This window comes from Dasypus novemcinctus, chromosome 15 (genome assembly GCF_030445035.2).
Source record: "Dasypus novemcinctus isolate mDasNov1 chromosome 15, mDasNov1.1.hap2, whole genome shotgun sequence".
NCBI classification, from domain to species: domain Eukaryota; kingdom Metazoa; phylum Chordata; class Mammalia; order Cingulata; family Dasypodidae; genus Dasypus; species Dasypus novemcinctus.
Window position 1 is genome coordinate 97,686,698 of NC_080687.1, and position 72,089 is coordinate 97,758,786.

The 72,089-nt window shown below is 42.4% G+C and overlaps 1 protein-coding gene and 1 pseudogene across 1 annotated transcript; one reads left to right on the forward strand and one right to left on the reverse strand.

Annotated features, from left to right (window-relative positions):
* The first annotated feature begins 1,354 nt into the window (after window positions 1-1,354).
* LOC101445142 (serine/threonine-protein kinase MARK2 pseudogene) lies at window positions 1,355-3,277 on the forward strand (annotated as a pseudogene).
* Window positions 3,278-7,187: 3,910 nt separating this feature from the next.
* LOC101443920 (succinate--CoA ligase [ADP-forming] subunit beta, mitochondrial-like) lies at window positions 7,188-39,979 on the reverse strand. The gene is given in 6 exon segments (XM_071208288.1): window positions 7,188-10,497; window positions 16,239-16,367; window positions 23,572-23,734; window positions 23,924-24,023; window positions 33,706-33,886; window positions 39,861-39,979. Coding segments are annotated over 6 exon segments (954 nt in total). The 5' UTR covers window positions 39,951-39,979; the 3' UTR covers window positions 7,188-10,206.
* Window positions 39,980-72,089: the final 32,110 nt, after the last annotated feature.

Here is a 72,089-nt window from a genome sequence, read left to right on the forward strand (position 1 = left end):
AAGTTGTTATCACATCGAAGTATTGTTGTCGAGTTAGGATGTTGAATTTAAGCCCCCTGTATCCACAAAACAATCACCTAAAAAATATACAGAGAAAGAATTGAGAAGGGACTAAAAATGGTTCACTTCATAAATCAGTATGAAAGTATGCAAAAATGAAAGAATCGAGGTATCAGAAAGATTGAAGACTAGCAAAGCCAAGTGGCATAGCAATATTATATTTGAGAAGCTTTTAAGAGTCATGTAGGAATTACCATTCTCTGCCATGAGGGGTCAGTGCCATGTGCACCTCCCATACACCACCACCATGCTGAGTAAGAGGGAGACCGAGCCCAGAGTGATGACTTGGAGAAGAAAGGGTAGAAGACTTGCTTTCTTCATGCACAGCTTCACTCTCTACTTGTAAAGACAGGAAAAAGGAGGTCTTCCAGTGAGTTTTCTGGCTTGTGGAAGGGAGACAGCTACAACAGAAAACCTGGGCAAAAGTGAAAGTAAGAAATGAAAGTAGGATGAAAGCAATCTTTTCCTCAGCATTATAGATGCCAGTAATGTACCTTCTTATGCTTTAAGCAACAGAACATTTTCAGAGAGAACCACGCTATCACTTGAGTTGTGGATCCCTTTGAGTCAGCTCGTGTAGAGTTATAGAAAAAGAATTGGATATTTCCAATGTAGATATTCTGAACTCTTTCAAAGCCAGATATCATTAAGGTTTTCAAACTAGAAATGTAGAAGGCACTGTGGCCTTCTAGGTTATAATTTCTGATAAGGAACTAGGAAGAGCTAGAACCCACAGAAACCCAAAGTTCTGTGGGATCCTCCATAATTTTGTGGCAAGTGTAGAGGGTTTCTGAGACCAGAAAGTGAGGAGAAAGCCCTGAGGATGACCACAGCCTGGACTGGCCCATTGCTTGGATGACCTCACAAGGAGCCATTGTGCGGGGCCTGCTGCCCCTATATAAGGCCCTGCAGCTGAGGCTCAGTGTCCGCTTACCCAGGAAGCTGTTTTGGTGACCTGTGGACTAGGACTGCCCTTCGCTGGTTTATTTATCATTTGTGGATTCGTTTATTTTGTTTCTTATTTTTTCTTTTTGTCTTAGTTCTTTTCTCCCGATTTTGTTTTCTTTATTATTTACTTTTTTAAAAAATTATTTTGCTTTTACCTTTTGCCTGTTTGTTGTTTTTTAATCGTTTCCTTTTATTTTACTCCTGTTTATTTTTTATTATCATATTTTTTATTTTCTTTTTTTTAGCATTTTATTTTTTTATTTTTTTATTAGATCAGTTATTCAGGCTTTCCGATCGGAAAGTCTGCCTAGAGTCACCGGGTCTCCAGCCCAGCATAAACTCCAGTATGCTGCGGCCTCTCCCAGCCTTGAGGGCTAAGGAGGAGACCCACCTGAAGAATTATCAGTTCTCGAGATTACTAGGCAAAGGTGCCTTTTCCATGACTTTTCTAGCGCGGCATGTCCTCACCCACCATGAGGTAGCCGTGAAAATCATACACAAGAGGGACAGCCCCAGCAGCCTCCGCATGCGCTCCAGAGAGGTGAGCATAATGAAGAGCCTGCGCCATCCCAACATCGTCCGGCTCTTTGAAGTTATTGACAGCCCCGAGAAGCTCTACCTCGTCATGGAATACGCCCGTGGAGGTGATCTCCTGCACTACCTGATGGCCCATGGCCCTCTCTCAGAAGAGGAGGCCCGAGCAAAATTTCGCCAAGTCTTATCTGCTGTGCAGTACTGTCACCAGAAGTGTATCTCGCATAGAGACTTGAAAGCGGAGAACCTCCTCTTGGATGCTGCTGGGAATGTGAAAGTTGCCGATTTCGGCTTAAGTAATACCTTTGACATCAGCCAGCAGCTGAAAACCCTGTGCGGCACTCCCTGTTATACTGCCCCCGAAATATTTAAGGGGCACACGTACCTTGGGCCGGCCGTGGACGTCTGGAGCCTGGGGGTGATTCTCTACAACATGGTCAGCGGGAAGTTCCCTTTCTTTGCACAGAGCTCCAAGCTCCTGCAGAAGCGGGTGCTCAGCGGGGAGTTCCGCATCCCACACTACCTGTCTGTGGACTGCAGGCATCTCCTCCAAAAGTGCCTGACAGTGGATCCCTGTAGGAGGTCAAGCCTCCCAGACATAATGACTGACCCGTGGGTCAATACGGGCTATGAGCACGCACAACTGAGGCCGTATGTGGAGCCCCTCCCAGCTCGCCAGGACCCCCACCGGATAGCAGCGATGGTAGCCATGGGCTACAAAGAGGAGGAGATACAGGCGTCCTTGCAAGATGACAGACATGATGAAGTCATGGCCATATATCTTTTGCTGGGCCACAGCAGATGGGAGCAGGGGACCTCCACCAGCACCCCGCAGACCCAGCCCCCTGCCAGGCCAGGAGTGGGAGGAGCCCACCCCTGTGCCCTCCCACCACAGCCTGCCCCCTGCCCTGGTCCACCCTGCAGCTCTCCTCCCCTACAGAGGACCATCCTCAGTCAGGCCGTCATGGACAAGGGCCGGGAGAGCCAGTGCATGCCAGAGCCAGGAGCCTCCAAGACGTCGGCTTCCCCCACAGGGCCCCTGGCCCTGCCTCAGGTGCACCAGCAGCCCCGGATGGCCTGGGTGAGGCCCAGCCAGGCTGCCAGGCCCTGCCCCAAGGAACGTCGTCAGGAGGGTCCCCTGCTTGGCCCTGCGGTCACCGCCTCCTCCCACGTGAGAAGCAGTAGGGAAGGAGGCTCTGAAGGAAGCACTTACCTGTCCGCTGTTGGCACGGGTGAAGCCATCCCCAGGGGAACACCCCAAGTCAGGGGTGAGCAGAAGAACTTGCCCTGCAGGGGGAGGCCTGCCTCCCCTCCCGCCAACAGGCAGGGCCAGCCGAGCATGTGGAGGCGATTCTGGACTTTCCTGTGCCTAGGGTGCGCCTGCAAGGAGCTGCACCAGGGGAGGGACAACCAAGTGGGCCCTCAGGGGGCCCTGCCGCGGTCACGGGACCCCAAGTGGAGGATGAAGGTCACGAGCTCCCTGGAGCCGCACGAGGTAATGGGGGAGATCTGCCGGGTGCTCGATGCACTTGGCTGCGAGTGGGACCTGACGGGGCCCCACGGGCTGCTGTGCGTGTGCGGCACGCCGGGCCAGGAGGACTTCCTCCAGTGGAGGGTGGAGGTGTGCAGGCTGCCACGGCGGGGGCTCCATGGGGTGCAGGTCAAAAGGGTGTCTGGGAGTTCCAGGGCCTTTAGAGACATTGAGGCCAGACTCACAAAGCTGCTTCAGGTGTAAAGCACTCCCAGGCACCCTCTGGGAGAGCAGGCAAGGGGGGCAGGCCCTCGCTGCCCAGGCGACCACTGCCCACACCCCCAGGCAGAACCCCAGAGCTGCCTTGGGCCTGCTCCCCTCCCCTGTCCTTCTCCCAGGCTTGTGGTGAGGCCCAGGGGCTGCCCCTTGACGCCACATGTCCTGGGAGCTGGATAAAGCTCCTCTAGTTATTGGTATAGTTCTGCATGCCGTGGAGGTGCTGGGGTCCTCCTCACTGGACCCCCACTGCGAGCTCGCCGTGGCCTCTGCACACCCCATCCTGCCCTGTGTACACCCCCAGCCCCGTGTGACATACACCACAGCAGCATGTTTTGGCTGTTGAGGTCCCACTCGTGGCTGCTGGTGATTGTCTCCCGTATCTCCTCTGTGGGCTCCATGGGGCTCCTGGTCTCCGTCCTCCATGGTAAGTCTACTGAGTGGACCTTGGTTTCTCCCCTCGGTATTTGCTGAGGTTCAATGACCTCCTGGCAAACCCGACCTGCTTATATCTTCATTTAACATTGAACAGGTTCCCTTTGGGTGTGTTCTGGCCTGGCTGTTGCCAGAACAAGAAGCTGGGGACCCAATGCAGGGAAAATTTCCCTAGGTGCCTTGCTGTGGGAGCTGCCCTCTGTGGACAGAGCTCTCTTGGACTTAGCTTGGGAAGAAGTTTTGTTTTTGGACTCCATCCAAGCTGCTGCTGTGGGGTAGTGAGGCCACCAGGCCGTGCTGCAGGGTTCCTGGTTCTTGGCCTCTCCATTGAGCATTTGAGGCGCCCAGTCCAGAGAGCCTGAGGGGCTACAGCCACCTGTGCTTGAGCTGTCTTTGATTCCTGGTCCTGGCGAATGAGTCTGGGAGATGGCAGTGAAATAAGAAGTCCATTGTGAACCTGAGAGTAAAAAGCACATGGAGATGCTCCCACCTCTGGTGAGGAGAAGCAGAGGCAGTGACCAAAATGGAAACCATGGCAAGAGTCCAGGCTGCTCTCCCTAGACTTACTGTGGAGGAAGAAGCTCATGCGCCACACGGAGCCTGAAAGGACAGTGGGGGAGATGAGCAGGTGTGGACACAGCAGCTGTAGTTGGACCTGAACAACAGTTTCGGCTGCTGGGCACGAGCGCCACGTGTGCTGGAGGGCTTAGGGCATGGAGGACGGAGGTCTGCAGTGCTGGGCGGGTCTCGGTGGGTCCACCTGCAGAGGAGATCCTCATCCACAAGGCCTTCCAAGCATCGGCTCCTAAGATCCAGGGGCTTCAGCTTCCGAAGGTGAAGGGAACCATCTAGGGGCCCAGAGGAGCGGCCTGCAGAGCCTCGCTGCCAGGGGGCCACTCGCCCCACCCACGCTGCTGCAGAGACTGGCCTGTGTCCCCTGGGGCCCTGCACTCCTCTCCTGCCTTCTCCATCTTTTCCTCTTTGTAGGAGAGTGGAGTTCATTTTGGAGAAATAAAGAGAAGTCAAATGAGAGCAGAGTCTGTTTACTCAAAGCTTGCCCAAGAAGAGGGTCGATACCATCTCTGGTTTGGGCAGAGCCCCCCAGGTAGGCAGGAGCATGGGAAGCATCACTGGGAGCAGCGAGAAGGCTCAGGGGGGCTCCCGATGCAGGCGGTGGGCGGTGAAGCTGGGGGCGGCCACCTGAGAGGCATCTTATGTGACTGTTTGGGGAACTCATTTGGCTTCCCCTGGTAGGTCCTTCTTTGGGAGAATGGGTGACTTCCGCAGGGTGAACAGAGGGAGGCTGGGTGTCATTGGCAAAATTCCTCCCCTCCGGGGCCTGATGCTTACAGAGGTTTGGGGGTCTCTCAGTTCTTTCCCTGCCCAGAAATTCCCCCTCCCACCCTGTCCTCCACAGTGGTCCAAGGAAGTGGAGGAGGGGAAGATGCAGCACAGGGGGCTCCCTCTAAAGGACAGTAATATGCATAACAATAGAAAATAAAATTCCGAGGTCCCCTTCTTCTCCAGCTCCAAGCAGGAAGTGGACACTGCATCCCTGGGGTCCTGCCCTGGGGACGGGATTCCCTGGCAGCCCTTGCAAAGCCCACGTAGGCTTCTACCCTCCCCTCCCTCCTTCCCCTCAAGCCAACCATCCCGTGGCCTGTCCCTCACCTCAGGACCCTGGGACCCATGCCTGGGCATCTGTGCACCTGGCCTGGTGCAGATCTGAGCAGGAGGGCTGGCAGCTGCTCTAGGATGCAGAGGTGAGGGTGGGGGGTGCCGGTGACCCCCCTGCACCAAATGCTGTCCCGTTCCCCAGAGTCGGGCCTGTTCTTCCCAAGCTGCTGTCGGGTCCTGTCCTCCAAAGAGCCTGTGCTTCCACCTCCCCCAGCCCTCCAGGTGGAAAGAGGGGCTGCCCCAGGCCTGGAGAGAGCAGGGGCTGCAGGCTGCTGGGCCCCCAGTCCCCAGGAGGCTGCCCCGGGGGTCCTCTCCCTGGTGAGGGGACACAGGCTTCTCCCTCCAGGAGAGCCTCTGCCCCACAGCACCCACCTGCTGCTGCTCTTCCCTCAGGGTGCCCTTGCTGTGATCCACGCAGCTCCTGTCACAGTGACTCCCCCCTCCCCACCTCCCTGGGCCACCCCTCTGCTTCCTGCCTTCCCTCATGGACAGTGAGGTCCTGCAGTGGCTGAAGGTTTACTTTTAGTTTTGAAGGTTTACTTTTCTTCTAGTGTATATGTGGGGCACAACCATGTTTGAGAAAAACAAGATATACTTCTACTGCATGTGGAAAAATCATTAAGTTTAGTTAAGGCTGGTTCTATTCATTCCTTGAAAGTACACTTGGTTTGACAAAAATTCAATGTTACTTTCAAAAGAAAGATCTTAAAAGTTAAGCAAATTTAATTTTTATTTATGTTTGTAAAGATTTATTTTCCCCACCCCTCATTGTTTGCACTTGCCGTATGTTGTTTTTAGGAGGCACCAGGAACTGAACCCAGGACCGCTGATATGGGAGGGAGATGCGTAATCACTTAAGCCCCTGCGTGCCCTGCCCTGTTGTGTGTCTCATTATGTTTTTTCTTCTTGGTCTTGTGTGTCGTCTTGTTGCATCAGGTCACTGCCCCTGCCCATCATACCCGCTCGTTGTCTTCTTTAGGTTGCATTGGGAATCAAATCACAGACATCCCATGAGGTAGGCAGGAGCTCAGTCACCTGAACCACAGTTCTTCCCTTAACTAGATTCAAATATGAGGGCAAAGGAATAAGGAAAATGGTATATGGGTGTAGGGAGCATAGGCCATGTTGTGGGCCTGGGTGCCATCACAGTGCAAGTCATAGGTGCTGAGTCATGGTGAGTCAGGAGTGCTGAGTCATGGGGCAAGGCCAAGGCGCATGCGCCTCCCCTAAATTACCATCTCTCTATATATCGCCCCTTCCCCTCCTCTTCCCTGAAGCGTCTGCAGGTTGCGCATGAGCCCACATGCGCTGGCCCTCCTAATAAAGTCTCCCGTTTCTTCTGGCTGGTGTTCCTGTGAGTTCGTAGCGCGGCCCTCTTCACCCCAGCTGGCTTGCGGTCCCAGAGGCCGTTCCGGAGCGAGGCAAGAGAGGTCGCCCCGACAACCCGCATCTCACGCTGGCAGTGTGAGGAACGCCCTCTCCCCCGGTGGAACCGGTCCACGAGCTGCAGCCGACCGGCCGCCTTCATCTGGTGCCCAAACAGGGACCAACGGACAGGGACCCCGCTGCCTGACGGACGTCGTAGCGCCCGTGTTTGCGTGAGTTACCCCTGCCCCATTATGGGCAATCTTTCTACTTCCACCTCTGCCCCCCAAATTCAAATCCTTAAGGCTCTCCTCCCTACACTTCAATGAATCACCTTCACCCTGCTGTCTACATGACAATGTAGCTGTGGGCTACTGAGGGTTAATATAGTTAAGACACTGGAAAAAGAGAAAAACGTAGCAACATTTGTGTTTTGTTTTATTTCCGTGCTAACTCTGATTGGGCTTATTTAACCAAGATAATAAAAGTAGCACAAAATTTTTATCAAGGTCTAAAAGGAATTTTCAGTTTTAAATCAATAGTTTTCTCCGGAACTTCAAATCTCAGTATAATCTTACAGAATAATAATACAAAAATGTGTGTTAACAGGTCTGCCTAAACTGCAAAATAAGAACTTAACTACATTTATGCTGCTCAAGTTATCTTAACTGATAAAATGATAAACTGATAATGTTTCCTAGCACAAGCTTGCATATTACAGGCAACATGGATTCCAGAAGAAATCTTAAAAAGTACAATCTAAGATGTGATATATAACAAAAAATTTAAAAGCAGCTATACCAAGAAAGTAAGAATTATGAGTCGATTGTAAATAAACTGTATGTTTCTGTTAATGTGTTGTAATTGTTTTGTGTTTGTCTGTTCGTTCAATGTCAGTGTATATTGTGATACCTCCAGATGGTAAATATAAATTAATAAAAATCTTAAAAAGAGCTCTATTCAAATGGCCAAAAATTAAATAAGCACTTATATTAATACTTAAGTTTATTATATTAATACATAAGTTTTTAAATGTTAATAAGATATCTACAATGATAAAAATTGTAAGTCTTATTAACAAAATTAACTATAAGTCTTCATAAAAAGTTATTCTTGCCTAGATTGACAAGAATAGTTTATTTTTCTTCACAGAATAAAATGAAGGATGTAAAACTTAAATGAATATTGAAGAAGGTTGAAAGTTTGTGGGAATGCTGACTGAAATTTAATAAGTTTTTTCTAAAAGGTGTGTTTTGTCCTAAAATAGGATGGCTTATTTTTCATAAACTCTTGGAACTTAATTTGCATGTGGCAAGTTGTAGAAGGTATTGTGGTAACTTTCAGTAACGGAATGTGTTCTGTGAAGATAAAATTTGTCTTAAAATAATATAATTATAGTCTATATGGTTATAAATAATCTATATGGTTATAAATAATTATAAGAAGTTTAATGAAACATTGTTTAAATTAAGGTATTTAAACAGCTAATTCCAAAAGGTCATTATTAAATATATATAAAACTGAATTGATGATGATAATAATAAAAGGTAATTTTATGGCAGGAAAACTTGTTGGTGGCTAGTCTTCCCTGCAAACTGGCTTCTAGGGGACTGTTTCTAGTATTGCATGCTACTGGGTATTTAGGGTGAAGAAAGGTTCATTGTTTTGACAGACTCGTTTGGTGTTGGTGGCAATTGTATGTTGTGGGAGGTTTGCCTGGTGGCTCGATATGGGGGATGTATGGAATGCATTTTTGTTGCTATGGAAACAGGAGATGATTTTGTCCTAAGATAGGATGATTGGTTGTTGAGAAAGAGTAAAATGTGGAACAAGGCCTGGATGAATGCTGAAAGTGTAGAAGGTTTGTGGAAAGAAATTTTTATGGTTAAAGTTAAGTAAGATTTGACGGGTCTGTCTATAAAGTTTGAAAAAGCCTTAGTATCAAGTAGTATGTATCAAAGTTAAAAATTTTGTCCTTTTTCAAAGACTCTCAAATCATTTGTTTGTTCTGGTGAAAGTTTATGGAAAATTTCTATCCTGATAATCAGTATACAAAGAGTCTGTTTTATCAAAACAGCTTCTTGTACTACCAATCAAACACTCCCTCCAAACTTTCTGTACCCACTGGTTTTTACCTGTGGTGCAATCAGTCCCTATTCACCTGCCTTAATGACACTGTCCCTGAACCATGTGTCCTAGTCACCCTCACTCCCCAGCTTACACTGTATTCTGAAGGGGAAATTATTCAGTTGCTTTCACCTAGACCAAACAGAGCCACCTTTCTCCCCGTGTTAGTGGGAATTTCTTTCACAACCACGGTTGCTGCCATTGCCACCGCCGGCGGCGCCCTCGGTCATGGAATCGCCACTGCGGCGCAATTCCAAGAGGAGCTACAGATAGATCATCTTGGACTCCACTACTGCATCCCTGGAGTCCCTACAAAGGCAAATCTCCTCTCTCGCTCAGGTTGTATTACAAAATAGAAGGGCATTAGATCTCCTTACTGTGGAGAAAGGAGGCACCTGTCTCTTCCTCCAGGAAGAGTGCTGTTATTTTGTTAATGAGTCAGGGGTTATAGAGCAAAACATAAATAAGTTAAAACATTTACATGAATCACTGTCCAAAAACTCCCTAGTCCCTCCCTCCTTTCTCAGTTGGTTTACCTCCCCACTCGCAGCCTGAATTGCCCCGCTCCTTGGCCCTCTTGTTCTTTTAATTGTCTTTTTCAGTTTAGCCCCGTCTCCTGTGATGGCTGCAAAGAAGAATGGAGTATATTTCAGCAGTCACCGTCTTTCGTGTGCACCCCCTTGGCTACCAGCGTCTCCCCACGAGAGAAGAAGCCGCCACTGCTACCACCGCTGTGTAGCCGCACCGAGCATATGCTGCTTCAACAACATCGTACACAGCCTTGCTCCAAAGAACTCAAAATGTCCCATTCCCTTTCCTTCCTATGCTCTGGCCACCCCCTGACTCTTGCCTAGCCTCCAACACCTATGTGCCACCTACCTCAGCAAGCCAGCCTGCATGACTCAGTGACCGCTGACAATTGACTCGCACTGTTACTGCGACTGCCCTCTCCCTTACTCTCCCCAAAAGGCATGGCTGGTGGGCTGGTAGCCAACAACGGGTAAGATCTCCAGAGGGAGGCAACCTAAGCCAGGTACAGCCACTTGCACCCTTACACTTGCTTGAGCTTGGCCAGCAGCCACTGGCGGGTAAGACCTTCAGAGGAAGGCAACCTAAGACGGACAAGGTCACCGCAAGTTTATGGCCATGTGCATACGGCTACCTTATTTTACAGAAAGGGGTGAGATGTAGGGAGCATAGGCCGTGTTGTGGGCCTGGGTGCCATCACAGTGCTAAGTTGTAGGTGCTGAGTCATGGTGAGTCAGGAGTGCTGAGTCATTGCGCAAGGCCAAGGCGCATGTGCCTCCCCTAAATTACCATATCCCTATATATGCCCCCTTCCCCTCCTCTTCCCTGAACCATCTGCAGATTGTGCATGAGCCCACATGTGCTGGCTCTCTCAATAAAGTCTCCTGTTTCTTCTGGCTGGTGTTCGTGTGAGTTCGTAGCGCGGTCCTCTTCGCCCCAGCTGATTTGTGGCCCCAACGGCGGTTCCCGGAGCGAGGCAAGAGAGGTCGCCCCGACAACCCGTATCCATGCTGACAGCGTGAGGAACGCCCTCTCCCCCGGCGGAACCGTTCCACGAGCTGCAGTCGACCGGCTGCCTTCATATGGGATTACAAAATATTTTACAAGCATAAAATTTAGGCTCCACTAGGAATCTGAGTCCAGTGCTCTTTCCTCAATACACAACACATACACAATATTATCCTCTAAGGGTTCTAGAACATTAGATTCAACAGGATATGAATATTAATGTAAGAATTTTATGAAACACATCCCAATAATCACTGAAAAATGAGCATTGACATTTACTTCTGTTTTCTCACATAAGTTAAATGATATTAAAGTGATTAAATTAAAGGACTGAACCACAGGGATCAACAGAGAGACAAGGAAAACAGAATAATAAAATAGTGAAAGTGAAGTGTGGACTTAGGACTAGGAACTTGTTGGCAAAAGTAGAGAACCCTAACCTGAGGCAGCAGCGGCAGAAGGACAGGCCCGCTCACTTATGCTGTGATCCCTGCAGCGCTCAGCACCGCAGACATCAGGGACCCTGTGGTGGAACAGGCGGGGAGAAAGGCAGGTCAGGAGAGGGGGAGTCTGGACAGAATGGTCTGCAGCCCGTAGCTCCTGCCCACTGCAGAAGACTGGGGCTTACTTTCCAGAGGTGTGGATTCAGGGACGCCCTGGACTAAGGACCATCGCCCTGTGTGCAGTAAGATGCCACTTAAAACATGGGGCTGTGTGGAAGTCCACCTGTCAAACAGAGAGACTTCTAGTCCTGGACACTGCATTGTTTCCAAGAGCTGTTCATTAGAAATAATAGTGTGCTGAGCAAGCCCGTGAATGTAGGAGTTTTCTTTCTATTGGCTTATTTTCCCTACATATGCTCTCTTTAGTTTTTTATAAACCTATTTAGTGAGAGAGTAATATCCAGATGTGACAGTTTCAATTTGGTGACTCCCCCCCAAAATTTATGTTTTTTAATTCAAAAAGTGGTGAGACCTTTTGATTGCCTTTGATTTGGTTCTCACCCTGAATAGGTCACTTGATCAGTTCATTTTGATGGGACTCCATCAGTGAGGCATGACCCAGGTTTGGTTTCCCCCTCTTCCTGGGCCTTACATAAATGGAGACACAGGGAGGAGACTTAGAGAAAGGAAGTCACCATTTTGCCGCTGCCATGGGAGAGAGGCCTCGAGGATCACTAGCAGCTGAAGCTGAAGCCTGAAGCCCCCAAGAGGCTGGGCTCATGGAGCAGCTCAAGGCTGAAGAGATGAGCCACATGCCTGGTACCCGCAGCCAAGCTCTGGGAAACGGTGAGCCTTGAGCGAAGGCAGGGACCAGGCAGAGATCTGCTGCTGTCTTGTCACTCCACATGGCAGGGCGCCAGGGTCACCAGGAGCTGAATTTGGTGAGAAAGCATCTCTGATGGTGCCTTGATTTGGCTATTTCACAACCACAGAACTGTAGGATTTTGCCCTAATAAATGGGTTGTAAAACCCAACCCCTGTCTGGTACTTTGCATTGGGAGCTCTATGTCAAACTAAAACACCACATTATTCTGTTTCACTTCTGTTTGAGTTACCTTTTCTCCTTTTTAAATGGAAACATGATTATGGAGTAGATTCAATATTGAAGGCTTAAGTTTTTAAAAATTAGATTCAAGTCATTTTTCCTTAAGAATTCAATGTTGAATGTATTTAGGCTTTCTGCGTTCTGAAGTGTTGATGAGAGTGTTAACTCTGTGTCTCTGTGTGTGTATGTACGTGTGTGTGCACAAGTGTGTAGTTGCAGACTGAATACATTTTGCCAGCTGTGATAGCCATCCTTTATAAACCACAGGAAAGTGACTTTCCTGGAGCTCAGAAGGGAGTCATCTCTTTTCTACCTCCCTACCTGAAAAAGCCAGTGAATTATCTAAATAATCCAGAAAAGCAGGTCCTTTTTGAAATATGGGCATTTGAGTATAGTCTGGGAGATCATATATTTGTATTGAACTAACAAATACATGCGGTGAAATACATAAAACTTTTTGGCACTTCCTGGGAACTAAGATTTCAAAAAAAAGCCAGTGTTGTAATTTTTATGGAGCAGTATTTTTGCTTTGATTTATGGTTGCTCAAACAGAAGAAAGAATGGTGGAAAGCAAGTCCTTCTGTCTCTTGGCTCCAACAAGGGCATTACTTGAGACTGTTCTGTGTACAAGTCTAAGAATAAAATGGTACTCTGGATAGATGCTCATGGAATCCACTTTAGGTTTGCATTAAATTGGTAGTTTGGTAATGAAAGGAATGATTGTCTCGTGAGTGTAACTCTTCTCTATCTGTTCTTTAGAAATTATCTTCAGGAACAACCGTGTTCTGCAAAGGCTTAAGCTTTCCTCCATGATGAAAGGACATAAGGTATGCACGACATCATGAGGGTGATAAGTCACAATGAAGGAGGGACAGGAACCGTGGGTTCCAGCACAGGCAGGCAAGGATGACAGAGCAGGGGGGAGGGGACCCTTCCTGGGAGTTCCACGTCTCCAAGGATCGGAGGTGGGTCAGAGACGCAGGGGCACCTGGAGGGGAGGGCTGCGGGGGCAGGGAAGGGTGAGCCTGTGGGAAGGTAAGGCTGCTGGGAGAGCAGCTGCCCTGGAGCGCAAGGAGCCTGAGGGAGGAGCCTCTGCTCTGCAGTGGGAGGAGCCCTGGCTGCCAGCAGCTGCCTGGGAGCACCTGGGCTGGTCCCCAAGGCCTCTGCTCCCTGGGGTGGTCACAGTCCTGGGCCACCCCAACCCCTGGCAGCGCCGCAGCCGCTTCCTGGCTACAGAAGACGCCGTCCTGGGCTCCTCGTCCTGCACAGAGGCTGGTCCTCATGGCCCCAGGTGGTCATGCAGCCCCGCAGAGCCGCTCAGCTCCTGCAGAAGGGCCCCTGCTCGGCCTCGCCCAGCAGCGCCCCCTTGGGGCCTGGAGAGCTCAGTGTGCGTCTTTGGGCTCTGCTGCACCCTCTGGTGGCACCAGGCGGAGGCCCCCTCATGCCCTTCACCTTCTCCAAGGGAAGCTGGCAGAGTCCCCTGGGCTCCCAGGGCCCCCCAGCTCCTGGGCCCCGCGGGCGAGAAGGAAGGCACCTTGGGAGTAGGAGGCCCCAGGCTCCAGGCCTGGGCCTGTGAGGAGCCGGAGAGCACCATGGAGGGTTGGGGTGAGCCCTGAGAGGACACACTGGCCCCCCTACAAAGTGAAGCTGGTTCCACAAATCTGGTGTCCAGGAAATGGAGGTGTTTTCCTCAGGTGGAGGCAACTCCACAGATGAAAGCAACCAACTACATGTAATTGACTGGAAATGACTTGTAGTAAGTCCTGCGGCCAGGATACAGCATCTGCGGCTTTCTTGACAGAGAAAATATGACACCATTTTATTGCAAACTGGCCAAAAGTTAAGGTACCCAAACTACGATTTTCTTTGAGGCTACAATTTTGTGGCAGCTCTGAGTACTTTTCCAGAACACGCTGACCCTGGTTTCCATATCACATGCAAGGATCCAGGACACGACATTTAACAGCTGGCTTTCTACTTTCAGCTAGCATCCTAAACCCAGGAAAGTGTGGATTTACACATACCACTGTAGTAATGCAAAGCATTAGAGCTTATTAGAAAGTTTCTTTTATGAATAAACATCAAAGTCAGAATTTGACGGCTGCTATAGAATATTCAGGAATATATCCTAATACTTTAAATTAGTTACAAATGCCCAAGAAGTCAGAGAAATAAGACCAAAGAATTTGTTAAAGGAGACTTTCTTAGTTTGTGATCCTTTCAGGGTGGAAATGTGAATTGGCGGTGCAGACATTACATAGTTAAAAAGGCCTAGCTCTCCTCAGTGAGTTTTAAAGTTTTCTGGGACATCCTGCTGTGCAAATAAAGTTGCTTTATTCATGCTGGGAATCCAGGATGACTCCCTTGAGGAAGCAACATATGATTTACTTTCTCATTATCACAAGTGTGACTGAAGAATTCAGATTAAATAAATGCTTAGGGAAACATCTAAATTAAAGCTATTGAACCTTGAATAATAAACATGGTAACCTAAATTTATATTCTCTTCTTTTCTTGGTCCTACACTTGCTCAATTCATTTGAAACTCTTGACTTCATTTATTTTAATATTTGCATCCACAATTCCTACATGAACCTGTGTATAGAGCAAAAGACTTCATAAACTCATTTCAGTCATTACATCTGACAATTAATAAAAGCCTCCCAATTATAATAGATTTGAAAATTATGTGTTAAAATGCATTAAAGTTATTTTGTATGCCATCTTTTTCTACTTCCTTCAATAAACAAAGCAAAGCATTTCTATTGCCTATCTTTCCAGATAGACTGTGAGCCTCCCAATGACAGAGGCCAGATCTCCAGAACGTTGCAGGGTGTGAGACGTATACTAAGTGCTAAATAAATGTTGAACAGGTCCAATTTTGAATAATCTGTTGTAATGAGGTGGAAGCAGTTGGTGACTGACTCTTGTTTTTTTTGGTAAGCAACATCTTAAGCATTATTACTGGATGTAATATTTACGCATCTATGTCAAAATGACATAATTTGTTATCGGGGAGGGCTAAGGAGGATTTTCTACCCCAAGAAGTGTAGCTGAGGCAACAGGAGTTGTAATATAAGGGAAGGGATGAGTACTTTGGTCAGAAGGTAAACAGGAACTGAGATAGAAAAGGCAAAATGTTTTGAGGTTACAAGTAACTTATTAGTGAAGTGTAGTAGAAAGAGGGAAATGAGGCTGGAGAAGTAAGGAAAAAGCAAAACCAGGTTATAAAGTATCTTCTAATGTAGCCTAAGCAGTTGGCTTGACCTTTGTAAATCAGTGATTCTCAAAGCTGCCTGCGCTTCAGAGGCACCTGGGGAGCTTTCCCACACTCTCGGTGCCCCCACCCTGCCCCCAGAAGGACTGTGAGAGGAAGAGACTTAAGCAGGGGCAAGCTGCTCTGATGGCAATGTGGAGTAGGTGCTGGGTGGGGAGTGGACACAGGCACATGTGTTCTGGAGTTCCTGCAGGCCTCCAGGCCAAGGACAACAAGACTCTTACAGGGTTTTGGTGGTGAAGAAGAGAGCAAGTTCAAGGGGTCCCCACAGCCACTGGGCACAGGGCTGAGCACCTGACCTCGGAAGTACTCTGCCGTATCTTCTGCCAAGATTCCCCTTTTGCACTTCTGTAATCCACACAGAATTACTCATTGCTTTACAGTCACATCACATGAGCAATACTATGTATATGTCCTAACCTCCAGTATAAGTATGTATTAATTTTTTGCCCCGTCAAAAGTTCCATTCCATACAATTTACAGAAATAGAAAGGATGCAGGAACGTGTTAAATGCCACCATGGGGGTACATTCAGACCATGAGAAATGACACAGGACAAACATACCAGTTTCTTGAATAAATAAACGGAAAGCAAAAAGGGGAAACAAGGGAGGAGGAACCTAGAAATCAGAAAAAGGTTTATGGCAAACATTAAACAATAGCAATGAATGGGCCCTCGATGAATCCTGATTCAAACTATAAAAGAAAAAATAATTTGAGACATTAGGGAAATTTGAACGACTGGGTACGTGATGATATTAATGAACTATTGTTACTATTACTAGGTACGGTAATGGTATTGAGACTATTTTAAAGGAATCCTCACCTTTTAAAGATACATACTGAAATACTTTTGGAGAATATAGAAAAAAAATAAATGTAGATATTCCAAAAGAATTTTTTTTTCCGAATAAGATATTAACATATATTGACACTCTTGATAGCATCCAACCACAGGCTAGACATTTCTCAAATACAACATACCCTCACTGCTTGTTCCTTTTTGATGCCTTCTACAATATCAATAGGTTCTTTCACTATTGCCTCTGGAGTCTCAGCAGCAACATCTTCAATGTTGACACCACCTTGAGAACTTCCTATTAAGACAGGACCCTGGCAGGAGAAAAAAACATTCGAAATTTTATTTTGGAACAGTCAAGAAAATGTTAAAGCCTACCTATGTGCACTATCAGATTTATGCATTTACCACTCCACAGCCCTAATTAAAAACTTCCTAGAGGATTTCTCTTTGTATCTCCAGCACTGTATCCCCTTATAAATGTTCAAATGAAACAACAATGGGAAAGAAGTAAAAAAGGAAGAGGAAGACAATTGCTCACCTGAGAGGGAACAACACTAAAAATATATCCAAAAACTTACACTGAATAGATTGATTGATAATAAAAAGCATAACTGGGAAGTGGCTGCGGCTCAAGCAATTGAGCTCCAGTTTACCATAAGGAGGACCTGGGTTTGAGCCCCAGGACCTCCTGGTAAAAAAATAAGAAAAAAGGCATCCCAGACCTGCACCATGAGGCACAGGCCCCCACGCAGCAAAGCAACACACCAAAAAGACAGTGACACAACCAGATAAGGGGAAAAAAAGAGTATAGACTAGTGAAGCGGATGTGGCTCACCCCACCTTCCACACAGGAGGTCCCGGGTTCAGGTCCCTCCTAAAGAAGACAAGCAGACGCCACACCCACTGCAACAAAGCAGACACCGCACCCGCTGCACGACCTAATGCCACACCTGTCACAACGAGCAGACAACTAAACAAGCAGATGCCACAAGCCAGCAGACGCTGCAGCCTGTGGGGAGCAGGCCCCCACGCGCCCACGTGGAAAAGTGATGCACCAAAAAGACAACAAAAATAAAGCATAAAAGTTAGAAAATCATGAAAACAGATTACCAATATTTGAAAGGGATAGTCTAGATTTTCTAAGCCCCAGCCCTATTGTAAGTCAGTAAAAAAATAAAGTTATCTACTGTGGTGGTTCGAAGTTGTACATACCCCAGAAAAACATGTTCTTCAATGTAATCCATTCCTGTGGGTGTGAACCCATTGTAAGTAGGGCCTTTGGATGAGGCTACTTCAGTTTAGCTGTGGCTCACCTCAATCAGGATGTTCCTCAGTCCTATCACTGGAGTCCTTTATGAGAGAATGAAATTCAGACAGAAAGAGAGAAAGCCACAGGAGGCATGAAGCCAAGATCAACAAAGCCTGGAAGAGAGGGGAGACACCAGGAGACACTGCCATGTGCCTTGCCATGTGACAGAGGAGCCCAGGAGCACCCAGACATTCTTAAAGAAGAAAGCAGAGCCTTGACGATGCCTTGATTTGGACATTCTCCTGGACTCTAAACATGAGCAAATAGATTCCCATTGTTTAACCCACCCCTTTTCATGGTATTTGCTTTGAGCAGCCTAGGAAACTAAAATACCTAACTTGAAAGAACAGTTCTAGCTATTACCTTGAACAATACAGGAAGGTAAGATACAAATACTAAATACTTGAGTCATTAACTTTCCAGACTCCTCCAAATTCAATCAAGAAACAATTTTAAAGCAAATTACCTTACAGACTTGATAATTTACGCACGAAAATGGAAAAATCTTAACATGCAAAAATAAATTGGAAATTGGAAATTGTGACATCCATAAAATCTGTATCACTATTAAAATTATATTACCAAATACTTAATAACATAGGAAAAACACATCAGTAGTATTTGTGGGGGAAAATGATACAAAGTCCTAGACTGTAAAAAAACAAACAGAGAATAAACACAAAGTATATTTAAATGTAGACTCACACTCAAACGAGTATATTTAAATGCGGACTCACACTCAAACAAATAAAACAGTGGGAAAAAAACATTAAATGATATGACTTTTATTTTCTAAAACAAATGTTTTCAAATAAATATATTACTCTTACCCAGAACAAAAGTAACTTCCATTAAAAATAATAATAAGGGAAGCGGATTTGGCTCAACAGATAGAGCATATGTCTACCACATGGGAGGTCCAGGGTTCAAACCCAGGGCCTCCTGACCCGTGTGATGAGCTGGCCTCCGCGCAGAGCTGATGCGCACAATGACTGCCATGCCATCCAGGGGTGTCCCTCGCGTAGGAGAGCCCCACACGCAAGGAATGCGCCCCGTAAGGAGAGCCACCCAGCACAACAAAAGTGCAGCCTGCCAAGGAGTGGTGCCACACACAGAGAGAGCTAACGCAGCAAAATGATGCAACAAAAAGAGACATAGATTCCCAGTGTGGCTGACAAGGATATAAGCAGACACAGAAGAACACCCAGCAAACGGACACAGAGAGCAGACAACTGGGGGGGGGGCGGGGCAAAAGAGGGTGTAGAAGGGGAGAGAAATAAATAAAAAATAAATCTTTAAAAATAAATAATAATAATAATAATAAAATAAAATCAAAAGACTAATTTCACTTTTCTATCCAGGCACCTAATGTTTCAGTAACAAACTCATTCTAAGGTATAATTAAAAGTATATTTTTGCATTCCCCACTGTTTGCATAGCAAAATAGTCCCTCAAATCCTTAAAATAAGGCAACAGCCAGAGAAAACAAAACATAATAATCTATTACTTTTTTAAAAAGATTTTATTTATTTCTTCCTACACTTCATAGTTTGCACTAGCCATCTGCTCTCTGTGTTTGCTCATCTTCTTTTTAGGTGGTACCAGAAACCAAACCCAGGACCTCCCACGTGGAAGGGAGGCACCCAATCATTTGAGCCACCTCTGCTCCCTACTTGTGTCTCTCATTGTGTTTCCTCATTGCATCATTTTGTTGCATCATCTCCCTTGTTGCATCAGCTTGCCATGCCAGCCCATCACGCCAGCTTACTGTCTTGCTCCTGTTCTTTAGGAGGCACCAGGACCTCTCATGTGGTAGGTGGGCACCCAACTGTGTGAGCCACATCCGCTTCCCTCTATTACTTTTTAAAAGAGTTTAGCATTTTTGTTTTTGTTTTTAAATATTTTTTAAAAAGAACCTTACAGGAAGTGGCTGTGGCTCAATCAGTTGGGCTCCTGTTTACCATATGGGAGGCCCTGGGTTCGCATCCCAGTCCTCCTGTGAAGGCAGGCTCACCTGCACGCCATGGAGAGCCATCGGCCCATAGGCACCACAGAGTGCCACCAGCCCACGAGCACCGCGGAGAGCCAACTCAGCAAGGTGACACAACAAAAAGGGAGACAAGTAAAAACACAGAAGAGCGCGCAGCGAATGGACACAGAGAGCAGACAAGCAAGCCACAAGGGGAGGAGGAAAATAAAGAAAATTAAATACAGACCCACAGAAGAATGCACAGCGAATGGACAGAGAGTAGATAGCAAGCAAGCTACAAAGGTCAGGGGGGCAATTTAAAAAAAAAAACAAACCCTGTCTCCAAGGAAAAAACTGCCTAGCCGAGGAAGAGGAACACGTTAAGAGGGAGATTTATATCTCCCTATATATCTTTGCATCTTTTTATTTTGTACAGTGTGATTGGATTTCAATACACTAAAAAAGTTTATAATAAAAGAGTTCATTGTAACTTCTGAGACTAAAGGACAGAATACTAGCAAGCCTGAGTAAAGAGAAATGTTTGATATTATAGTCTAATTTTAAATTCCTCTAGAAATTTCAAATGAAATGGTATTCTTCATTTCCTCCTTAGCAGAGCAGTTAATAATTATAAGCTTTTATGAAGATCTAAAGAGCAGGGGGGAAAATCAGATACAAAAAACCTATTGGACTATTTCAATGCTATTGAGGTTAAAAAAGAAAAAAAAGACAAATTCAGTCCACAGATAACCACAAAATATAATTTTAGTCAACAAAAGAGATAGAGACCAACAAACCTTTAAAGCATTTGGATATTTTAATTTAGTTTTACTTGTCTTTTCTTTTTGTACCTACTGATAAGAGAAATGAGCTACAAAGAAGGAAGCAGAGGAAAGAAGGGAAAAGGGGGTAAAAAAGATAATATTACATTCTCACTAAAGTAATACTCCAACAGTTGGCTGCAAGTTAGGAAAAATGGTATAAATATAATACATGTGAAATAATAATAAATAAAAGAAAGTAAAAGTCTCTATTTGTATTAATTCCATGTGCAATCAGAAAGGAACCAATTTAAATGGGGTAAATGGAGGTCAGTTCAAACACTGACTACCAGGAGTGGATGTGGCTCACGTGGTTGAGCGCCCATCTCCCATACGGGACATCCTGGATTCGGTTACTGGGGCCTCCTGAAAAAAAACAAGGACAAACAACAAGCAAGACAAATGAAGGGGCCAACTCAGGGACACCAGTGTGGTTGAGCATCGGCTTCCCATATGCAAGGTCCAGGTTTAACCCCCAGCCCCTGGTACTTAAAAAAAAAAACATTGACTATAGTTTTATGTTTGGTCATTACTGCATAATGAATAGCTGTTTCCTGTTAAAATGATTTGGTTTAACTTTTAACCTTAAGTGATAAACTTTCAAGACAATTTAATTTCTAATAAGTAACCGGAATTTCAAGTAAATCCCTTTTTCTTGGCCTGGTCTTAAAAAAGGTTTTGGCTTAAAATAGAAATCAATTTAAAATTATAAGACAAAGCAGCCTCTTACTAAAATAAAGGATCTCTTTGAAAATAAAGTTTGAAATTCTTGCAGCACATTTCATATCTACTCCAGGCAAAGTACAAAATGACACAGTTAAATGCAGGACTCACTCTCAGCAGACTGCAATGTTTTACTAGAAAAACAGTAAAGTAGCAAATGTGATTTGCTAAATTGGATTTGTCTCAGCCCAAAAATACACAACAGGCACTTGGGTAAATGTTAAGAAATCTGATTTAACAAAAGTGCCAAATAGAGAATGGGTACTTAAATTGATTTTTTGGCACACCAATTCAGTGGTAAATATCTGCCAAGGCAACATGATGTGATAAATACTAAAGAAAACCTGGAAAAACCTACAATTTACCTCCTAAAAACATATCAATAACAAAAGCAATGTTTAACTATCAGTCAACTCCTATCTGTAGGATTTTAATTCAAACTAAAATGCTCCTTTCATTTTAGTTTAAATAGTTTATTTTGTTGTTGTTTGAACAGGAAGGCCTTACTGTTCATAGGGATTCCATAAAAGTTGCTATATTAGTCAGCCAAAGGGGTGCTGGTGCAAAATACCAGAAATTGGCTGGTTTTTATAAAGGATATTTATTTGGGGTAGGAGCCTACAGATACCAGGCCATAAAGCATAAGTTACTTCCCTCACCAAGGTCTATTTGGAGCAAGCTGGCTGCCAGCATCTCCAAGGGTTCAGGCTTCCTGGGTTCCTACGTTCCTGGGGCTTGCTTTTCTCTGGGTTCAAGGTTCCTTTCTTCCTGGGGCTGGCTTCTCTTTCCTCTGTGAGCTTACTTCCCAAGGCTCCAGCTTAAGTCTTCAGCATCAAAGTCCAATATCAAAACTCCAACATCAGAAACCCTTGCATCAAAAGCTTCAACTCTGTCCTTTGCCATGCCTTTTATCTGTGAGTCCCCACCCACCAAGGGGGGGAGACTGGGTGGGGACTCCACACTCTAATCATAAGTCAATCATGCCCAGGCACAGATCAGATTACAAACATAATCTAATATTTCTTTTGGAATTCATCAACTACATCGAACTGCTACAGTTGCCCAGACCCCAAAAAGTAACACAACCGATTCCACATTGGTCTAATGTGATAACCTCAAGGAATACTTACAATGCTTTTAACCAAATGATTTTACTAGTATTGTATTATTTTTAGTCTGAATCATTACAACCATATATTACTTTTGTAATTTAAAAAAAAATTTCCCTAAACAAGACTCAAATAGTTCTCTGAAAATTCAAGTTCTTAAAATGAACTCAAATTTCATCCTTTTCCCTAATGCTTTAATATATACTTAATAATAAATGATTGGTTTGCTCCATTTACTCCAGTCAAGATGAGCTACTCTGGATGGGCAACATTTTAAACTCATATCTCAGTTTGTCCAGGTACATAACCTTATTTCTAGCTATAACAAAAAGTAAAAACATAACTATAAAACTATGGAGCTGTACATTAGAAAGTGGTCAAAATGGGATTTTGTAGTTATATATGTAACAAAAAAAGTTTTTAAAAAACTAGCAAAATTATATAAGTTGACATTTAATGTTAACTAAAAGGAAAAAGAAAATGTAGCAAAAATATCTAAAATTATAATTTCTGAAAATTACAAGGTTATCTTCCTGAGGTCCCTAAAATAACTTACAAAACTAAATTCTACTATATAGGGAAATCTATAGAAATAGACATCACTTAAAAACAAAGCAATGCTTATCTTATACTCTGAATGGGTTTATACTACCATCTAGTGTTAGACCTTAAGAATACTTTCTTATAAAAAGTAAAAGTTGCAATAGATACTCAACACCACTCAAACACTATTAGATTTAATTAATTTTATGAAAAAAATCACAATACAGAATACAACAATTTTTAATAAGCTGTTTTATGTAAAAGAGCTATTTTCATGACCCTTAAATTCTCTAAATTCTACACAATAATATTCTATATCAAATCCTTTTTTAAGGTTTCCAAATAGGTTCTCAGCTCCCTTCAAAACACAGATTCTCCTCGCAGTACCTCAATAATGCTCTAAAAAACCTAGATTAATATAGTATAAAAAGGTTAACAATGCTCTTTCCAAGCACCAGATCTATGAAAGGACTTTCTCTTCACTTGATCTTATGCATTCCAGAGGTCACAAAGAGAACAAAGCAGAGCTACAGTTATGCTCCTTAAAGCCATACTGTTTGCCACTAAACATCGCCCTTCACCTTACCAAGTACCAAATCATCTAGCAAAACAAACCCCAAATTATAAAAAGTAACAGGAGTTTGAAAAAGAAAAAGATAAAGCAATCAATATACATTCACTTACTGGGTTCAGAGATTTTCTCCTCGGTTAGAATATTATACCACGCTAGAAATTATTTTTTCTTTCTATGGAATCTATAGACAAAGCAGAGAGGATTCCTGTTGTTCTTGGGAAACAGATGTGGAAATTTTAAAATAGGATTTTGTCTATAGCTTTTTTTTTTATTTCCCCATATTTTAAATCAAACTGTATGGTATCAATCATACTGTATTTTTTTTAACAATATAAATATCATGCCCTTGATATATACAAATAATTGTTGGTATTTTTTTTATCTTTCCCCTACAAAAAACAATCATCAACTTTCAAAACTGAATGCAATAAACTTATACGAAATGTATCACGTTTATAAATACTCACTTGAAATGACCTTTCCATTGTTATTGCAAAGTAGTATTCTCTCCTGGGATATTTTCGCTCACAGACCAATACTTGATTGCATATTCTGCCCTTTACTCCTGTTTGTTTGGTAATCAACTTTTTTCCAATCATTTATGAGGAAACAGCCATTGCTTCTTCTGGACTGAAATAATAAAAAAAAAAGTAAACTTCTCTCCTCCAACTGAGGGAAAAAAGTCCACATCATAGACAAAATTTTATCTCATCTAGCATTTAAATCTCAGTATTTTCACTAATTTAATAAAAAAGGCATCTTTCACAAGATGTTTTATTCTTCAATAACAACAATTTTTCTTTAAAAAATATAACTTACGAGAAAATTATCTTCACTCCTCCTTTGAGGCCACTTTCAAATGTCCCTTTACCTCTACCACCAGCTAAAACCTGTGCCTTTATCACAACATCTTTTGAACCTAGAAGAAAAATACTTCTATTAGAAATGAAGCATGGACAAATTGCAAGACACATTTTGTTATTCAGCAAATATAGTAAAACGTGTTATTAAATAAAGCCTTGTTTATCCAGTTCAAAAACAGGACACTCCACAAATATAGATTTTCTAGCAGATTGGAACATCTAAAAAGCTACAACTTTAAAAAAAAATTTACAACTCATATTAAACCCTTAAAGTATACTGGTTATATCCTTTCCTTGATCTTAAATATCTAGTAATTTGGAATACAAACTTGAGGCTCAAATGTCTTTCTTTAAATATACTTTTTTTATTTATTTGTAAAAGATACATAGATTACATAAAATTCAAATGTCTTCTTAACACTTCCCTCCCTTTCTACTGACATTTAAACTTGCTTTCCTGTGAAAATTTTGAGTTAAAATTGCTACTTTGAGCATAAATATCCCAAGACTTGGGGAAGGTGCTGGCCTTGATTCCAATTTAGACTGTCCTGCTAAAAGAATGCCTTGTTAATGTCAATTATTGAAGAGTACTGTTAAGAAGAGTCCTACCAGGAGTTATTAAAGTATGTTTACCAAAAGATTCCAGAGTGCTCCGCTGTGATAGCCAATTTTTAAAATAAACAGTCTGAAATATTCTTCTTTAATAGGGCGACTGATCACTACCTCTTTGCCTCCCTGTAGAAAACCAGCAACTCGTTTTTCAGCCTAGATCTAGGGCAAGCCACACGTCCTTGGAGAGATTTTCCAAAAGGATTCCCCTGATAGGCAGAATTTCAGAGCCCCCTCATTTTGGTTCTCATAGCATTTTGCCCCTACCGGCATTAGCATTACATTATAGCAACATAATTAAGCTTTGAGGTCAAGGTTAAGGGCCTTATCTTATTTGTTATATCCCCGGCACAAAGCAGTCTCAGGGAAACAACTACTCCATAAATGTACATTCATCTGAACAGGCTGAAGGAACAGGTACTCTGTCTGCTCTTGAGGATCCCCTAGTGCATGTACCAAGGAGAAGGGGACTCCCATCTCATGAGATGGCTCAAGAACCACACAAGTGAAGTAACAAATGCAGTTGGAAATCAAACAAAGAAGAAATAACTTCATTTACACTTACACAATTTATCACAAAACAATGTTTAGAAAATGAATTATGTAAATGACACAACATGGAAAATGTTTACCAATTAAATCAGAAGATGGTAAAAATGACAACAACAATAAAAACATCTCTTCCTCACATCCTACATCCATTCTGTCAGATCATTCTGATTCTACCTTCAAGATGTAGACTCTTCATCCCTTGGATCCTGGTCCCAGCCACCACTGTTTCTCACCTAGATTATGCTTGTCCCCAGCAGAATATTCTCAACGCAGCACCACTCCTCTAAATTAGCACCCTGCACTGAAGGCCCACTTCATTCAGAGTAAAAGCCCAAGTCCTTGCGGTGGCCTCCGAGGTCCTGTAGGAACCATCCCCTGGCTCATCCACTCAGCTACACTATGCCTCCAGGCCCAGGTGCTCAGGCATCCTCTACCTGGCACACTCTTCTCCCAGATGTCATTTGGGAAAGGCCCTCACCTCCTCCAAGTTGCTCTTCAAATCACACATTGCCAATGAGCTGATCGTAATCATCCTACTAAATGCCGCAGCCCACTGCCTGTCTCACCTGCGACCCATCCCCCTTACCCTGTTCTTTTTCTTTTTTCCACAGAATTCATCTTCTAAAATAATATATAAACTTTATAGTTTGTTGTTTTCCTCCCTGACTAGAATAAAGGGTCCAGGAAGGGAGAATCTTTGTTGTGGTCATTGAGGTTTTCAAGCTCCTCAGAAGAGTTCCTAATACACATTTTGCTCTATGTTGAATAAAAGAATATTAAAAATGCAGAGGGTGCTCATAAATCTAGATTTTATGCTGCTCTTGAAAAAACTCAGAATTAGAAACACTGGGTCCACAGTCCTGCTACTAGCACTGACTAGGAGTTTAGACAAGCTTACACAGGGGAGACCCTTTCCAATTTGCCATAGTCCTCACCAGTCCCAAGTGTTACAACTAATATTAGTTGCAAATTAGAGAAAACTTAGAAGTTTCTTTTCTTAAAACCAACAGTAATTTTCTTATTGAGAAGACAATAAGTAGTGCCAAAAACTATGACAAATTAAGAGTTCACACCAACCTACAAGAATGTACCGTTCATCCTACCTCTTTCGGTTACCAAGTCCTGATAAAACCTGAGTCTACAACTCCCAACTTAAATAAAATCCCTTTTCCAGTACTTCAGAAATATTCATTTATATCCAAAGAAGGTAACCATAATTCAAATAGTGCAGATGTAATATAAAAATAGTCAATAGCTAAATCAGTGCTTTACTGGGCTAAATTCAAACATTCCTAGTCATTAAACTTGGAACTTATCACACTGACCTATTAAGTAAGGATAAAGGAAGCCCTATTTATTCAAAAATATTTTTACAAGAAAGAAGGCTCTTCCCCCAAAGTGTCAATTTCCTTTTATTAAGAATATAAATTCTTTAAGGGCATAGATGATATGTCCTCAAAAATTCCTTCTAAAAAAAAGTCATTTACAACAAAAGAAAAGCCATACACACACAAAATTAATGACATACAGTCTCATCAACTCTCAAGAAGGGCAGAAGGACTGGAAGATAATCTGAGAACAAATGATTGAAACAAATATTTTATTCAATTACATTAATTTATTCACCATAAATGATTACACACCAGACACTGTGGTGGAGCTGTAAATACAATGTTGAGCAAAAAAGACCTACCCTGCCCTCAACAGAGCTCACAGTCTTATAAGAACTGGCCTTTGTCTCTGGTCATAGATCTTTTTTGTATATATTCACTATCCCTCCTCGTTTAGTCATTCATAAATGTTTTCAACATTCCTCCTTATATGGTAAATTAGTTAATAAAACACTGGAAAGAAGAATATAGAAGGCAAAGTCCTACTGTAGGTCATGTAGAAATCTCTCTCTAAGGTGGCATTCATTAATCTGTACCCACCCTTTGCATATATTTATATGTTTGTTCGACCAAACAGCGATTCTAACTTAATTATTCTAGAATCCAAACTATATTTCTATAAACAACAGGAAAATCATAAGAAATTCCGCCAAATGCCTTACTGACATCATATTCCCCTGACCTAGTAACTTAGAAAAAAAAAAACAAGAGATGGTAATTCGCTCTTAGAACTGATGCCAAAATATAACTACTTCATTTCTCTGTGCTTACCAACCATTCCTTCCAAATCCATTCTAGAATCTTCCCAGTGATCATCAAGCTCACTATTTTTCATTTTATGGACTCTCATGGCTTTACACGTCTTTAAAAATATTAGGATTAGATTTCTTTCCAACCATTCCTCCATTTCTAACCTCAGTTATTCACAATAAGTAAAACTCACCTTTAGGACAGTGCTTCCCAACTTTTCTCACATCATGACACACACAGAAAAGATAAAAATTTGTATGGGGGGATGTGGATGTGGTTCAAGCAATTGGGCTCCTGTCTACCATATAGGCGGTCCAGGATTGAAAACCCAGGGCCTCCTGGTGAAGGCAAGCTGGCCCACGCAGCGAGCTGGCCCATGCAGCAGACTGCCAGCCCACACGGGAGTACCACCCCACACAGGAGTGACGGCCAACGAGAGAGCTGACACAGCAAGATGACGCAAGAAAAAGAGACACAGAGGAGAGACAATAAGAGACTTAGCAAAACCAGGGAACTGAGGTGGCACAAGAGAATGATCATCTTTCTCCCACTCCAGAAGATCCCAGGATCCATTCCCGGAGTCACCTAATGAAAATACAAGCAGATAGAGAACACACAGCGAATGGACAGAGAGAGCAGACGAGGGAGGGGGGAGAACTAAATAAATAAACCTTCACACGCAAAAAATTTGTATGGAATACTAGGCAAAATGGTCAGGGATATTTAGGGGTAAGAAGAGCCAGCGGGCTGTAAGGCTCAGTGGTCCCACACCCCATGCTACCTCACCATCTCCTGAAAGGAATAGTTTGGCACACCTGTAATACATTTGTACCCTAGTACCTCAGTTGATAGCAGGTATTTAGGTAAGAGTCTTTAAATAAATGAGAATTAGCATTTTGTGAATGTTACAATAGCTCAAGAAGATAAAATCTTCATAAGGTAACCAAAAACCAGCGTTGGGAATTGCTAGATAAAACCAGGTGTATCTCTAAGGTATCTCATACCACACGTAGTGTAATCAGAGCTCATAATCAGTACCTTCTGATATTAACAATGACTCATAGCAAAACATAAAACTGTCCTCAACATCTTTATAGTAGTTACTAAATAAATCTTTTAAAAAGTAGCATTTCTGCTCCTCTAGATTGAAAGATCCTCAATAGTCACTGATCCACCTACCATACTATAATCATTTACAGGGTTTTTGACAAGATAAAAAAGATGTCTCCTGCTCCAAGGAGCTCAAGAGCAAAGCTGACTACCAACTCCTTACACCTTGGCCTCTGAGAAACGGACAGAAGCCCTGGTCCCAAAGAGCCTGCCAGAATTACTCATAGCCATAGTATATGCCACACACACACTTTCCTCCATAGATTGCTCTTTCCTTCATAGTTAAGAATCTGCGGTCACCCCTCGGGCTGAAGTGTGGTTTGCTGGCCCGGCGGGGGAGCAACCGCGGTAGGCCTAATTCCGCTGCCCCCATAATAGGGTGGCTGGTCGGACTCACCGCCACCCCTGAAGGGAGCTCGGCATGGGCGCAGAGTGCCCTCGGGTCTCCCCTTCTCGGCAGCCATGCTTCCGCGGCCGCCCCTCCTCCTGAATGGCGCCATACGATGCCTGTAGGGTGTAACCCTTCTTCTTCCTTCTCCCTGCACAGGCCCAGGGCGGAAAATTCCAGTCTGCCCTTTTCCCCTCCCCCCACAGCAGCAACAGCCAGGCGTGGGTGGAAAAATCCAGTCTGCCCTTTTCCCTCCCCCCGACAGCAGCAACAGGCAGGTGTAGGCGGGAAACACCAGTCTGCCCTCCACCCCAGCAACAGCAGCCACCAATCCCTAAACCCTGCACCTTCCCCCAGCAACAGTGACAGCCAATCCCTAACCACCACCCCTCCCCCATCCGGTACCGCCCACTGACCTTTTGCCGGCAACCAATCAGAACAGGGCGTGGCTTCGACCAATCAGCCTTCCCCAGCCCCTATAAAACTGTTGCCTCTCCCTCAATAAAGTTGACTTGCGTGGTTACCTTGTCTCCGCGGTAGTTCTTCTGCCGTGCGCCCTCCAGTCCTGAGAGCCCCGACAAGGGCCTGGCCTCCCTTGTCCCCAGTTCGTCGCCTGCTTCTCTGGGCGACCCTTCGTCGCCGGCTTCTCCGGGCGACCCCTTCGTCACCGGCTTTGCCGGGCGACCCCGTCAGCCGAACCGCGCAACCCCTTGTGAGACCGACCCCTCGTCCCAAGCGGGACCGACCCCTCGTCCAGAGCTGGACCGACCCCTCGTCCCCAGCCAGACCCCACCTCTACCGACCGAGCAAGCTGCCGCAAGAATCATTACAGGTTTTTACAAGAAGTAAAAAACCGTGAAGAGGGGAAGCAGATGTGGCTCAACCAATTGGGCTTCCATCTACCATATAGGAAGTCCAGGGTTCAATGCCCAGGGCCTCCTGGTGAAGGCAAGCTGACCCATTCGGCGAGCTGGCTCACGTGGAGTGCTGGTCCACACAGCAACGCGGCTACACGCAGGAGTGCCACCCTGCATAGGAATGTCATCCCATGCAGGAATACTGCCCCATGCAGGAGTGCTGGCCGATGCGGAGAGCTGGCGTGGCAAGATGACACAACAAGAGACATAGAGGAGAGAAAAAAAGAAGTAGCAAAAACAGGGAACTGAGGTGGCACAAGAGAGTAATCGTCTCTCTCCCACTCCGGAAGGTCCCAGGATCAGTTCCTGGAGCCATCTAATGATACTACAAGAAGACACAGAAGAACATACAGCAAACGCACACACAGAGCAGACAATGGGGGGAATGGAGGAGGGGGAGAAATAAATAAAATCTTAAAAAAAAAAAAAAACCGTAAGAGATCCAAATAAATACTACTAGTTTTGAGAAAATTTTTCTACACAAACCTTTCTTTCTAACAAAACACTAAAATTTGACTAAATGCAAAAATATATGGAAAACTACTTAAAGAAAATGAATTATAATAATTTGGAAATAAAAAAAGAAATAGCTATTACTGACATCATTATAAATGAGACCCTACTAAGATTGGCAGGAAAAAACACTGCACACCTTCAGTACTATTATGATAGAAAGAATCGGTAAGCAAAAGAAAGCATCACTCAAGAGATCTAACAAAGATAAAAGAAAATATTATTGAGGACATGATTTCACATGATATATTTCATATTTTCGTTCTGAAATGTAAATGCTCTTACCTAAATAGAAGCAGATATGCTGTAGAAACTCATTGTTTGAATTTTTTTTCCACAATAAAGATGTACTTGTTTTTCTTTTATAAGTATATATAGCATTTTATATATACTACAACAAACTTACTACCTAAATCACATAGAGTAATCCAAAGAAAGTCAAAAGCTCAAAACAAAAGAGCTATAGCAAGACTAATCACACACAGGAAGGATTTTTAAAGTTCTAGAAAAGTTTAGCTGAATTATGAGCTTGAGATAGCACAATTTTCAAGATTCCGTAGTCTCATAATTCTGTTAACAGTCCTTTCATTATTTCAAAGGGTTTTATTTGGAAATTCTGGTCCTCAGATCCTTTCCTTATAAAACATTTCATTGTTCTTCTCTAACATGATTCACGATAAAGATGAAAAAATTAAAGGGTCTGAAGTTCATCACTAACAACAGAGTAGAATAAGAAAACCTTCAACTTTTCTCAATTACATTTCCAAGTCATTGTTCCTATTTTGCTGGGTCATCTTTAGAAACTAACTTTTAAGTCACAGAAAGAAGATTGAGTCTCTAAAAGGTAGTTATTTAAAAATAGACTTTGTTAGAAATACTTCAGGAAACAAAGTACATTCATGAGTTTTCTTTAAAACTTAATACAGGGAAGTGGATGTGGCTCAAGCAGCTGGGCTCCCACCTACCACGTGGGACGTCCCAGGTTTGGTTTCTGGAGCCTCTTAAAGAATACGAGTTAAGTCAGCGAGCTGACGCAACAAGATGATGCAGGGAGATGACGGAACCAAGAGACACAAGGAGGAAACACAATGATAGATACAATGAAGAGGGAGCAGAGGAGGTTCAACTGATTAAGCGCTTCCATCCCCCATGGAAGGCCCCAGGTTTGGTTCCCGATGCCTCCTAAAAAGAACACAAGCAGACAGCGAGTGCAAACAGCAAGTGGGGGAGAAATCAATAAATCTATAAAAAGAAAAAATGTAACATGTAAGAGCCTCTAATAATATAGTGCTTCAAAGGAAAAATGAAGTACATACTATTTGTATCATATGCTCAAGTTCAAACTACAGGTCACCATTAGTTAAAAATTTCACAGAAATTAGTATGAACTACCCAAGGCTTATGCTGAATAAAAAGAAATTTGCTTGTAATTTGACTAAGGATCATTTTTTTCTGATTTACAGAAAAATAATTGTAATTGAAAACTCATGCTTTCAAGTCAAAGCAATCACAGCCATTTCATTCAAAAGCATAGCTAATAATACATAAAAATTGAGGGCTAAAGAGACCCACAGGTTCTATGGTCATGGCAGATGGAGTTCACTGCCATGTCGGTTGGCCCTTCTTTGGAGCTGGTGTTTCTGCGTGATGGAACTGGACTCAGATGTGATCTCTTTTCACAAGCCTTTCATGCTACTTTACTGGAATTGTATTTGGTGCTGGGCTTTAAGATATATCTAGGGGATTTGAATCTCTGGATTGACAATATGATAGCCAGGCCCTGAGCCTCAACAGACTTCAGCTCCTATACTCTGATTTAGTGGACTTACCCCACTCAGCAAACATGGAGTTGAAGGTCAACCACCACACCATGGAGCCTAGAGTGCCTACAGCTGAAAGCAGGAGGACTGCATCCAGTATCCATGTGGAATCTAAGCCCCCTCTTGACATAGATGTGGAATGGACACAACCAAGCTAAGGTCCACAGGAAGGAGGAATACAGCAAGGATTAGAGTGGACTTAATGATATTCTATTCATGAACTATTGTGGTTAATAATCGAGAAAATGTGGCATTGGTGTGGAAAAAGTGGCCATGGTGGCTGCTGGTGGCGGAGAATGGGAGGAAGAGATGAGATGCGGAGGCATTTTCGGGACTTGGAGTTGTCTTGAGTGGTGCTGCAGGGACAATTGCCGGACATTCTATGTCTTCCCATGGCCCACTGGATGGAACGTGGGAGAGTGTGGGCTACGGTGTGGACCATAGGCCATAGGGTCATAGCGATGCCCAGAGATGTACTCACCAGATGCAATGGATGAGTCATGATGATGGGGGAGAGTGTTACTGTGGGGGTAGTGGTGGGGTAGGGTGGTGGGGGTGAATGGGGACCTCATATTTTCTGAATGTAATATTTTTTTTAAAAATGAATAAATTGAGTAGAGTTTGAAAAAAAATACATAAAAAATAACATAAAAATTTGCTGAAATTGATAGGCCCCCACTTTTGAAAGATAAGCCCATTCTAGAAAAAAATTAGCCTAAGGAGATAGAAGTCAGAATTAGTAGTTATCAAGATGAAACCTTTAAATTTTTAAGCAGATTTTAAATATTGCACATCTTCCTTGAAAAACTAATGAAAGAAAATCTTACCAGAGAATAATTAAAACCATCTTCATCAAATGTACATTAAGAGAGATGAATTGTGCCCATCTACATAAAACTGGTGGGATTTAAAATATTGCTAAAAAGAAAATGCAGTATATAGCTAAAATCTTATATCATCATTACTAAGTTCTACTATTAAATCCTGTAAAATGTAAACCTAAACATATTTTCTAAAGTCAGAAACTGATTTTTTAAAAATAAGATAATATAAATGCAATCTAACAAAAGATACTAAAGGTTCTGTTATTAATAAAAGAATCTACTAATAATAACATGGGCAACTACTAATTCATTTATCAAATATTAGTATTTATTGGTTATCTAAGCCTCAGGCACTCTTCTAGGAGTTTGGGATCTATAACTGAATAAAATAAGACAAAGAGACCCTGCTCTCACAGAGCTTACATTCTAGAGCTCAACTTCTTATTTCCCTTTGATTCTGTATTTTTCACATCAATTAGAAAAAAAAGGCAGGGGGAGTATTAGAGCTCTCCTCATATTCACATAAATAGCTAGGATTTTCCTTCACCATTTCCTTCAAGAGTCACTACATCATTATTTTGTGCTATAAAGTAGTAAATAAAATTTCCTTCTTCACAGACATTCCAACTAAAAACAGGACTTCAGCTTCCTAATGCCAATGTAAGTGACTATGAAGTTAACTAACCACCATCTCATAACTATTTTAGAATTTCAACACACGAGTTCCATCTACTCTTTTAAGTAAATAAAATTTATTTTTTTTAATGATATAAAGGCTAAACATTGTCATTAAACCAAAAGCAACATTCACTTTTTATTACAGTTCCCATGTCAAGGTGGCATAAGTTTTTCTCAATTTAGTACCTAATTTTTTGGCAATTGCATAAGCTTCATCTGGTGACTTTGCCACCTGTCCTTTGGGAACGGCGACACCCGCTTCTTGCAGCAATTCCATGCTCAGGTACTCATGTAGTGAGAGGCTCCTTTGCTGTTGCTGCTGAACTTGGAGTCCATGGCTGTTAAACAATCCAGAACCTCCCAGAACCTAGGGAAATTAGGAACAAATTTATATATAACAGTGATCTGGCAGTTATTCTTGTTAGAAACAGCTTCTCAACATACTTTTTTACAGAAAGAAGTACCTGGCTCTTCATAACTGTAACAAAACTATTTATTAAATCATCAAAATAGTCAGAGTACCTGAATTACAACATAGACGCTAATTTACCAGCAAAATACCAAAAGTTACCCTTATAATTTTAACTATTTCCTTCTCATATCTAGTCCTTATTTTTTCTTTCAGTTGAGCTTTTTCCATTTATTTCCAGTGACCTACAAGACATTTCAATCGCAATGTCAAATTCAGCAGACCCAAAACCAATCTCATCTTTGCCAACAAACCAAAAATTCTTCCCAATTTCCTCTATCGTTCCTCTGGTACCTAACAAATTGATGTACGTGATAACTGAACGACTTGGTACCATATCTCTTCCATACACTCAAAACTCAAAACCTGGGAAACGGACTTTGGCCCAGTGGTTAGGGCGTCCGTCTACCATATGGGAGGTCTGCGGTTCGAACCCCGGGCCTCCTTGACCCGTGTGGAGCTGGCCATGCGCAGTGCTGATGCACGCAAGGAGTGCCGTGCCACGCAAGGGTGTCCCCCGCGTGGGGGAGCCCCATGCGCAAGGAGTGCGCCCGGGAGGAGAGCCGCCCAGTGTGAAAAGAAAGAGCAGCCTGCCCAGGAATGGCGCCGCCCACACTTCCTGTGCCGCTGACGACAACAGAAGCGGACAAAGAAACAAGACGCAACAAATAGACACCAAGAACAGACAACCAGGGGAGGGGGGGAAATTAAATAAATAAATAAATCTTGAAAAAAAAAAAAAAAACTCAAAACCTGGTATCCGCTGGAGTGGACATGGGTTGTGGCATTCATACTCCCAAATGCTAGGACTATAGGCTGCTGTCGGCTCTTGGCTGAATCTTTTCATGGGAGCCTCCCTGCCAAGTCAAAGCCTCCTTCCCGTTGGCGGCCTGTACCCCGTGATTGGCTGGTGGTGGCTGGGGGAGGGATAGAAAGGCTAGGCACCTCACCCCATTTTTGGACAACTCAGGAGAGACATCCCAGGTTCAGAGCTCCCATAGGCTCAGCTGATATCACCTGCAACCAGATGAATCTGTCTACTCATTACTCCCTCCTTTCCACACCCACAAATGTGGATCCAGAGAATACCTTCTAGTAAATGTCCTCCAGGCAAATGTCAATCTCAGAGTCTGCTCCCTGGAACCAACCTGCAAAACCATTTTTAATATATTCCTTCTAAATGATCCCTTTATCTGGTACCTCCTTTACAAATACAAATCCAGTTCAAGAGCTTCTTGCACAGTTGAACTGCAATCAGACCCAAGAAAGTATTGTCAACTACAAATTCTTACCTCTTTTTCAATCAATATTGAATAGCACACTAATTTTTCTGACACACTGTTTCTTTAATGTCATTTCCTTTCTCAAGGAACTACATCAATATTGGATAGAGCTTCAAATAAACAGGCTTTTATGACAGCATGGATTAAAACCCCAGGTCCACGGCTTGCCAGTTGCATGACCTTGGCAAGTGATACAAACTAAACTTCAATTTATAAGGGTAATAATAATATATACTCACAGAACTATTGTGAGAATTAATGAATTAGTATGTAAGAGACTTAGCATAGCACCCACATTAATAAATTTCAGCTACTATTATTATCATCATCATCAAGTATAACTCCTCTATGTGGCTCTTCATCTGGGCCTTTCCAAACCATTCAAACTTTTTGTATAACTGTTCATTCCAAATTTTCAATTCTATTCCCACCTCTATGCCTTAGCTCTTAAGGAACCCCACTCATCCTTCCTCAGAACCCTACTCCTCTCCAATCGTCTTTCCAGTCACGACTCACCTTTAGTTGTCTTCACTAAAGGGGGACACACTCCTCCCTCCCTTTGCTGAACTCTCTCTCTGACACAGAATGTATATATTGTCTTATACTGTTTTCAAGGTTCATGTGGCCTTTCCTCTCTAATAAGATTTTAAGCTTCCGAGGACAAATATCCCATTATAAATCTTTCTTAATCCACAGAGTACATAGCTGGGCCCAGAGCAGGTATATATTTACCACTTGTTTACTATTTTAATTAATGTAATTGAAAAGAAAGAAAATCCTAAGAATGAAAATACAAAATGCCTTATTTTAAAAGGTATGGGAAATTGAACCTGGGGCTCTGTACATGAGAGGCAGGCACTCAACCACTGAGGTACATCTGCTCTCCCACAAAATGCTTTTGGAGGTGCTTCATTGTTTAAGACCACCTCAAAATCAAGTAAATTTGTTTAAAAAGTAAATTCCCAAAAATCCCCAGATAAATCTTTCACTAAGTACACCATCTTACCTCTTTCGAGTTAAAAATGACGAGGATAGAAATAAGTCTGGCGCTAGGACAAAGGGCAGTTAAATGGGAAGGTCTTTGAAGACATTTTATGTATCCTTCTGTTCATATTTCACTCAAATATTTATTGAGCAGCTAGACTGGAAATAGAGCAGTGAATTCAATATAATCCCTACCCACCTGAAACTTTCATTCTATTAACAGTCAGACAATAAACAAATGTAATATGCCAGGTGGTGGTAAAAAGAGTAAGGAGGTTGGGGGCAAAGTACACCAAATGTATGGTATGGACTATGGTTAGTAGCAATACTTTGACAACGTTCTTTCATAATTTGTTACAAATGTTTCACAACAAAGCAAGGTGCTGGGGAAGGTTGATGGATGGGACGCTGTATGACATTACGCATGTTTGTTTCGTTAAGTTCACAACTTTTACTATACACACTTATTGTTTATGTATGTTCATGTATGAGTGATATACTTCAATAAATTTTGTTTAATTAAAAAGAGTAAGTAAAAGAAAATAGAGAAAGAAAGGGAGTGCTATTTTTAAAGGTGGAAGCTTTCTCTCCCACTAAAATGTCCCTCAGTAGAAATGAGGCAGAATTATTCTTTCAAAAAGAAGAAAGTAGTATACAAAAAAGATACCCTTCTACAAGTTTAGAGCATACGGTTGAAAGAAACAGAATTGGTACAAGCGCTATCCTTCCAGCTTCCTGTGGCAGGGCCCTGACAAGAAGTGTTGAGGTCAATTAGATCTCTAGCACCTACTAGTCCCAACGCTCCACTAATTTAGAGCCTAAGACTTAACTCATCATAACAACACCTACACATGCCTGCCTCTCTATTTCCAAATTCCTCCATTCTATCAACTTTATATAGCAGTATGAAAAAAAAAATCAAGGGCTATGAAAACCTTGGAAGACTGTTTTATCAATGTTAAATTCTGTAAGTATGTAAATTCTGTAAGTATGATCATTGTATGTGGTTATATGAAAGAATTTCTCTGTTAAGAAATATATGCTTAAATTATCTAGGGGTAGTGTTCTAATAACAGCAACTTACTCTCAAACAGTTGAGCAAAAATAAACAAATGTGTGTGTGTGATATTCTAAACATAAGGACATACATGCATCTGTATATATAATTTTTTTAAATCAAGTGACTGACAAATCGTTAACGAATTTAGGTAAAGATAATGCAAATGTAAATTGTACTATAGGCGGAACATTTCTATCAAAATTTCTATCAGGAAAAAATTTCTATCAAAAATTTTCAGAGGGGGAAACGGACTTTGGCCCAGTGGTTAGGGCGTCCGTCTACCATATGGGAGGTCCGCGGTTCAAACCCCAGGCCTCCTTGACCCGTGTGGAGCTGGCCATGTGCAGCGCTGATGCGCGCAAGGAGTGCCCTGCCACGCAGGGGTGTCCCCCGCATGGGGGAGCCCCACGTGCAAGGAGTGCGCCTGTGAGGAAAGCCGCCCAGCGTGAAAAGAAAGAGCAGCCTGCCCAGGAATGGCGCCGCCCACACTTCCCGTGCCGCTGACGACAACAGAAGCGGACAAAGAAACAAGACACAGCAAATAGACACCAAGAACAGACAACCAGGGAAGGGGGGGAAATAAATAAATCTTTAAAAAAAAAAAAAAAATTTGAGAGGAAAAACTGAGGGTAAACCCATGACACAAAATTCTAGAACATTTTTATGGATTCTTCCAAATATCTAAACTTCTGAAGAATTAATACTCATAAGGTATTGCTGATAGCTTTTACGCCAATTTAAAGGTTTTTTGAATATCCCAAGTATTTTGAAATCCTTTCCTTGCACATCACAAGTTGTTAATTTTAACTATCCTCAGCTTTGAATTATGTCAGTAATACAGACTCGTGCATTATCACAGGGATTCCCACATTTAAATTGATCTTTCTTGATATTATCACTTCAAAAATTCCTATTGCCAAAGGCCACCTAATTCTGGACCAAATTGCTACAATAGCACCCATCCGATCAAATTCCTAGTTTAAGTATGCTCACTTATTCATAAGTTAAAAAATACATTCTGGGGAATGCGATTCACAACTGCTAAGAAAAATCTCTTATTTTTTCAAAGACACTATGACGTAAAGATACAGAGAAACTATATAAGGTGAGAAAGCTAAACTAAATGTTGAAGAGAATTTGCCAAACCCAATGTGTGACTTGAACAAGTTTCATAAGACTCTTGTCTCAGCTACAAAAAGCAAGGGATTAGAAGGTCCTTCCACACTCTAAAACTATATTACTTAATGGGAAGGCAGAAGAGGAAAGCTGTTCTAAAAATAAACTCAATTTTCAGGCATCTCTATTTGGACAGATAAAAGGCTTTTCCTAAGAGTTTCCAAAAGGATAAAGATTAGGATTAGGATGATAACCAATCTGTTCACCAAATTGTCATTTTCAAAAAACTAGACAGCACTCTTTAAAACTTGTAAGAAGAATATTCAAGGCGTTCTCATATTAGAAGCAACCTCATGGAGCTCATTAGCTCTAGGCTGAAAGTTATGAATAGCTTTCTTTAAAACAAAAAACAAAAACAAAAAAGGTCTGAAATCAATGCCTAGATGGCATGTCTGGGGAGCTACTGAAGAACACAGCCTAAAAACCCGAGTATTGACTTAGGAAGCCAACCGTGCTCTTCGGCGAGTTTCTTGATGTCCACGTTGGAAAGAACCATCCATCGCTATGTTTTTGCAGAAGTTGTAGAGCAGATTCAATCACACTGGCTTTCGAGCCAGACAATTCCATAACTAAACCTCAGCTTCGGCCTTACTTGTCACGTGACCTCGCCCAAATTGCTGGCTCTCTCGGCCAGTTTCTTCACCAATGATGGGGCTATTACAACCCTCTTCCAGGGCTGCTGTAAAGTCTAAATGACAGACTCCATGCAAAGAGCTTAACACAGGAACAACTGGCACGGTAACCCGCAATAAATCACAAACAACAACTGTGGCTATTCTGTATCTTATCCAGAAAGGAACTGACCCGAAAGAAAATTATATTCTTGCTTCCCCACTTGGTAAACTGAAGACATCGATGTTTTACCACTATTAACAAACGCAATAATGCACAACTACTTGGGGAAGAGGAAAAACTTCCCCGACTCGCCCCAGAAAAGGCAAATCAGCAAGCAACACTCGCCCCTCAAGGCATTCCTAGCTGTGACAGCTCCTGCGGAACACAGAAGTACTCGGAAGGGCAGCTCCCCTCCCCAAGAGCAGCCGCGGAAGCCTGCAGCAGAGAATCGGTGCCGACTGCCCAGGCCGGACCTCTCGGCGCAGCGCCCACCCCCGCCGCCCCCTCCCAAGCGCGGTGGGAACCGGCGGCGCAGGGCCGGAGCGGCGCAAACGGGCCCGCTCGCGGTCCTGGCAGGCGACGTTCTCGGGCGAGGCGCCCGTGGGCCCGACCGGGCGCCCAGGAAATGTCACCGCGAGCGAAGCGTCCCGACCGGGGGTTCGGGTCTCCTCGCACAGCGCTCACAGTCGCCAGCTCTCCCACCTCGCCCTTTCTCCTGCCGACCCTCGAAGGGACACCGGGCTGGGGGCGATACCTGGGCGGCGGCCCGCAGCGCCGTCCGGGGCCCGCGGCTCCTCATGGCGGCGGCGGCCAAGAGCCGGCTGCAGACCATGGAGGCCGCCATTTCTGCGTCCGACCCGTCCCCTCGGCGCCGCGCGCAGGCGCAGAGACGCGCAGCCGCGGGGGCGCCGCCCGGGCCCACGTTCCGTCAGCCTGGGCGGCGGCGGCGCGGCGGGGCGGGGCGCGGGAGCGGCGGCTCGAATCCGACCTGCGCCCGAAAGCCGCCCGATCGCCTCTTGGCGAACTGCAAAGACGGCCGGGCTGCTGCCTCTGTGAGCGGAGTTTCCTCCGGAAAACGGGGTTCATTCCAGGAGTACGTGCCGCCGCCCTCGGGAGACAGCGGCGAGGAAGACCGCTCGCTGCCGGCGCTCCGGGAGGACGGCCGCCGGCGCCTGCCACTCCTGCCCGCGCGCTGGAACCCCGAGAAGCTTCTTTACAGACGCCAAACTCGGTCCCAGGTGAGGGGGTCCGTGGTTGGGTTCCTGGTGCCTCCTAAAGAAGACAGCAACAGGCAGGCATGGCAAGGTGACACAAGACAATGAACAAGAAACATGAGAAGAAAAACATAAGGAGAGACCCAACAAAGCAGGGAGCAGAGATTCCCTGTGCCTCCTAAGAGGACAAGCAGGACAGCAAGCTGGCGCTACAACATGATGCAACAAGAGACACGAAGAAAACCATAATGACACTCAACAAAGCAGGGAATGGAGGTGGCTCAAGCAGTTAGGCACCTCACTCCCACATCAAAGGTCCTGCGCTTCAGTTCCTGGTGCCTCCTAAAGGAACAAAGAAGACAGACACAGCAAGTACAAACAATGAGGGGGTGGGGAAAGATAAATAAATAAAATCTTTTTTAAAAAAAGAACATGCAAGTCCCTAAATGGGGACCTTCCTCTTTCAGGCACCCCTAGATTCTTTCAGAGTTATGAACATTTGATAACCCAGACTAGGGCTCTTAGAAAGATGAGCAGGGTTGCTCTAGAGCTAAGGCTAGAGGTGAGAATGAAAATGAGAGTTTGGAATTTATATTTATGGAAAAAGTTTGAGTAGTTTGGAAAGGGCTAGATGAAGGGGAACATTGAGAGCCAGATAAAGGAGTTTACACTTGATAATAATAATAACTGAAATGCATTTTGCTGGGTGATGTGCTAAATTTCTTACATATTAATTCCTAATGTAGGGAAGCGGATTTGGCTCAACTGATAGAGCATCCACCTACCACATGGGAGGTCCAGGGTTCAAATCCAGGGCCTCCTGATCCATGTGGTGAGCTGGCCCACACACAGTGCTGATGCACGCAAGGAGTGCCGTGCCACACGGGTATCCCGCACAAAGGGGAGCCCCGTGTGCAAGGAGTGCGCCCCGTAAGGAGAGCTTCCCCACGCAAAGAAAGTGCCAGGAGTGGCACCGCACACACAGAGAGCTGATGCAGCAAGATGACACAACAAAAAGAGACACAGATTTCCAGTGCTGCTGACAAAAATGCAAGCGGACAGAAGAACACACAGTGAATGGGCACAGAGAGCAGACAACCGGGGGCGGGGGCGGAGAGAGGAGAGAAATAAATTTAAAAATTTTAAATCACCGATCTGTTAAAACAAAAATTCCTAATGTAAATCTTGGATTATAGTTGGTAGTACAATTATAAATGTCCTCTCATCAGTTGTAACAAATGTACCACACAAATGTAAGGTGTTAATAATACGGTGGTATAAGGGAAGTCTGTATGGTTTTTCTGTAAACCTACAAGTTCTCAAATAAAAAGTAATAATAAAAATGCACTGTACAGTCTGATGATGATAATGTGCTTAGAATTGCAAATTACAAGCAGCTGTTCTCTGCACCCAAGTCCAATTAAAAATAAATCATTTTATTCAGAATTATGAAGATAATTCTTGGTAATTGTTAAGCTTTCAGTGTTGCTCTTGTAAATTCTGATGACATTTTTATTCCTTATTTTCTGACCTGTTTTCCTTTTTGAAATCTTTTTGTATCTTTTGCTTAATTGTGGTTTTGAGAAAATTCATAATGATGTGCCTTAGCATGGTTCTTTTCATTCATTGAGCCATTTCGACCTGGCTTAATTCCAATGTGGTCAGAGAATACACTCTGAAGGATTTAACTTCTAATTTCACGGGGATTTGCTTTATGATCCAGAATCTGGTCAATTTGCAGAAAAACAAAGTTTTTAAAAACAAAGTCTACTCTCTTGTTTTTGCAGTGTTGGATGTGTCCCCTGGGTCACAATTGATGGTGGTGTTGAATTAGAGTAGGATCAGGAAAGCTTTCCAGGGTCCATGCTCTAGAGCATGTTCTTGAGTGACATTCAAGGAAACTAAAAAAACTTGTAATCTGGGAAATAAAAGCAAGTAGTAGATGCCTTGAACAAACATATTAATGTTCATTTCTCAGGCTTCACATATACTTCCAATATTTTTGAATAACAGCTATATTGAAATATAGTTCATATACCATACAATTCACTCATTTAATGTGTAAAACTCACTGGTTTTTAGTTTATTCACAGAGTTGTGCAACCATCACCACAGTCGGTATTAGGGCATCTTCATTATCCCAACCAGAAACTCCATACCCTTTAACAGTCACTCCCTATTTCCCCACTCCTCCCTGCCCGCCCTAGGCAAATCCTATTAATCTGTAGGGTTATTAAACTATACATTAATAGGATTTGCCTATTCTGGGAATTTCACATAAATGGAATCATACATTATGTGATCCTTTGTGATTGGCTTCTTTCACTTAGTTTGTTTTCAAGAATCATTCATGCTACAATACAGCCTAAAATTTATTGGTGGCTATAAACTGGTTTCTCAAAACCTTTTACTTTAAATAATTATAAAAGTGAACACTTGGGTTGGATATTTATTATTCTGTAATGGAGTTGTTTCTGTTATTTAATGCTATATACCCAATATTAGTGGTGTGAAACCACCATTTTATTTTGCTTACAGATCTGTGGTTTAGTAATTTGGGCAGGGCACAGCAGAGATAGTTCACCTAGGCTCAGAATGACTGTGTGGCTCAGAAGGTTGACGATGGCTAAAATGGCCACTGGAACAGGGCCAGCTGCAAGAGTATGTGAACTGTGCTGACTCAATAATAAAAGGGCCCTGTACTGGAAGGGCCCCGTGCCTGGTTTAACTCTTTACTGTCTCCATCTCAAAATTCCAAATCATTTTTAAACAAGGGACCTGCGTCTCAAATTGTGTAGCCGGTCCCTATCTAGGGACCCAGTTACAGTTGTCAGTGTAGTTCTTCAGTTTTTCTCTATCTCACATCTGCTTGGATGAAAATGACCAAGCTGGCCTCTTCACACTGATATGATTGTCTGTGTCAGGATGGCTGGAAAATCTTGGAATGGCCAGGCATGTGTGTGTGTGTGTGTAGCATCTTTATGCACCTACTTGGACTTCCTTACAACATGGCAGTTTTGGAGTAATCAGGCATTTCACATGGTACCTGTGTTCCTCTAGAGTGAGTAGTCTAATAGACCTGGGAAAAAACTGCAAGATTATTATCATCTAATCTAGGAAATCACCAAACATCACTTCTGTCTCATCCTATGGTTGAGAAAGTCACCAAGCTTCAGAGGAATGAGAATTAAACTCCACTCCTCAATGGGAGGAGTAGCAAAGAATTTGGCTAATATTATGTTTAATCTACCACAGGCTATTATCCATTTGATACCTTCATTTCCTTGGGGTAAAATTAGCATTTGTTATAGAAGGAATACAAAGAGACCATATGTTCACATTCTAGCATTAAAAGTAGGATCACGGAGTAAGGCAATTTCTTGCAAGTTAAGCAAGAATACAAAGAATAGGAATGCCTAGGGTTAGATCATAAATTACAGAGTTTAACAAAGGGGATGGTGGCAGTCTTCCTTTCTCTATCACTTATAGAAAACCATAAATAGAGAGGAAAGAGGAGTGAAGTGTCCAGATAGTTCTCCCAGTTTTTCTTCTCTAGTTTTCAGCCTGGAAAAAGAAAGTGTTTAATAGAAAAATGAGGGCAACGTTTAAGGTAGAGGAGGATTTTTATGTCCTCCCCCAGCCTTGTCACACTCCCGATTTGAGACTCTTGAAAGGAGTTCAGCCCAAAGAGTCCCCTGTGCCAAAATTAACTTGATCATGTGGTATGATCAGGCAGAGGGGGCTTCCGCAGTTTGGTTTTCTTGGTTATTTTGTGTGGACTCTTCTGAGCTCTTCTGTCTGTTCCCTGGGCACTAAGTCCACATGAGTCCAGGGAAACTGTCTCTCCAAAATGTTACAGTGTGGCATGAGCCACACACATCAACCTCATATATTCAGACATCTTCAATAAAGAAGCAGAGGAAGAGAAGGTGGTTAGAGTGACCAGCCATTTAAACAAGACAGACAGAGCATGGCTTAAAGGGACTAAATTGCCAGAATGAACCAAAATTTGAACCAGATTGTACATTTAAGTAATTCTGCACCATATCATAAACAGTGAGAAAGAATTTTGGGAGACAGGCCAGACTTCTTACAGACAATAAAAAAGAGAAATTCATTTTATTTGCACATCTGAATTGTGGTGTGAATTTAACCTGTGGTTATGCTACAATACAGAAAATACATACCATGCCTTTGCTTTTGAAATGGCAACTTAGCCTAGTGACGTAGGGTGCCTAAGAGTTACCTACCAAGAGCCTCCTTGTTGCTCAAATGTGGCCTCTCTCTAAGCCGAACTCAGCATATAAAAGCAATAACTTCCTTCCACCATGGGACATGACTCCTGGGGATGAGCCTCCCTGGCACTGAGGTATTGCTACCAGGTACCACCAAGCCAGGCATCTGGGAAAAAAAAAAAAAAAAACCTTGACCAAAAGGGGAAAAGCTTAAGACAAATGAGTTTTTCTGGCTAAGAAACTTAAAAGTGAGTCTCGAGGCCATCCCAGAGGTAGCACTTATGCACATCTCAATAGGATCTCATTGACAGCCAAAATAGATACTACCCCAAATTGCAAAACTCCTCAGGGATATGGAGACATCCAGACGCACAGACACTATAGTCGGGGCAGATAGCTCAGGAATTTGGCCCTTTGCCAGTGGACCCTAATCTGGTATTTATACTCCCCAGTGTGACAGAGTTAGACTCAGCTGTGGTTTCCCTATGCATGGTTCTTCTGTCCTTCTATTTGAACCTATAATTAGTACTAGAGTTGGTAGGTGTACATCCAAGAGACTTAAGTCTTTGGACTGTCCATATGCCAGCTGAACCACGAATTTCAGCAAAGTTGCAGCACCTACGCTCCAGTTCAATGGACTCACCCAGGAGAACTAATGGGGAAGAGATAATGGACAAACAACATATCAAGGAACTGAGAGTTACTACAACTGCAAGCAAGAGAGTCTTATCCATTGGATGTATGGGATCGAAGGCCCCCTCAATTAGTGGTGGAGTGGACATCACTATCCAGAGTCCTCAGGATTGGGAAATGTACTATGGACTAAAGTAACCTTACTAGTATTCTACTACAGATTTATTGTGATTCTAGCAATGGAAAAAATGCCACTGATGTGGAGGCATCCCCCATGGGTGTTCTGGGGTTGGGGAGAAGGGAAAATAGGTATAATAGGGGGGCATTTTCAGGACTTGGGAATCATCCTGAGTGACATTACAATGACAGATACAGTCCATTATATGTCCAGTCATAACCTACAGAGTCGAATGGGAGAGAGTGTAAACTACAGTATAAACTATAATCCATTCTAAGTGGCAATGTTCCAAAATGTGTTTATCAATTGTAACAAATGTACCATGCTAATGAAGGATGTTGTTAATGTGGGAAAATATGGGAAGTGTGGGAAGCGGAACTTATGGGAATCCCCTATATATTTTTTGTAACATTTATGTAATCTAAGTATCTTTTAAAAAATAAAAAAAATAGTACATAAAACCACAAGTGGGTTAAGAGTTACCTAGAGCTCTGAGGCTCAAACACAGGAAAGGACAGAGTTGAAAGAGGAAAAAGAAACTGAGTTCAGACTACAGGCTTGGATATGGGAGAACAAAGCAGAACCAGTCAGCACAGGACTGACCAGGGCTCTTTCTGCCAAATCTGTCTGCTGAGAATGAATTATCAGTGACAGAAAGAGGAATGGACACCATTAATTTAACTGCACTTTTCCATCCTATAACCTAACAGTATTGTTAGAATTTTTCAGGAAAATAGAGCAGGCCTGCTGTTATTGCTATGAATAGTCTCAGCTTTTCATATGTAAATTGTGAAGTATGATCAAGAGAAGTTTCCTGTAAAAAGCTGGCTCCATAATAATAAATGAATAGAAGAGGTTCGGGAAATAATCTAAAGCAGGCTGTCATTAGAATAAAGATGTTCTGGAGCCGAACAAAATAGTCCATTTCGGGGAATTCTAGCATCCTCTAGGATGAGCGTGTAATATTTCTGTATGAATGGGAGAGAGGATATGTGTAATTTTGGGGGATATTGATGGTATTGTGCAGCTTGGGTGCTCTACCCTGCAGCTGGGAATCCATATAATTGGGAAAGGAAAAGTGGTAGCCAGAAGCTCACTAGGATTTTTTGTTTTGTTTTGTTGCTGTTTTTCAGGAGGTACTGGGGTTTGAACCCAGGACCTCACACAGGAAGCAGATGCTCAACCACAGAGCTACATCAGCTCCCCTCGATGGGGTTCTAATGCTGCAATACCTGCTGGTTCCCCTTGCTCAACCTGTTGGGACTGGTGAATTCTCTGATGAGCATCCAAGTGGATTAATTTACACTTTTCTCACATCGGCATGGTCGGGTCACCTTTTCCTTCCATAACAATTTGTACTTCTCAAAGTATCAAGTCATCTTTTTCCACGCAGCAAAAACAATTTAGGACAAATGGTCTTCTAGTTTGTAGATACATTGAAGCTCTTTTATTGAAGAAAAAGAAGACTTCATTAAAGGAATCATTTATTATAGGGCATTTATGTGTTACTGACTGTTCTGGGTCCTAGGGCTAGTGAGATGAAAGACGCCCCCCTCCCACCCCCGTACCCCATTGCTAACCCCACCCCCACCCCCAAGACCTCAGTGCTTCTCTGGGCTGAGGCTCCTCCTCTTTTTTCATTCCTTTATGCAAAGGTAGACCGACCCTCTTCCAGCTCTTTAAAGCACAGGTAAGAGCAGGCTAATAACTTATAATCAGACTTAATTAAAAGCTTGGAGATACAAAATCCTCAAGATTGGGGAATGAACAATGGACTTAGGTAGACCTATTATTATTCTACTATATTCTATATTCTAGCAATGGAAGAACTCATCATCAATATGAAGGCAGTGGCCACCAGAGGTACTGAGGGATACGAGAGGAAAGAACAGGTGTAATATGGGGGCATTTTTGGGACACTGGATTTATTCTGCACAAAATTTCAATGATAGATAGAGGCCATTGTATATTTTGTCATAATTTCAATATTGTGCAGGACAGAGTGTGAACTGTAATGTAAACTATAATCCATGCTTAGTAGCAGTGCTTTAATTTGTGTTCATCAGTTTTAACAAATGTACCACTTTGTTCATATGAGAAAGTGTGAGGGGAGGAGGGAGTGCAGCATGCGGGAATCCCTTATATCTTTTATGTAACATTTATGTAATCTAAAGCTTCTTTTAAAAAAGTAATTTAAAAAATAAAACACATTGATAGGAGGACAGATTTTTGTTAAAAGTCCTGAGGATAGTACAATGGAATTGCAAGGCAATAAAGGGAACTGACTGCCGCAGGTGCCATCTCCTGCCTAGGCACACCCCTAAGCCCTCAACTTCCTACCGTGTTAGATGCCTGTGACCTGACTGTGACCACACCCCTAGAACCCAGGCCTTCTGGAAAGCCCAGGAAGAGCAAGAACCTACTTTCCCCTAAACCCAGTTTAAGGCCAGCCTTCCAGGAAGCCTTACAATCTTCAGAATCTGCAACTCCACCCACAAAGAAGACTACTTTGAAATTGTTAAGTAGAGCGGTTTACATCTGCACTGCCTAGAATCTCCCCACTGGGGAAATTGAATCCTGGCTTCTTCTTTCTGCAAGACCACATTGCATTTGGTGGGGGGGGGGGGGGAGGAGCTTTTTTAAAGTTAGGTTTATTGAAGTTTATATACATACAGTAAAATTCATCCTATGAAAAACCAACAAACAAAAAAAAACACCAAGTAAAGGCTACATGGCACCATTTCGCTGATCAGCAGAGATGCATGATTTCTTCAAGCATCTTGTAATGAGGAACAGGATATACTCCTTAGTTTTGTCTTTCCCCAGGCCTGTCAGCCTTATCCTTGCTATCTGCATTTCAGTGATCAATCACAGCTTAGAATTAGGTCTCCATGTGCAGGCTCCTCAGTTCAGGGCTTTCCTAACTCCTTTTTCTGCTCACCACACAGGCATGTACGTCCAGCCGTCAGTCCTTCAAGGGGTAGTCATGGGTGTGCTGAGCCACAGGGTGCCCCCAACACCAACAGTGAGATGTTGTCTTATTCCTGTAAATGGGACTGAGAAGACCTGGTTGAGGTCTTAAGTATAAGATGCTATGGGAAGCAGATGTGGCTCAACTGATAGGGTGTCCGCCTACCACATGGGAGGTCTGCAGTTCAAACCCCGGCCTCCTGACCCACGTGCAGCTGGCCCACATGCAGTGCTGATGCGTGCAAGGAGTGCTCTGCCACTCAGGGGTGTCCCTGCGTAGGGGAGCCCCATGTGCAAGGAGTGCGCCCCATAAGAGCCGCCCCCTGTGGGAAAAGTTCAGCCCATCCAGGATTGGCCGGACACACAAAGCGCTGATGCAGCAAGATGATGCAGCAAAAAGAAACACAGATTCACGGTGCTGCCGACAATGCAAGTGGACACAGAATAACACATAGCAAATAGACACAGAGAGCAGACAAGGGGAGGAAATGGACAACAGCCATTCCAAAGAACAAGACAGAGTCTGCAACTACAAGAAGATAGTCCCTCCACCTGTCCCTTGGGCTCTAAGCCTCCTCTCAGTTAGAGACAGACTGGGCATCACCATTCCAGAATCCTCACAATCGGGGAATGAATGATGGACTACAGTAGACTTACTGTTATTCTGTTACAGACTTATTGTGATTCTAGTAATGGAAGAACTTTTATCATTGATGAGGAAGCAGTGGCCACCAGAGGTTCTGAGGGGAGGGAGAGGGAAAAATAGGTGTAATAAGGGGCCTTTTAGGACACTGGAATTGTGCTCAATGATGTTGCAGTGTCAGGTTCAGGCCTTTATATGCCTTGTCATAACTTATAAAATTGTATGGGAGAGAATTTAAACTATAATGTAAACTATGATCCCCACTTAGTGGCAGTGCTCCAATATGTGGCCATCAATTGTAACGAATGTACCACGCTAATGAGGGGTGTTGTTATGTGGGCAAGTGTGGGAAGGGAAGGGAGTGGGGCATTTGGGAATTGGGAAAGGGAAAGGTTTTCCTGAGCCCTTTAACCTTCCCAGCGCCTTGGGCCTTCTCTTTGCCAGAGCTCTGAGTGAGGGGCTAGGTGTGGCAGATTAAAACAGTCATCTAGGCTGTGGAATTAAAAATCAGTTTGTCCTGTGCTTCCCCAATTTAAACCTTTCAATAGCCTTAAATAAGGGTGGTTAATAATCCTATTAATGAATTTCAGAAAGCAAATGAAAAGTCCTTGAAAGCTGTGGAAGATCTTTTCTAAATTATGATTGAAACAAATTAAACAATCGTAATATATTCCAGAACCTACCATTCAGTATGCTTTTAAGATTATTCACAGTTTTAGAATTGTATTAAACAAGAGAAGTTTTAAACCTTATGTAAAGGAAGGAAAAAGAGCATTCCTGGAATAAATTATAATGATTTCAATTTTATTTAACTTAGATGTAATCTCCCTACATTTATAAAATGCCAATTAAATAAATATTATATTAAGTCTTTAAGACAATGATATTCTAAATTCATGTTTAATGAAATTAAGTTAAACAGAGGAAATGTAGATCTGTCCTCCTCCATGAATAAAGTAAGCTTCATTGGCTCCTAATTGTAATTTTTTAAAAAAGATTTATTTATTCCCCCCACGTTTTTGTTTTTGCACTCGCATGTGCTTCCCGTGTCTTTTCTTTAAGAGGCTCTGGGAACCGACCCCGGAACCTCCAATGTGGGAGAGAGGCATTCACTTTCACAAGCCGCCTCATCTCTCCAGTCTGCTGCATCTCTCAGTGTCTCTCCTGTGTCTCACTTTGTCGTGTCACCTTGCTGCACCAGCTGTGCACAGCATGGGCTGTCAGCTCTCCATGTCAATGGACTTTCAGCCCTACAGTGCTCAGGCCAGTTTGCCTTTACCAGGAGGCCCTGGGAATTGAAGCTGCGGCCTCTTATATGGAGATGGTCACTTGACCTACATATGCCTCACTAAATGTAATTTAATAAGCTTATTTTAATGTGAAGTATCTAGTCCATGTGGTTATGGTAAATTATATGGAGTTTGGAAAACATCTTCTAAACTGAAGCATTTAAGTGACTAATTCCAGAAATTATTAATTAGAACTGTACATTGATATTAATAATAAATGGTAACTTCATAGCAGGGAAACCTATCAGAGGCCGCCTCAATCTGCATGTTAAAGTGGTGGTATGGAAAAATACTCTTGATTGCTTTGGGAACCCTCAGTTTTCATAAAATACTGGAGAAAGTAGCTTCTCCTATACTGCTAAAGAAAAATACCTGTTCATTTACATAACTTGGCAGAAGTAATATCATTTAATATGTTATAGATTATATTGGAGGTATTTAGAAAGTATGTAAAGATCAACAATACAGAAGTCTCTCTTTTAAAATCTCTTTTGCATCCAAACCTGGCTGAAATACCCTGCATGTTGCCTGTCCATTTGAGTTGTTGGCCAAGTTGGTCACTGACCTCTGCAAAATAAAGGTATCTACCAGGTCTCTGCTTATGCTCCTGAAGAGGATGAAGAGTACATTGCAGCTTCAGACTCCTGCAGCAGCCATCGACGGACTGCTAATGGCGAGATATACAATGGACATTGCCTCCATAGTGGCTCCATAGTGCCTTCATAGTGTCGAAGGGCACTGTGCACCAGGCACGTGAAACACTGGAGCCTTCCCTTCCTAGTCTCTCTCTAAGATCAACTATGCTGCAGCACGCTGGCTGTGTGAAGGACTCACCATGTGAAGCAACAATGATCAGAGTACTGTGAGTAGAACTTAGACACAATTGGCATTATGGCCTGCTCCCACGGGGAGATAACATGTATGGTATTGCAAACCTGGAGCTTAGAGCTATTAACTGCAGCTCAAAGGGGAGTTTGCGCATTGATTCATGCATTTATTAGTATAAAGTACTTCCTTACATACTGATGAATATGTTAATATCTCTTCAATTCTAGATCATATGCAGAAGGTTTTTGAGCATGTTAAAAATCTTGGTAAACATAATTTATTTTATAAGTAGGTAAGGAATGTAGCTGTAAGATAAAGGAATGGCTCTCTTAAGTACCATCTTTATTTTCTTTGCCATGTGCTTGTCTTGCTGCCTATACTGTCTCTGTGAGTTTCTGTCTAGGGCAGTCCCTCTTCACACCTCTCCTAGCTGTCCTACGCATAACCACTGCTGTAGGAACTGGGATTGAAGTTCATACTGAAACCTAGCAGGTCTCCTACAGTCTCTCCCTGCAGTTAACCACAGCATACAAGAATTCAAGGAAGAATGCTGTTTCCATCAAGTTTGGGAGGAAGCAGCCTCTGAAGGTACCTGTCCTTTCTCACTCTTGTGGTCTAGTATGTCATGACTGCACCCCTTTTTGGGTCTTTTTGCCACCATCTTCTTTATCTCTTTATTGGGACCATGGATTTTCAAAATTCAAATTCAGTTTATTTCTTATGAATCAATGCCTTATTAATCATGTGGGGATTTCATCCAGTTCCAACCAGGATGCGGACCCATTTTTCCTCAAACACAATAGAATAGCAAGAGAGGTTCATGCCCTGTCAGGCAGGGACTACTGCCCTAACCAGCAGGAAGCAACTACAGAAGAATGACCTTGGTCCCTCAGTACCCCTTTAAGAAGAATGGCATGAACTCTCTGAGGGCGATTTGAGACAGTTGAGTACAGGGAAATGAGATGAGCCACAACATGGCCAACAGACAAGGCCTTGACCTTGACTTTCAGGTTCCAGTTGGGACTCTTTCCTGGGCAGAGGGGAGGCACTGCATATTCCAAAGAGTACTCAACTTTGGCTCCCATTGTTGGTGGGATAACCAATAGCAGCTTGGGCCCTTCCCATTAGCAGTAGTAAGGGGAGGAAAAATTAATAGCTTTGAAGATGACCACACAAGCCAGAACTCACTTTCTCTGCCTAGAGGAGCCAACACCAGTAATGGTGCTTATTTCCATCCTCTCCATTTCTCAGCAAGTTCTCTTCTTTCTCCCATTTCTAAATAAAATCTTTTTCCTGGCCTGACTGAAAAAGAAAGAAACAAAGAAAGAAAAAAGAGAGATTCCACAAAAGATGCTACAGATGCAACTGTGAATAGGGTTTAGTGACTTCCACAAATGACAGTCCACATAGCAGCAGAATGTCCCCAGGGTACAGGAAGCCTGGATGTGCAATTCTGAAATCCCAGAATGTTACCCCATTAGTAGGAGACCAACATTTTCATGGTTTGAATCCACACAATTCCGAGTAATGTACATGTTTTCAAGATGCTCAGTAAGGGAAACGGACTTTGGCCCAGTGGTTAGGGCGTCCGTCTACCACATGGGAGGTGCCCAGTTCAAGCCCCGGGCCTCCTTGGCCCGTGTGGAGCTGGCCCATGCGCAGTGCTGATGCGCGCAAGCAGTGCTGTGCTACGCAGGGGTGTCCCCCGCGTAGGAGAGGCCCACGCGCAAGGAGTGCACCCGTAAGGAGAGCCGCCCAGCGCGAAAGACAGTGCAGCCTGCTGAGGAATGGCGCCGCCCACACTTCCCGTGCCGCTGACGACAACAGAAGCGGACAGAGAAACAAGACGCAGCAAAAAGACAAAGAAAACAGACAACCAGGGGAGGGGAGGGGAATTAAATAAATAAAAATAAATCTTAAAAAAAAAAATTGGTAAACAAAATTACACCTATTCTTTCTTGCTAGAGGTTATTTCTAAAATGAAGTGTTTAAATACAGTATGCGCAAAAGTTACTGATGAGTTTTTGGACCATGTGCTATACATAAGTTACTTTTGCAGATCTTTTATATGCCTCATAATAGGAAAACCAATTGTTGGTAAAATTGTAGGTCCTATTAAAATGACTCTGAACCTATAGGATTGGGAATCTATAGCACTAGAAATAAAGTTTAAAAAAAATCTAAAAATAACTGCCACTACGAAAACCAAATTAAAAGACTAAATAAAAAGAAAACTGAATTTCAAATGCCTCATATGAATGATAAGAGTCATTGAAAAGGCAGCATTAAAATACAATGAGAAATTAAAATTTAATTGTAACAGTAAAATACTCATAAATATAAGCTTAAGTTCAGAAAAAAAATCTATTTGAAGACATGTAATTGAAAACACCTTTAAAGATAGTTGATTCTGAAAATATTTACACATTTAAAGGTAGTACCTAGACAAGATGGCAGTTGTTCCCTTCCAAAATAAGAGTTTAAATAAGGGGCAATAATAATCAGATCGAGAAAGAAACTAGAGAAGGACAGGTGCCGTGGAGAAAAGGAGTGTGAAGACCCATACTTAAGAGGATATGAAAAGATCTTGCTGGGGAAGGGAGGAAAAGGGTTTGATGTTGACTATATGGGAGTCCCGTCTATTGTATATGTGACTTTGCTGTGATCTACATTTTTTGAAGACAAAATTTAAAATTTAAAAGAAAAAGGGTGTAGGCACCGAGGAGGGAATGGAAGAGATTGCCTTGCCACTGTATATACAGGGCAACAGCTATTACAGTGATGAAAGGCAAAACATCAAAACCAAAGTTTTATGATATTTTTCATTTTTTAGTACCCCTGTTTTGTACTTTATTTCAGTTTTTCTAAATTAATATGAATTCTGTTTCTAATCTTGAAACCTATTACTATTTCATTTTCATACTGATCAAATTTGGCAATATATTATGCTTCATTTTTGAAGAAGTTTTGAATCACAGTGGGGTTCAACTATGGCAGGGGAGGAACACTGGTGTGGGGTGTCATTGATGGGGGGCACATGGTTGGGAGGGAGTTCTCCTGGGCATGTATATAGGCTATATAAAAATGTTTGGGTATTCCTTGGGCATTGTCATAGTAGATAGAGTTACAAACAACAACTGAAGGAGTGCTGAGTTCCCAGCTTGGGGAGCTCTGTCACATTCCCCAGCAGAACAGCAACAGTCCCCCTAGTGCACGGGCAAAGACCAGTGAAGAAAGATGATCCGATGATGGGCCCTTGGTACTGATGACTATGTTTATGAGCCTCTGTGCTTGAAATTCCAGCTAGGCCTAGAGCTGCAGGGTGCATAAGAGTTACTCCTGAGAGCCTCCTTGTTGCTTAAATGTGGCCTCTCTCTAAGCCACACTCAGCATATAAATGTGTTACCTTGCCCCCAGCGTGGGACATGACTCCTGGGGATGAGCCTTCCTTGCACCGAGGAATTACTCCCAAGCAGCAGCTGGTGATGCAACTAGAAAAACGCCTTGAATAAAAGGGGGAAATGGTAAAGACAAATGAGTTTATATGGCTAAGAGACTTCAAAATGAGTCGGGAGGTCATCAGAGGGGTTGCGCTTATGCACACCTCAGCAGGATCCCAGAGACAGCTAAAGTGGATAACAACCCCAGGTAGTGGTGCTCCTGAGGGCTACAGAGGCACACATGTTCTACGGTCATGGCAGATGGCTCTGGTGTTCAATGTCTTGCCAGTCGACCCTACTTTGGAATTTGTGCCCCCAAGTGTGATGGAGTTGGACTCACATGTGACCTCTCTACACATGCCTCGTCTGTCACTTTTGCTGAACCTGGAGTTGGTGTATACTCAGTAGACTTGAATCTCTGGGCTGTCCATGTGCCAGCTGGGCCCTGAGACTCAGGGAACCGAGAGAGTCTACAACTGCAAGCAGGAGAATTGCATCCATCAGCTATGTGGGACCTAAGCCACCTCTCGATTTAGAGGTGGAGTGGACATCACTATCCCAGGGTGCACAGGATGGTGGAATAAAATATGGATTAAGGATGGACTTAGTGGTATTCTACTCTAGAACTGTTGTGACTCTAGCAATGGAAGGAACTGTATCATTGATGTGGAGACAGTGTACAGGGGAGTTGCTGAGCACAGGGAGAGGGGGGAAGCGGTGTGATATGGAGGCATTTTCAGGACTTGGAGTTGTCCTGAATGATATTGCAGGGACAGATGCAGGACATTATATATCCTGCCATAACCCACTGAATGGACTGGGGGAGAGTGCAATCGTCAATGTCAACTATAATCCAGGCGGTATAGCAGTGCTCCAAGATGTATTCCCCAATGCAGTGAGTGTGTCCCTGATGAAAGAGGTTGTTGATGTGGGAGGAGTGGGGTGGGGTGGGGTGTGGCATAATCAGAACCTCTTTTTTTTTTAAAATAATTTGTTTATTTCTATCCCCTTCTCCCCACCCCGGTTATCTGTTCTCTGTGTCTATTTGCTGCATCTTCTTTGTCCACTTCTGTTATCAGCGGCACGTGAATCAGCGACACATGAATCTGTGTTTCTTTTTGTTGCATCATCTTGTTGTGTCAGCTCTCCATGTGTGCAGCACCATTCCTGGACAGGCTGCACCTTCTTTTGCACTGGGTGGCTCTCCTTATGGGGTGCACTCTTTGCACACAGGGCTCCTCTACGCAGGGGCACCCCTGCATGGCAGGGCACTCCTTGCGCACATCAGCACTATGCATGGACCAGCTGCACATGGGTCAAGGAGGTCCAGGGTTTGAACCGCAGACCTCCCATGTAGTAGACGGACACCCTAACCACTGGGCAAGTCCACCGCCTGCAGAACCTCTTATTTTTTTTTATTTTTAAATTTTTATTTGAGTTTTTTTAAAGATACATAGATCACAATAAATGTTACATTAAAATATGTAAGTGTTTCCCATGTATGAGGGACCATAGATATGGTGAGAATCATTAGAAAGAAACTTCTGGTTGTAAAGGTGCACAATTCAAAATGAGTGGAGTAACTGTGACGGTTAGGCTAATGTGTCAACTCGGCCAGGTAATTGTGCCCAGTTGTTTGGCCAAGGAAGTACTGAGCTAGTTGTAATACAAGGACATTTATGGACTTTAGTCACCAGTGAGTTTACTGCATAGATGGCCGATTGCATCTCCGTCAGTCAAGGAGATTGTCATCAGCAATGAGTACTGCTTTATCCAGTCAGCTGAATGCCTTAAAAGGGGAAGTGACTCCAGCATTCCAGGACAATTTCCCAGCTCCTGTTTGGACCACCACAGTCTCCCGGACACTCGTCAAGAACCGTCAGTGGGCTTTCATCAGAGCCCTTGCTTTGCAGCCTGCCTGTGGAACCTGGGCTTGTGCATCCCCACGGCCATGTGAGAGACTCTTATAAAATCTCTTACTATTGACAGATATCTCCTATTGATTCTGTCTCCCTAGACAACCCTGATTAATGGAGTAACCATGACTATCAAAAAGATGTCAGAATATTGAATTCTAACGTAGACTCACAGGTATTTTCAATCTAAAATATGGTATGTGTACTCTCAGAAAATTGGATGTTAAGTAAAGGATTATGTCTCAAAACTGGTCAGAATTATGTTGAAGGAATACATTTTATTCCACTATTTTCAGAAACAGAGAAACATTTTAAGGGAAAATACGTGTCCCAAAACTCCCAGAGCCATTTTTCCCACATTTTTATTATGTAGTGCATTAATCTCATAACATGTTGAAATTGAGGCAAGTTCCCTACATCAGTTTTCCCATGAAAACTCTGTAGGGAAGACAATATTCAAGAAACATTCTAATCAATGCTATCCCAGTCAATATTTTTTATTATTTAAGCAAAATATTTTAAAGCTGTAATATACTGATAAGTTAAATTTTATTTCTTAAAGAATTATTTTTGTCATTTCTGTGTTTAGTTTTCATATCTAAGGATGAAAGTTTTGAAATGTTCTTTGATCTTATCTGCCACAGTGACTTTAGTTCATAGTTCTGTGATTCTTCTTAGATTTAAGTCTTCATGGTCCTACCATAACTATTTTTACCAAGATAAAATAGAATGGTAGATCTAGTAACACGTGATCTGACTTCTACACTTTTAAAAATTGTGAATAGTTTTAAGTGGATTTATCTTTTACTGAATTTATTTTGCATACTACAAATAGTCCAATTATTTTTGGTCACAGTTGGAACTTACAAGTATCTATAAGCTATTTGTATGATGGTTTCCCATGGTATAAGCTTTTACTCACATATAAATATATCTCTGGCTTTGGAGGAAGGTGTAAGTCAGGAACGGGACCAAAGAAAATGCCTGAGCAATTTAAACTACTGCTTGGTATCATTTTGAAGTGACTTTGTACAAATCTAGGCTGTAGTCTTGGAACATGGACCAGAGTTTCATAGAAACAAAAGGGATAAATCCTTTGCCTTTAGTAAGTTTTAATTAGGAAATTTCCTTGGACACCAAGTACCTTTTAGTATGTAATAATCACTGCTACTATAAATACCTATTTTTATATCACACTGACACAACAATTTACTAAGAATAACTTATTTCCAATTAAGTTTGAAATACTTAATTGGGAAAAATGGTCTCTTAAAGGTCTGCATATATCTTTTTATTTTTACCCCATTAATATTGGTTTTTTCTATGTAATTCTTTATGTGATGTCTCAGATGTTCCTGGTTCATTTGGTATCATTATAGGAGTGATGTGCATTTGTTTCTTTCTTTATTTTTTTTTTAAAGATTTATTTTTATTTATTTAATTCCCCTCCCCTCCCCCGGTTGTCTGTTTTCTGTGTCTTTTTGCTGCGTCTTGTTTCTTTGTCCGCTTCTGTTGTCGTCAGCGGCCGGGAAGTGTGGGCGGCGCCATTCCTGGGCAGGCTGCTCCCTCCTTCACACTGGGCAGCTCTCCTTATGGGTGCACTCCTTGTGCGTGGGGCTCCCCTACGCTCTCCTACGCGGGGGACACCCCTGTGTGGCACGGCACTCCTTGCGCGCATCAGCACTGCGCATGGGCCAGCTCCACACGGGTCAAGGAGGCCCGGGGCTTGAACCGCGGACCTCCCATATGGTAGACGGATGCCCTAACCACTGGGCCAAAGTCCGTTTTCCCCATTTGTTTCTTTATATTTTAATTTTTACTCATGTTAGACATCTTGTGTCAAGGTACCCAAATCCACATACATAGGTCATAAAATATTTTAAAATATATAAATTCCTTCCAGTGAATGATATACACATCAGTTGTTTATGGTTATTTGTAACTCTTCATACAATGTGGGTTGAATACTTCAATTTCTATTTGTGATTCTTTGCTTTTCTGATAGTTCAAGAGCATTCATTTTGGTATATTTTCATCTGAGCTCTGCAAGCACTTACCTCATTCAAAAGCAAGCCTCTCACATGTCTTGAGAAGCACTGGAGAGAAACCTGAATGAAAAGGAAGACATGATTGTAAGTTTGGAATGCTGGGATAGTATTTAGAGCCTGGTCCTAAATTTATTGCCTGACTGTGAGCAACTCTCAACCTATAGGACAGCCAGACATTTTGCTGTTGCTTGTAAAATATTATATATAATTATGTAAGTGTGTGAAATGTAACTAGAGCTGAGTGAGGCAATAGGAGATAGGAAGATAAAGCTCTAGTGCTTTCTCTCCATACATCAAAAGGATATTGGGAAAGGAGGAATCAGGTTAGCTCTTAAATGGTGTGGGATGTAGTGACGTCATATGGAATCTATAGTCCATCTCTTGCAGTATTGATGAAGACACTCCAGTTCTAATGGGAGAAATTGGGTTATACAGGCAGGCAGGATGGGGAGCTTCCCTCCTTCCCTGACTTCTGCATGTGCACAGGAGGAGGCAAGTGTCACCAGACAGTCTGCTGCAAAACAGGCAGCAGAGTACACAGCCAGGGCTGGAGAGCAGAGTGAGCACCTGTCAGTGTGCAGCCTTCTCAGAAGGGACGGGCTGCTGAGAGTTCAGGATTTCTTTCCAGGATTAGAAATGGAAAAAAACAGGTATAGGTGTTGTTTTGTCCTGTCACTAAGAAACTTTAAAAATTTTTAACTTGGGTGGTGGAACTTCTGCCTAGATGACAGTTAACAAATTTGGTATCCAAATTTTGGATGGGCAACCCCCATCCAAAAAAACCCACAGAGAGTATATACGACTTCAAGCAAGACCATTCCTTATATCTGCCGAATAAGATTTAAACCCCCTCTCATTCTTAAGCAGAGTGGACGTCATCCCCAATACCTCAAGACTGAGGGATAAACAAAGTGGGGAGGGCAACCATGGACCACTGTAGATTTATTGCTATTGTAGTTATTAGCATGTGTAACTGAAGAACTTGTAAAATTGATATAAAATAGTAGTTACCAAAGGTCATGAGAGGAGGAGTAGTGAAGAATAGATGGAACATGAAATTGCTTTAAAGCTGAAGCAGTTTTGTTAGTGTGTGTGCAGTGTCTCTAAAGGAGCTCCCAGATAGCCTTTTGACCTGCACCCCATGGAGCCCCTGCCGTGGCAGCCACCTGTTTGCCATTTCCTTCCTGGTGGGAAAATGCTTAACCCTGGTAGGATGGCATGTGGGTTTGCCAGTCAGCCCCAGGATCGAGTGGGACAGGTTTTGGAATAAGGGCTAGGAAGAGACCTGGGTTAAGCATGCCTTTCATTGACTACTTAGAAAATGAAGTTTACCAGGACCTTTTAACATGTTCAGTATCCCTCTGCAGATGATCTAGAACAGAAATGTCTCATTATAATCGCTAGGCATATAGGTTCTGTGCTTAATACTAATTAATGCAGCAACTACTGCATACGTTTCTTTTTGAGTGGCAATTAATAGATCTAAGCTCCAGGTTTGCAATACCATCCATGTTCTCTCTCCATGGGAGGAGGCCATAGTGCCAATTGTGTTTAAGTTCTACTTACATGTCTCTGGTAATCATTGCTCCACTTGGTATGCCCTTCATCCAGCCAGCATGTTGCAGCACCATTGACCCTAGAGAAGAGCTAGGAAGGCAGGCTCCAGTATTCCACCAGCCTGGTGCATGGTGCCCTTCAGCACCATGACACCGTGCCAGTCTGGAGGTGATATCATTGTACATCTCGCCATTTTGAGCCATCGTCAGCTGCAGCAAGAGTCTGAAACTCTCCCCCACTTTTCTCCATTAAGAAAATCTTTGATTAGTGTGGTACATTGGTTCCAATTGTTGAACACATATTGAAGCATTGATACTGAGCATGAACTATGGTTTACATTCTGCTCAACACAACTTTATAGGTTATGACAAAATGTGTAGAAGGCTGTATCTGTCATTGCAGTGTTATGCAGGACAATTCCAGTGTCCTGAAAATGCACCCATGTTGAACCTATTCTTCTCTTTTCCTCCCCCTCAGGACCTCTGGTGGCCACTGCCTTTACAATGGTCAAAGTAAATTTCCATTGCTAGAATAAAATAGCCATAAGTCTTTAATTGTCTAATACTAAGTCGACTTTAGTCCATTGTTCACTCCCCAATCTTGAGGATTTGGGGATGGTGATGCCCACTCTTGTTTCTAATTGAGAGGGGCTTAGCTCCCATGGGGCAGATGGATGGAACCAACTTGCTTGCAGCTGCACACACTCTCTGTTCCTTGGGATGGGTGTTGTCCACCATCATCTCCTCGTTAGTTGTCCTGGGTGAGTCCAGTGAACCGGTGAGTAGGTGTTGCAACTCTGCTGAGATTCAGGGCTCAGCCAGCATGTGAACAGACCAAAGATTTAAGTCTCTGGGACATGTATTTAAAAGTATAGTGCTAATTTTAGTTTTATACTTTCAAAGAAATGCTTTTAATTCTGAATTAGTGATATATTTTATTATGACACCCTTCTTCTGGTATGGTTGAAGGACCACACTTCTCTTATTCTAGGCAATGTGATTTTTGTGGATGGTGTTTTGTTTTGTTTTGTTTGGATGCTGAGAATGAATTTTGAGGACTTGGAATTTTTCTATTGGAAAAATTGGGGTAGAAGAAATAAGTATCCCTTGTCTACAATATTGATCCTTGATATGATCCAGCAAATCTTTCTACATGCACTTGTAAGTTTTGGTTATCCATATATCTATCTATACCTACATAATTTTTTTTGGTGAAAATATTCTGTAGTTCTAATGAACGAAGAAGAGTCAAAACAGTGATTCAAAGTCCAGTGTTTCTTCTTACTCTATCACATTGTTTCTCAAAGTGATTAGAAAGTCACAGACTTTCAAAGTCATAAAAAGCCCCTTCCTATGACATAGATTCTTCCTGAATCATTGCTTTTTCTTGATTTCTGTAGCCCCATTGTTCAGATCCTCTTGGACCCTTATTTCTCCCTCCTTTACGCTTCCTCCATATTCTCAGTTTAATATTAGTTGTTAAGGCTTTTTACTTTTGCTTTTTACCCTCTCCAGTCTTTTCCCTTTGGAGATCCCTTATTTACCCACATTTACTTGTGCTTTTTATATAATTACCTGCAAATCTGTAACTTAAGCATTGGTTTTTCATCAATTTGTTTGAATCCAGCATCCACCTTTTTTCTTTGGTAGCTTTTACATGAATGTCCCCTCTTTGGGTCTGATGTAATGTGTCTAAACTGTAATTTCTTGTCTTTCTGTGAATCCAACCGCCCTTTTGGAACTGATCTTGACTCTCACCTGGGATTGCAAACTCATATGTCATCCTTCACCTTATCCCCACCTTAAAAAATGCAGCATTTACTTGAGTTCTGCAAATTCTGTCCTTTTTACAATTCTTAGTACCACTTCATTGCCCCGTGTATTAAGAGGTATTTATCTTTGCCTTCAAGATTTTTTTATTAGAGAGGTTGTAGATTTCCAGAAAGATGCATAAAGTGTTCCCATTTCCTGCCCCCATTTTAAACATTTTACTTTAGTGTGGTACCTTTGTTACAATCAATAAGTAAATATTTTTATCATTGTACTATTTTTTATAAACTTATTTCAAATTCAGAAAAATATAACAGAAAAATGCAGCTCAACAAGTTATGGATACATTCCTCCTAAAAACTTCCTTCTCATCTTTATCTGGTCTAATTGCAAATTCTAACTCAGTTGTTCCTGTAGTGTTCATAAAGATACAGAGATTAGTTAAATGTCATAATTATGCAATATTAATGAAAAAATAATGAAGAGAAAAACTGCTTAGTCCTATTCATATTTCATAAAACCAAATTGCTGTCTTTTTTTAACCCTGAGCATTAATATAGTATCAACCTTGCTTTTGCTAGAAAATCATTGCAATGGTGTTAATTATAGTTCCAAATAATTTATATTTTTCCATTGTATCAGCACATTCTTAACATGTCGTAGAAGTCCATTCCTTTATCTTACTAATCAAATCTCCTGCCAAAATCATTGTTCTACATTCCCAGTATTCTTCAGCTGTCCTCTAACTAACCTTAATTTTCCTAGACATTGTTTTTGGCCACATTCTCATTCATAAATCATCAGTGTTTGTTACATTCATTATAATGTGTTGCCATCAAGTTCAAGCATTACCATATATGCATTTTACCTGATTCAGTATTCTATATATACCCAGCATCATCTTCCCCTTCTCATCCACATTCCATCTCCCACCTAACTTCATTTCATAGTCCCAACTCCATAAGTCTATTCATTGTATTTTGATCATATTAGTGAGGCCATAAAGTGTTTGCCCTCTTATGCCTGGTTCCTTTACTCAACCTAATATCCTCAGTGTTCCTCCACATTGTCTTTGCTTCTGCAATTGATTTTTTCTTCTGAATAATATTCCACTGTATGAAAATATCAGATTTTGCTTATCAATTCATTGGTTGATGAATACTTAGGCTTTTCCATCTTTTAGTAATTGTGAATAAAGTAATTGTCCTATTGATTATAGTCCTGTTTCCTTTAGGGTTCACTGTAGTGTGTAGCCCTATTGTTGTTTACTTTTAATTTTTATTCTATCAACATAATCAACATATATACCACCCCAAATTTCCCGTTCTCTCCACATTTAGATATATAATACAGTGGCATTAATTATATTCACAATGTTGTGTTACCATCACCACTGTACATTAACAAAAGTAAGTGATCTTTTCACTTTCCAGTTTCTTCCTTACAGTCTGTAACAGTTCTATTCAGTTTGGACCATTTACTCCTCATGACTTTCCTTGTAGCCCAAAATCTTTAGTTAGTAACTTGATCTGTGCTTATTGGATCAAGTCTAAACCCCATTCTCTGGTTTTCAGATGTCCTCAGGCTTTTTCCTATTGCTTTGCAACTTATGGTTTCTTCTTTTTTAATATAGGCATGTATGGCTATGAATTTCCCTCTTGGTACACCTTTTGCTGCAAAACCATAGGTTTTGACACATTGTGTTGTCATTTTCATTTTCAAGGTAGTTACTAATTTCTTTTGTGATTTCCTCCTTGACCCACTGTTTGTCTAAGAATGTGTCATTTAAAATATATATCTTTGTGCCTGATCTAGTTCTCTGTCCTTAACTGATTTCCACCTTCATTCCATTGTGGTCAGGGAAATCTTTTGTATAACTCCAATCTTTCTGAATTCATTGAGAGTTGTTATGTGACCTAGCATGTGGTCTATCCTGGAGAATGATCCTTGAGTGCTCAAGAAGAATGCATATCCTGCTGTATTTGGGTGTAATGTTCTGTAATTGTGTATTGGGTCCAGATCCACTAATGTATAATTCAAAGTCTTTGTTTCTTTATTAATTCTCTGTCAAGATGTTCTGTCTAGGGCAGGGGACTTGGCCCAGTGGTTAGGGCGTCTGTCTACCACATGCAAGGTCTGAGGTTCAAACCCCAGGCCTCCATGACCTGTTTGGAGCTGGTCCATGCTCAGTGCTGATGCGTGCAAGGAGTGCCATGCCATGCAGGGGTGTCCCCACATAGGGGAGCCCCACACGCAAGGAGTGTACCCCATGAGGAGAGCTGCCCAACATGAAAGAAAGTGCAGCCTGCCCAGGAATGGTGCCACACAAATGGAGAGCTGACACAACAAGATGATGCAACAACAACAACAACAACAGGAAACAGATTCCTGTGCCACTGACAACAACAGAAGCAGACAAAGAAAACACAGCAAATAGACACAGAGAACAGACAACCAGGGAGGGGTAGGGGGAAGGGGAGAGAAATAAATAAATAAATAAATCTTTTTTTTTTTAAATGTTGTCTAATGGTGATAATGGTGTATTAAAATCCCCCAGTATAATTGTAGAGGCATCTATTTCTCCATTTAGTTTTCCAGTGTTTGCCTCACGTATTTTGATTCACCCGGGTTAGGTGCCTAAATGTTTATGATTTTTCTTTGTTCTTGATAGAGTGTCCCTTTTATTAATATATAGTGTCCTTCTTTGTCTCTTACAATAATTTGAATTTAAAGTCTAATTGTCGGATATTAGTATAGCTCCTCCCTCTGTTTTTTGGTTATTATTTGCTTGTAAAATTGTTTTCCAACCATTCATCTCCAGCCTCCTTTCATCCCTGGGTCTAAGGTGCATTTCTTGTAGGACAGCATACTGAGAGATCATATCTCCTTATCCATTCTGCCAATCTGTGTCTCTTGACAGGTGAGTTTAATCTATTCATGTTCAATTTTATTACTGTCAAGGAATTACTTACATTATCCATATTTTCTTTAGGTTTATATATGCTACATATTGTTTTTATTTCTCTTTAAAGTGAGAAATTTTTGCTCTTACACTCTCCTCCAACTCTCTCTCTCCTGTTTTTGCCTTTCAACCTGCAGAACTCCCTTTAGTATTTCTTGAAAGGCAGGTTTCTTATTGACATAATGTCTTAGTTTCTCTTTATCTGTGATATTTTGAACTCTCCCTCATTTTTGAATGCCAACTTTGCCATTTAAAGTCTTCTTGGCTGACAGCTTTTCTCTTTTAGTATGTTAACTGTGCCATACTACTGGCTTCTTGCCTCCATGGTTTCAGATGAGAATTTGCACTTCATCTTATCAAGCTTCCCTTGTATGTGATGGATCTCTTTTGACAATTTGACACATGTCTGTCTTAGAGTAGGACTGTTATGATTTATACTAGTTGGGGTGTGCTGCATTTCCTGGACATGTACATCCATCTCCCTCAATAGGTTTGGGAAGTTTTCAGCCATCATTTCCTCCAATGCACCTTCTGTGCCTTTCCCTCCTCTTCTCTCTCTGGGATGCCTATAATGCATATGTTTGAGCATTTCATGTTGTCATTCAAATTCCTACACCCCTGTTGGATTTTTTTCTATCTTTTTATATATCTGTTCTACTATCTGCTTCGTTTCAGATGTACTGTGTTCCACATCATTGATCATTTCTTCTGCTTGTTCAAATCTGATGTGCTTCCAGTGTGTTTTTGATTTCTTGGCTTGTGTCATTCATCACTATCATATCTGCTATCTATTTAATGTGTATTTACAATTTCTTCAGTATGTTTTCGCAGTGTCCTCTTAATGTCCTTAATCTCTTCCTTCCCTTCATTAAGCTGCTCATGATACTTATTTGGACATGTCTGATTGTTGTTCCATGTTCTGCATCTCCTCCTGCATTTTGGTTTGTTCATTTCACTGGGACATGTCTTCCTGTTTCTTCTGATGGCTTGTAATTTTTGTTGTCTTCTAGGCATCTGTTTACTTTGGTGGATTTATTCAGTTGATTAGGTTCTCTCTCCTCTCTAGGTTTTTACTTTGTTGTTTGTGTGTGTGTTGTAATGTTTCACTTTGACATTTCATTCTCATTCTCTTTCTTTGCTGTTGTCTATGTTCCCTTGAAAAAAATAAGACCTGTGAAAAGGAAATAGATAGAAAGAGAAAAAGAAGAAAAGTAATCATAATAGCTAAGGTAAGAGAGGAACCATACAAGACCTAGGAAAGTGAGTAATTAACATCAGTAAGAAGTACAGAGGAAAAAGAATAAAAAAGTAGAATAGAAACAATGAAATTAGTAACAGAATAGAGAAAAATATGTAGGATGAAGTCAAAGGCTGGGATGAGAGAGAGGAAAAGAATAAGGAAAAGAGAAATAAAAAAAGTAAAAAAGATGGGAAGCAGACTTGGTCAAGTGGTTAGGGCATCCATCTACCACATGGGAGGTCTGTGGTTCAAACTCCGGGCCTCCTTGAACCATGTGGAGCTGGCCCATGTGCAGTGCTGATGCGCCTAAAGAGTGCTGTGCCACGCAGGAGTGCCCCCGAAGAGGGGAGCCCATGTGCAAGGAGTGCACCCCATAAGGAGAGTCGCCCATCATGAAAGAAACTGCAGCCTGCCCAGGAATGGTGCCACACATGCGGAGAGCTGACACAACAAGATGACACAACAAAAAGAAAAGATTCCCATGCCACTGACAACAGAAGTGTACAAAGAAGAAGACGCAGCAAATAGACACAGAGAACAGACAATGGGTGGGGGGAGGGTAAGGGAAGAGAAATAAATCTTTTTTTTTTTAAAGTAAAAAAGAAAGAACACAGAAAAAGAAATAAAACTAGAAAAAATTGAAGACTAAACAAAAAGAATTGGAATGAAAGAACAACAGAAAACAGAAGACAGCAAGATGCAGGAGAGAAAAGAAATAGAGTAGGTTAAAAAAATTCAGTAAATGAAAAAGAAATGGAAACAAAGAAGAAACACAACAAACAAGATACAACACAGCAGCAACACATTTCAAAAAGGGAGAAAGAAAGTAAAAGAACAAAAAACAAAAACTAACAGAAAAACAGCCTTCCCTCTTAAACCTCTAAGGGTCTGTTCAGGCTGCTGTCGTTCATCATTTAATCAGCCTGCAGTCTGCCCTCTGCAAGTTTTGAACCAGGTTTTAGTGAATAAAATAAAGAAAAATTTTAAAGGAACTTAAAAAAAGAGAGAGATCCAAGAAAATCTAATATAAAGGAATGTCTGTAGGATCCCTGTCATGAAGTTTCAGCTGGATGCCTGGTAACCCAGTGGCTACCCAGTGGATCTTCCAGTGAGCTAACCTGCCTCCTTAGGTAGTTAGCCTTTCACAAGGCTGTCTGTCCCCTTTCCCTTGGGCAGAGTTGATTCCTTGCAGTTTAGCCAGAGTCCTGCTGATGAGGCACCTGCCTGTCCCTGCCTCCTCTCTAATCTAATTCCTCTCTACCTGGGTGGCTGGGCATGACTGCCTGCCTGAGGAGATCCCCCTCCCTTCTCCCTGTCGATTTGGCATCCCTTCCAATATTCAAAGGGGGCTCAGCTGGCCAAACTCACCGCCAAGAAACCACCCCCCACACTCCAGACCCCTCTTCCTCCCAGGAAGCTTGGCTCCACCTCGGCTGCTGGCCCAGCCACAGGGGTGAGCATCTCACAGTTTTCCTTTGGCTTCTTTGTTTCTCCAGTACCTTCCTAGAGGACTCAGAGCACCTTCCCATTCTCTATATATCCAAAGCAGCTGGCAGGGAGGAAGATGTCTGCTCTCCTCTCAGTTAGATGCAATTCACCAGGAGTTTTAACCTTGCTTAATATTTCAGGGGTGGGGGCGGGAGCCCTTCTCAGCCGCTGGGAGGTTTAATAACTCACAGTGTGTTCTTTGGGCTTCTTCATCTTTCTGTTGCCCACTTTCCTGGGGTTGTGAAGCAGTGTCCTGGTCTGCCATACCCCAAAGCTGTCTTCAAGGCAGCTTTTGGCTCTGTCCCCATTGTTTCAGTGAGAGCTCTGTCTTACCTCCCTAATCCAATGGCCTGTTCCCACAATTCCTCCCAATTCATTTCTTCTTACAGCTGCATAATATTCCATTATGTGAATGCAGTTTGTTTATCCATTCATCAGCTGATGATATCTGGGTTGTTTCCAACTTTTGGCAATTGTGAATAATGCTGCTGTGAACATTGGTGTGCAAATATCTGCTTTCAGTTGTTCTGGCGACATACCCAGTAGTGGTATTGCTGGGATACATGGCAAATTCAGCTTCTTTAGGAACTGCCAAACAGTCCTCCACAGTGGCCGGTGCCATTCCACATTCCCACCAAGAGTAAATCAGTGTCCCAATCTCTCCACATCCTCTCCACTTGTTTTCCTGTCTTTTTAATAGTGGCCATTCTAATAGGTGTGAAATGATATTTCATTCTAGTTTTGATTTTCATTTCCCTAATAACTAGTGTTGTTGACTATTTTTTCATGTGTTTTTTTCCCATTTATATTTCCTCTTTGGACAAATATTTATTCAAGATTTTTCCCACTTGTTAATTGCATTGTTTGTCTTTTTATTGTTGTTATATCATGGATATTAAACCCTTATCAGATACATGATAGCCAAATATTTTCTGCCACTGAGATGGTTGGTTGCCTTTCACCCTCTCTACAAAGTCCTGCCCATTTATCTATTTTTTCTTTTGTCCTGTGTGCTTCAGGTGCAAGGTCCAAGAAAAAGCACCTACCAAAAGGTCTCTAATATGCTGCCCTACATTTTCTTCTAGTAATTTTATGGTCCTAGCTTTTATATTTAGGCCTTTGATCCATTTTAAGTTGATTCTTGTACAGGGAGTGAGATAGGAGTCCTCTTTCATTCTTCAGGTTATGGATATCCAAGTTTTCCCAGCACCATTTGTTGAAAAGACTGTTTCATCCCATTAGCATGGCTTTGGTAGGTTTCTCGAAAACCAGTTGGCTGTAGAGGTGAGGATTTATTTCTGAACTCTCAATCTATTCCACTGATCGATGCCAATATCATGTTGTTTTGAAGACTGTAGCCTTGTAATAAGTTTCGGTGTCAAGCAGTGAAATTCCTCCCATGTGGCTTTTCTTTTTTAGAATGCTTTTGGCTATTCCCTTCCAAAAGAATTTGGTATTTGCCTTTTCTATTTCTGTAAACATTGGTTGTTGGAATTTTGATTGGTATTGCATTGAATCTATAGATCAGGTTGGGTAGGGTGGACATCATCATGATATTTAGTCTTCCAACCCAGGAACATGAAATGTCTTTCCATTCATTTAGGTCTTCATTGATTTCTTTTAGTGAAGGCGGCAGGTCAGCTGCAGCCCGTGGACCGGGGGAGAGGGCCTTCCTCACGCTGCTGGCGTGAGATACGGGTTGTCAGGGCGACCTTTTCTTGCCTCGCTCCGGGAACCGCTGCCGGGGCCGCAAACCAGCTGTGACGAAAAGGACCGTGCTACGAACTCATGAATACCAGTCAGAAGAAACAGTAGACTTTATTGAGAGAGCTAGTGCATGTGGGCTCATGCACAGTCTGTAAACGGTTCAGGAAAAAGGAGGGCAAGGGGGGATATATAGGGATATGGTAATTTAGGGGAGGTGCATGCACCTTGGCCTTGCCCCATGACTCAGCATTCCTGACTCATCATGACTCAGCACTCCTGACTCACCATGACTCAGCACTCCTGACTCACCATGACTCAGCACTTTATGATGGCACCCAGGCCCACAACACGGCCTATGCTCCCTACATCTCACCCCTTTCTGTAAAATAAGGCAGCCGAATGCACATGGCCATAAACTTGTGGTGACTGTGCCTTTCTTAGGTTGCCTTCCTCTGAAGGTCTTACCCATCACTGGCTGCTGGCCAAGCTCAAGCAAGTGTAAGGGTGCAAGTGGCTGTACCTGGCTTAGGTTGTCTCCTTCTGGAGATCTTACCCGTTGTTGGCTACCAGCCCACCAGCCGTGGCTTTTGGGGAGAGTAAGGGAGTGGGCAGTCGCAGTAACAGTGCGAGTCAATTGGCAGCGGTCACTGAGTCATGCAGGCTGGCTTGCTGAGGTAGGAGGCACATAGGTGTTGGAGGCTAGGCAAGAGTCAGGGGGTGGCCAGGGCATGTGAAGGGAAGGGAATGGGACATTTTGAGTTCTTCAGAGCAAGGCTGTGTATGATGTTGTTGAAGCAACGTATGCTCGGTGCGGCTACACAGCAGTGGTAGAAGCGGTGGCTTCTTCTCTCATGGGGAGACGCTGGTATCCAAGAGGGTGCACGCAAAAGATGGTGACTGCTGAAATATACTCCATTCTTCTTTGGAGCCATCACAGGAGACAGGGGGCTAAGCTGAAAAGGACAATTGAAAGAACAAGAGGGCCAAGGAGCAGGGCAATCCAGGCTGCGAGCAGGGAGGTAAACCAACTGAGAAAGGAGGGACGGACTAGGGAGTTTTTGGACAGTGATTCATGTAAATTTTTTAACTTATTTATGTTTTGCTCTATAACCCCTGACTCATTAACAAAATAACAGCACTCTTCCTGGAGGAAGAGACAGGTGCCTCCTTTCTCCACAGTAAGGAAATCTAATGCCCTTCTATTTTGTAATACAACCTGAGCGAGAGAGGAGATTTGCCTTTGTAGGGACTCCAGGGATGCAGTAGTGGAGTCCAAGATGATCTGTAGCTCCTCTTGGAATTGTGCCACAGTGGTGATTCCATGACCGAGGGCGCCGTCGGCGGTGGCAATGGCAGTGACCGTGGTTGTGAGAGAAATTCCCACTAACATGGGGAGAAAGGCAGCTCTGTTTGGTCTAGGTGAAAGCAACTGAATAATTGCACCTTCAGAATACAGTGTAAGTTGGGGAGTGAGGGTGACTAGGACACATGGTTCAGGGACAGTGTCGTTAAGGCAGGTAAATAGGGACCGACTGCACCATTGGTAAAAACCAGCGGGTACAGAAAGTTTGGAGGGAGTGTTTGATTGGTGGCACAAGAAGCTGTTTTGATAAAACAGACTCTTTGTATACTGATTATTCAGGATAGAAATTTTCCATAAACTTTCACCAGAACAAACAAATAATTTGAGAGACTTTGAAAAAGGACAAAATTTTTAACTTTGATACATACTACTTGATACTAAGGCTTTTTCAAGCTTTATAGACAGACCCATCAAATCTTACTTAACTTTAACCATAAAAATTTCTTTCCACAAACCTTCTACACTTTCAGCATTCATCCAGGCCTTGTTCCACATTTTACTCTTTCTCAACAACCAATCATCCTATCTTACGATGAAATCATCTCCTGTTTCCCTAGCAACAAAAACGCATTCCATACATCCCCCATACCGAGCCACCAGGCAAACCTCCCACAACATACAATTGCCACCAACACCAAACGAGCCTGTCAAAACAATGAACCTTTCTTCACCCTAAATACCCAGTAGCATGCAATACCAGAAACAGTCCCCTAGAAGCCAGTTTGCAGGGAAGACTAGCCACCAACAAGTTTTCCTGCCATAAAATTACATTTTATTATTATCGTCATCAATTCAGTTTTATATATATTTAATAATGACTTTTTGGAATTAGCTGTTTAAATTCCTTAATTTAAACAATGTATCATTAAACTTCTTATAATTATTTATAACCATATAGATTATTTATAACCATATAGACTATAATTATATTATTTTAAGACAAATTTTATCTTCACAGAACACATTCACTTACTTAAACTTACCACAATACCTTCTACAACTTCCCACATGCAAATTAAGTTCCAAGAGTTTATGAAAAGTAAGCCATCCTATTTTAGGCCAAAACACACCTTTTAGAAAAAACTTATTAAATTTCAGTGAGCATTCCCACAAACTTTCAACCTTCTTCAATATTCATTTAAGTTTTACATCCTTCATTTTATCCTGTGAAGAAAAATAAACTATTCTTGTCAATCTAGGCAAGAATAACTTTTTATGAAGACTTATAGTTAATTTTGTTAATCAAGACTTACAATTTTTGTCATTGTAGATATCTTATTAACATTTAAAAACTTATGTATTAATATAATAAACTTAAGTGCTTATTTAATTTTTGGCCATTTGAATAGAGCTCTTTTTAAGATTTTTATTAATTTATATTTACCATCTGGAGGTATCACAATATACACTGACATTGAATGAACAGACAAACACAAAACAATTACAACACACTAACAGAAACATACAGTTTATTTACAATCGACTCATAATTCTTACTTTCTT